Here is a 66,092-nt window from a genome sequence, read left to right on the forward strand (position 1 = left end):
AATTAATTCAAACTGTGTATTTACTTCTGATTTGTGCATGAAAAGCAATCCTACCTTAAATTGTGGTCTTTAAAGAATTTCCATTTTTGAAGAACTGTTTTAAAAAAGTCACATTATCTACATTAATTAAATTCATTCCAAAAAAATTATAACCCTCATTAAATAAGACTGCCACTTCTACAAACTATTCATTCAGTTTTTATTGTAAAACTATATATCTTGTTTTTTTATAAAATCATTTATTGTATTTATTTTAGTTAAATTGTTTGTCTTCTCCTTTTTATGCAACCATTCATCTTGTTTATATTGTAGAACAGGTTATCCTCTATTTTTGAGAAAACCATTTGTATTTTTCTTATCACACAACTATTTATCTTGTTTTAATTATAAAACCATATATCTTGTTCTTCTCTTAGGACCATTTATGAAATACATTTTTAGTGAAAACGTTTACCTTCTTTATAACCCGCAACCAATCTTCTTGTTTTCGTTGTTTTAGTTTTTAAACCATTCATCTTCTGTTTTTTTAAATGAAATCCTTTGTCCTCTTTTTGTTGTACAACCACTGATTTTGTTCTCGTTCTATAACCACTTATCTTGTTTTTTTCTCCCATAGAATCAGTCCACAAACCATACATCGTATAATATACAACTCGCAACGTCAGGCTGGAGAAGCCATCAATTCATCGCATCGACGTCCGGTCTCATGAATCGCATACCGACAGTGTTGTTTCCGTGTAGTCAACGGGAATCTCACACTGAAAACAGAATCTTCATGGACCGTGTGGCTAGAATTCAACTGTGTGTGTCGGTCATTGTAGGCCAAGTCAAAGAGAACTTCGAAGGTCTGATACTAAAGCACCGAAGACAGTCTTGACCTCTCTCTCACTCTCACGCGTCCAGATCTGAAAGTGCCACCATCTAGATGTTTCCGATCAACGCAAGTAGCAATTCGCCGGATGTTGAACTCAGTGTCGAAGCTGAACCCTTCACAGCCGCCAAAGCCAGTAGAGACCAGGCCCATAGCATTTTCTCTCTTGGGATATGATCAGAAAGTCTTCGGTTTGTGGTTCAAAATTGTTTATAGGTCCCTCAAATCAACTTAAGGAAGGTCTACTGATGCGAGGGAGCGATGACTAGCGCGTGATCAAAGGCGAAGCGGAGTCTGGCCTTTCTAACCCCAAGTCGTTCAATCCGTTTCTGAAGTAAAGTGGGTTGAATTTCAGACTGGTGGAAGTGGAGTACCGAAATCAGAGGCTGCTGGTGTCGCTGATGAGTCTGTTTTCAGAACATTGAGACTTTCGTAACCACGGCTAACTTGATTGTGGAGTCGTGGATCCAATGAACAGTGGCTGTTGTGTAACACTTGATGGACCATCATTTTTTTCGCCATCGAGTAATTCGTGGGGTCAGAAACTGCACACACCCTGACAATTTCCAGACTTGATCAATCGGTGGGCATGGCGTTGACAGATTGCCTCCTGCACTGATTGTTTTCTAGTCCCAATCATGTTTGCTACAGTACCTTGCCTTATCTTCGCTCCTAAAACTGCCTCAAATGCCCAAAAACGCTTGATTAGTCGATGAATGGTTGCGAGAGAAAGCTAGAAATTGAATTCATATCGGGTGACTTCGACTGTAACGGCTATCTGACGAAGATGCGCTAGCGACGATCGCTGCGTTTGTGGCGTTAATTTGCTGGTCGTGAAGTCGCACCTTGACAATAGAATCCATCGTTCAATACAAGTCTCAGTTTAGTTATAGCGAAGTATAATATGAGGGATATTCTTGCACTATTAAGAAAGAGAATTCATAAACTAAGGAGCTGAAGAAAAAGTCTCACTTGATTCTCGGAATGGTATTGTGAAACTAAAACTATCAAGTGACAATATTGACTTCAGTATATCCAATACACCAATTGCAACTCGAAGCCCTACTTGTATGTAATGATCTTTTCTGTTTTGTAATTCTCTGCATGGTTCACAAATAATTTTAAATAAGACTGTCCAAGTTTTGGTTTTAAAGCTACTGATTATTTTTTTCCTTTAACTTTAATTGGAAAACAGGTACGCTAGGTTCAGATCCTCATGAGTTTTTTGTAAATGAAATTTAAAACCCACACTTCATAGCTAATACACATTCACTCACTTTATCATTTATTTATTCATTCATATTTTTATATATATATATATATATACAAAGATATTCAGACGAACGAAAGCTCACGACTGTTACAGAAAGTCAACTGCAGGCCAATTACTAATACTAAAAACCTTCGTAGCATCCGCCGTCCATTCAAGAAACCGACACTATCTCTGCGAGTTGAATTCAAGCGGCCCACCCAACCGGTTGCACCATCCTGAAAGCTACCAAAGCCACGAGCTGGTCGTAAACAAATTTCTTCCACTGACAACGAAGTCGCTGGCCACCCAATTACTGCAACATTAGCCTTCTCCTCCTCCATTAGCCAACAGCATAAGCCAAAGCCGAGGAGCAGGGATGAGATGAACCCACCGGGACGTCAGCCTATGCTGCGAGTTCGCAGTCTCAAGTGTGGCCTGGTTTACGTAGGAACACTAAATTCCACAAACAAAAGAGTAACAACCATTGTGTCGATTCGCAAGGATAGGAAGCAGAATCGGCAACCGTGTGGCATGATCTCGAAGTGATGGCTCCGAGGATCCATCCATCCCCACCTCCTGCAACCTCTCTCATATGCCACAGCAGCAGCACAAGAGCCATGTAGTTGCAACTGCTGCTTGCAATAGTGCGGACACCATCCCCACTATTCCATCGCCAAAGCACGTCGAGGTGGTCACATTTTCAAAGCCACTTCTCATGTCAGCCCACGTTTCCGTTTCCGGCCCTTGAAAACCAGCATCACCACCACCACCACCAGGTGCATGGTTTCCGGCTTTACAAGATACATTTTTACTGCACAAATTGCAATGCAATGCAAGACTAAAGCAGAGCCCATGGAGACTTGTTCTTCTGCATCGCATTAGAGATTCTTTGACAATTGAGTTGAATGGGAGTGAGACTGTTGTATGAGATCTGATATTGGTGTGTTATTCAAACATGGCATATGGTGGTGTAGGATCGCATATTGTATATGGTGTAGGGCTATTACATTAGGCTTACATTTTTTAGTCAAGGCATCAATGTAGAACAATCATATTTATAGGAAAAAAGTGTCATCAAGTTAGTATAGATAAGAGTGAAGGTCATGTTCTTGACTTTGATTGAACTAGCTAAAACTTTATACATAAAAGTTACTTAGAATAAAAATAAAAAATATATTTTTGATTTCAACAAGACATGAGTATAGCATGTATAATTTATTAATAAATTATTTCTAATAGAAATTTTAAATAAAATACATACATATATATATATATATATATATATATATATTTTTATTTAGTATTTTAAAAATAAAAATAGATAAATAATTAATGCATAAAATGTTATAAGATTCTTCTACTAAAACATTAGCCAAAAAATATATAGTTACATTTAGAGAACCTAAAAAGGGTTTTAGACACATATGTCTGCATATTTTTGTTTTGTTTCATATCCTAATATAAACTCATAAGGATATCACATAGATGTTTTATAATTTTAATTTATAATATATAAATATTGATACTCATATTAACAATTTATCAAAGATGTGTATGTATGTATGTATGTATATATATATATATATATATATATATCTTTATTGTATTTTACATCTAATATAACTTTATAATTAATCATTTTTTGTATCTTGTATTGTTTTTAAAAGTAACTATTTTAGCTTCTATTTCTAAAATAATCATCATAAATAAAACATCCATGGTACTAATTTTAAAAAAATAATATGGATATTAGTCTAACATTCACAATTATAACTTCTTTATTTATGAAAAAAAAGACTAATAACATATTAAACTTTACTTGTTTTTATCAGTGCACTCATATATAAGATGTTATTTGTAATTGCCAAATGATACAGATTATAAGATTGTAAAATATAGCATATATTCTAAACGGCTCAAGATTATCATTATTTATTTAATTTCAATAAAAAAAAAATTGAATAGAAAAATTTCTAAAGATTAATGTGAAAGTTATTCTAAAATATTTAATAAAGTTAATGATAAAAAGTATTTATAGTTTTAAGTAACAATGTAGAAAAGGCAATAACAATATCATTATTATTATTAACTTGATGTGTAAAAACTGGTCATTAAACTTTTTTTTAAATATTGTTGTATATTTTTAATATATAAAACCACAAATCATAAATTGATATTTTGATTCTTCAATCCTGTGGTTTTAAAATTCAAAAAATATCAACATAGAATCTTACTCAAAACTTTAATGTTTCTTTTGTTTCTTTTGTTTCTTTTTATCAAGCAAACCAAATGTAATTGTACAAACCGTGTTTTGTTTTTCATTTTAAGTTTTGTAATAGATTATGACCTTTGAAATTAACGTATCAAAAATCAAATAAGTAGAACACACGCAACACGCAATCAAATTTTCCGACTTAAAAAAACACACATTTATTTATTGTTGATTAACGACGTGTTGAGCAAATAGGATAGAAGCTGTATTGTCAAGCATCCTGTATTAGAATGAATACTCTTTTTAACTTCTCGTTATGAAATATCAGAGAGGAAAAATCTACTCGAGATAAAATTAAAAAACTAAAAATAGAGTAAACATAAAATTAAAATAAAAATACTTCGTAAGAATTCATGCGGTCAAATTTGCTTCTAATGAATCAAACCTCCATTCACACCTCCTCTTTACACTCTATACAGTTGTAAAAATTACGGATCGACAAGTAGCCAAGTGTACAACTCCAACAAGTACAACACCAGCTACTTCTACATAATAAAAAAAATCACATATTGTGTGGTTGGTTCATACATGTCACCTATTTCACCTGATTCGTAACACTTTTTTAACACTCTTCCTGGGTCGGTTCTCCTCCTCCTCTAATGCCACCCATTCTTATACCCAAGTGGTGTATTTCTACAGTAGAAGATGTGTACCTATTATTATTATTATATATGTATAAATCATTCTTTAACGCATTGATGAATCAGAGCAGGATCAGATTGTGGGTATGTGAGAGAGCAGGACCTGATGCCAGAACAAAAAGCTGGATCCAGAAACGTGGGTTGATCTGGCACGACGTCAGAAACTCAACCCCAGATCGGTGCAAACCTGAACCATGGGATGCGACTCTCGTGTCAGATTAACTTAGTCCCCCCTTTCGGCGATTTCATTGAAGTGAAAACAGCGGCGTCGGATCCCACACTAGAAGCCCATCACCAGCTGCTTCCCATTTGTTTGTATCAGATCGTCTCCACCGATGCCACTGATTGCGAGTGGGATAGCATTCGAGTCCGCAGTTCGGAGTACAGTGAAAGTATCATGCTTCTGTTGTAATTGGCAACTGGTTCATTCGGGAGGAGGCTTTGAACAGCCATCCCAACACATTGACTCAAATAAATTATTACATGCTTCCAGTACGAGAAACTTCGAGGGTTCGATATAGTGAAACTGAAAAGGGTGGTGGGGGAGGGGGTTGGACAAAAGTAATGGATAGAGGCGACAGGTGGAGGAATTGGCACATTTTGCTTACCACCTGTGATATAAAATATTCGGTTGGTTCTTGACCTAGATGGATTTGCTTGAGCCAAGTTCCCTTGGGTGGCGGCGCCTGTGCTGATTGGACTAAAGGACTGGGTCGTGAGGATCCGTTTACTGGCTTAGCCGCTTGATTTCAATGCTATTTTTGAGTATGGTCCGCAATCCTTGGTCGGAAGCCTATTTCGCCTCTTTGACCGGTGCTGAACCTTTCGTTACTGGCAAGACTATTTGATCCCCCACGCTGACTGTCATTTGAACTGCCATTTCTACGTCATGTACCGTCTGCCCTAGGAGTACTTATTTCCTGCTCGCCTAGTTCAGATTCATATTCTCTCAACCTAGCTGAAACCATGGACCTACTTTCGGTTCAGTGCTGGTCCGTTTGAATACCGTGAGTTTCTATATCTGAGCATGCGTCAACTGAACCGGAGTATTTGGGAGTCTGTCGTTGTGTGGGATTGATGCAGTTTACATAGGTATGGAGTTGTAGCGAATCGATATTTGAGTTTGCCCGTAGGATGAGGATTACAGGATAGTGTGATTGGTGGTACAGGATCAACAGCGAAGGAAGAGGCAGATTGTTTTGCACGGTGAGCTTAAGCTTCTCTTTCATCGACCTGGATATGGCGTTGGGCGCCTCCGTTACGGCGCTCAAACCATGTGACCCAGGATTGCCACGGCAGGCGCTGCTGGAGCCCATCCAGACACATCTGCCCCTACAGGTGCCAGCGGATTTTGAGTGTCCCATTCACTTGGACATCATGACAGACCCCGTGACTCTGAGCACCGGCATAACATACGATCGCGTGAGTATCGAAAGGTGGCTGGAAATGGGTCACAACACATGCCCAACCACGAACCAGACCCTCCAGAGCAAGAAGTTCATCCCCAATCACATTCTCCGCAGCACCATTCAGAAGTGGTGCCTGGCCAACAGCACGCCCGGGATCGACAGACTACCGGCCCCGAGGCAACCAGTGGAGCTTCAGACAGTGCAGAACATACTCCAAATCATCACTGAGTGCGCCGACGCGGGGCACTGCGACAGCGAGTCTTTGGAAAAACTTTACGCCATAGCTGGAGAATGCAGCCGCAACAGGAATTGTCTGAAAGAAGCTGGAGCAGTTCCCATACTCAGTGCCGCTTTAGCAAGTTCAAGGACAGATCTAGACAGCCGGAAAGCAGCGGAGCGCGCCCTGCACGTGATTGCGTTGCTGAAACTCGATGACGATGACAAAAAATCGCTTGTGGAGTGGAAACCTTTCTCTCGTCTCTGCACGATTCTCGCATCGGGGTCCTCCAGTGGAAAGATTATGGCCGCCAACTTGATACACATACTCGTCGGTGAGGACGCATGGCTGAAAGCCATTGTGGGCAACTACCCAGGGGCGATCAAGGGGCTCGTGAGTGTCCTCAGAGAAGCTGGTTTACGCCCCAAACCAACGAAGATCGTGTTACGGTGTATGCTCTCTCTCACCTCCACGAAAAAGAACTGCATCGCGGCGGTCGATGCCGGCGCTGTCGTAGCCCTCATTGAGCTTGTACCTCGAACCGAAACGCGGAACTTGGAATATGCCTTCGCGATTCTGGAGCTTCTCGCCAAATGCGCGGAAGGGCGAGAGGGGATCACGAATCACCCATTCGCCATCCCTCGAATCGTCAGCTCGCTCCTCGGCGTCTCTAACCAGACTTCCGAGCACGCTGTCGCGGCCCTTTGCGAAGTAATCTCGCTCGCTTCTAACCGGTCCGTTGTCAATACGGCGCTCCGAGCTGGTGCTTTCACAAAACTCTTGATGCTTCTGCCCAGCAACTGTAGCCAGCGAGCGAAGGTGAAGGCGCGGATGACTCTCAAGCTGCTCAACGATGTCTCAGGGACGCATTCCACAGGTCTGGACGGTGAATCTGCCGTCATGGTTTAGCAGGATATTGTGGAGTTAATTCAAGAGGATGAATTAGGCTGCAATAAGTGATCGATTTCATTGCGAACGTTTCAAGAATTGGTTGGCCTGGCTTGGTTGTTTGCTCGAAGAGCACTTGAGCGGGGGAAAATTTGGGGTGATGGCGGCGTAGCACACATCTTCTGATCCACAGAATGGACGTCGACACACAGCCCTCGGTCCTTCTTGCCCGCGTCACCTTTGGGTGTGAAGATTGTTATGGAACCATGTCACCTGTTGCGAATCAAATTGAAAGCAATGACTTCAGAGGAAAACAATTGAGGAATGCAGTCTTGATCTAGTCAAATGTAGAGGATCCATGGAAGCAGTTGAGCAGAGGCTCCTAAAGAGTATCTTGAAATTGCTCATGTGTTGCAACCTAATCTATTTTCTAATACGGGTGATCGAAAAACTGTTCTTTCAAAGAACAATTACCCAAATTTTAGCCATTTCTTACTAGTGGTAGACCATTCTGCTTCAATTCTGAGCAGATTTAGGATCTGGCTACCCAATTCAATTCATCGCAGTCTACTAGGAAATAAAAATCACATGTTTTGAGAGGACTCTAATAAGATGCACACCAATAAATTTACGCACGAAGCTGCTTTCAGGCCATCCACCTAATAATATGTACCAAGAATTAACGAATTTGTTTCAACCACTTCACAATTCCACGATACATCCAAAGAGGTAGTGGAATGAAGCGTTACTGATCAACACGCATGGAATGGAAAAATCCAACGGGAGGCAAGGAAGAGATGATTTTGCTTCAATCTGAATGCTGAGGGTTTCCTTGAAATGAATGAATAATACATGATGTCTTGACCTTGGCGTCGTGGTGAATATTGCAATTTGATGCATTATACCACTATATTTTAAGAGCTGAACTTTTAGTTTAAAGCACTTGGGGCCACTCCCAACTTATCTGCCGCCAGAAGGAGTGATGTCAGCGCTTTATTGACCAGAAGCGGTGTCGATTAATGTGACATCCATCTGACAATCTCTGGCTGACCAGGACTTCATCAATGCGACATCCTGAGAAAAGATGCATACGTTGGAATCCTTTTTAAACAAGATACTAGCCACTGAAAAGACCCGAAAGCATATTGATTGCGCCTTGCGTGAAGAAGCCCGGTCGATGGAGTGCTTGGTGCTCCGAAATGCCACCGCTGCGGCTTCAAATCGTAGGGGCAACTGATTCAAACCTCACATTTCAGGAAGTGTTGCAGGAGGTCCTTCCAGCTTTTACAAAAGCTCCTATAACTCTTTGGGCCTTTTTGATTTCTGAATAGTGTTTAATCGTTTACTGGCAGCTGTCGAAGACTTCGGTCGGAAACTACATTTCCCTGGTAAGTGTGATACACAAGTTACGGAGGAGGTATTTCAAACCTTTAAGAGTTAAGATCTGTGTAAAAGCATGTCTTCAGATGGTATGTTTCTATAAAACAATTAGCAGAAACTAAAAAACGAAATACTTTATTAACTTATGGGTAGAATTTAACAATTCAACTACAGGTGTAAAATAAATAGATGTTTAATTCATAAATTTAACGTACACGGAAGTTCGGAGAATTCAGGAGAGCAGCGTCATGCAATATTCTATATGTATGTACACCACCAATTTTACCAGCATACTTACTAATATAAATACGAGAATATTGCAATTCGGGGGAGGGAGGGGGTTAACTATGCAAAAACAAAGATTATTCCAACATCAACAGATTTCCGCCACCAAACCTCCAAAACAATATACACATGAGATGGTCAATAAAACATGTGGTGTCCATCTGTGTGGCCTTGCCTACCCGACTATCTACAACCCAACCTTCACTATCCACATCATTGTTGCAACATGTCTCAGATTATAAAGCGGTTAAAAACTCCCGCTCCAAATCATTCCGACCGAAACCATCTACGGTCTAGATATCCGTTCAGGTGTCGTCAAGTACTGATCCCTTGCACGAACTACGAGGGTTTCAAACTCTCGGTCAGTTGCTGTTCCAGTGGTTACTTGCGAATGCGTCCGACCCAAAAACAGAATACTGTGAAGAACGTGGCAGTTGCACCATTCAGAGACCCATGTTCACTGAGGGTGTTGATGATCATCACACTCATCTGCTGCCACCTTTTCCTGGAACAAGCCATAAGCCAGTGCCACGAATCCACAATCGTCTACAGATCCTTCCAATTTCTCACTGCTAGCATGCATGAGCTACCCCCCCCCCACCAACCTAAAAAAGCGCCATCAAGCATCATCGCTCCAAATCATGTTCTCATGCCTGATGCAATCGCCGCAGTAATTCCCCATGGAAGATGGGAATAACTGCTTATAAATTGCCAGTTGAGACACGGCCTGTACCACGGCCCCTGCCATAACCACCACCTCTTCCTATCCCATAACTTCCACCACCGCCACCATAGTAGCCGCCCCTGTAGCCTCCACGACGTCCTCCGCGTCCACCACGGCCCCCGCGAGACCTCACTGGGAAGGCGCCAAATGTCTGAACACCACGAAATCTCAGTCGGTATTATCCAAAATATTCATGCAAGAACAGGACGAAAGCACATATTTCCATCGTAAGAGAATCAGTAAAACCCAGGAATGCCTCACGACCAAAACCAAGTCAATTCGCATAAGATCACATGCCATCAAGGACATGCAACCAAGGATGATGGTCACCCTAGCGGAACATACCTCAGTGTCGATCTTGCGCTGTTCAGAAAATTTGGTCCGTTCACCACGTCCTTCAGATGCATCGCAAGATAGAGAGTCGAAAAAATCATCCTTGTTATAAAGAGCCTGATAAACAAACCCCCATGCCCTCAAGATTAGACCACATGGGAGATACAGCCTTGCATTGCAAATTCCAGCTCACAAATAGTACAAGGACACATTTCTCATCCTCTCCCACTACCTCCACTACAAGAGCTTGTTTAGGACAATGTCAAGTTCGTCCACTAACTGAAAGCAATAATCACCTTCTTTGAAACATCCAAGTGTGTGGTATCGGCTGCCTCGTCTTCCGCATTCCCGTTTTCATATTCGTAGTCTTCTTCTTCATCCTTTCCTCCGAGCGTTCCCCAAACTTCGTCCTTGTTGAACTTCTCATTCATGGCTGTGAAGTCGAAATCTTCAGTGAATTGCTGCGTGGGATTCGCCAGCTGAAACAAGTTACAAGTTTCGTCATGATCAGGAATGAGACACAGAACAACTCAAGAAGATGTTGGATGCCAACTTTTGAGAGTTAACGAGTGCACAATGAGACAATTATTAGATATCAATTAGTGCCAGTATAACCTGTAAGTTGAAACAAGAACAAACGGGGCCTTAAAACCTTAGGAAAGTATAAAAAATTACCGCCATGCCCCTTCCGCTGCCGTTGCCTCGGCCTCTTCCACGACGATTATAGTTGCCATTCCCCATGTAACCATTTCCCTGCACATCCGATCATCAATATCGTCTCATTATCGTCCATACCATGTAGAAGCACGCAATCACTTTAAAAAACATTATCGTAGCATCGCATCCCAGCACTAAGAATCAGCCACAGAAATCTCCAAATTTGCGTCCCGACTGTTGGGCCATGGATTGCAGCCCAAATAACCGTAACTTCAGTTGTCCTCGAATTCCAAAGGCTCTCGGGTTCACTTACCACCTTGGCCACAATTAATATAGCGGGTTTTCAATATGTGTAGAAACAACTTTCAACTATTACAAAAATGCTATATAGTACCTGCCAGTGATTCCTTTGGCCAGTGGGTACGCCATGGCTTCCGCGCTGCTGAGTGAAGCAAATCATGTTCAGAAAGATTTAGGTTACAATACTTCGAAGTTATTTACAAATGCTGAGGACCGGAGCGAGGCTACAGTCAAGTCCACAACTAACATTACAACTTTAACACTTATGATGTTGTCCTAAACAGCATCAAACGTAACTCCTACACGCACTTGGTAAACATCAATTTAGCATACAGGGCTCTTCCTTCAAAAGGTTAGGCTATTAAGCTACCCATGCTAGCAAAAGGAACCAGATGAAACCTATCCCTCTTCCAGAGTATGAGGAAAAAAACATTAAGCATATACCCGAAAGACTACAGTGGTGGAGTGCACCTGTTGCTTCTGATCTGCGGGGGGCAATGGAAGGAGAGGCTGACTGACTTGCTCCTGCGCAGGTGCAGCCAGTGAGCTAGTTTGCACTATGGGTGCCCTTGCTGCATTTTCCTGGTCCGCTGGTTTCTGCCTCACTTTGGGAGGCGCTTGACTTTGTGCAACAACTGCTCCCGATTTTGCAGCTGTAGCAACAATTCCAGAAGACTGCATTGCCTCGCTTTGTGGTCTTACCATGGACCCAGAGGACACGACGGTCGCACTTGATGTGCTCTGTGACCCATTAGAAGAGGATCCCACAGTCTGTGATGGAGCCTGCGGAACCTGAGTCACATTGGCCACAGGACGTCGTGGGTTCTTTGCGACTGGCGTGATCACCACGCTTACTCCTTGCATAGGAGCAGAAACAGAAACTGCAGAAGGAGAGGCAGAAGCTGCTGTCCCGGCCGAAGAAGCTAATGGAGTGACTGCTGTGGTCACAGTAGGTGCGGTGGAACTCATCACAGTAGAAGCCTGCACATACATCGACCATTGACACGCTGGCCAGGAAAACATCGAACATCAAATACTTCCAAATTCACGAAACTAGTAAAACATCAAATAAGCTGTAAAAGAGATAATGGAAGTTACTGGAGGAGAAGCTTCTGCAGCTAAAGGTGCCACTGAAGTAGCAGGGCTAGACATAGGGGCAGCTGCAACATTTGATGATGAAGCTTGAGTCTGCGAAGCAGGAGTTACTCCGCCGCTAGGGCTAGCCCCCGTTACCGGTCCTGGAGTACGTGAAACTGCCGGAAGCTGCTGAGCCAGGGATGGCGCTTGTTGACCCTGCTGGATCTGCTGCTGCCCATGTTGCTGTTGTTGTTGTTGTTGTGGCTGACCCTGTGGAGGCGTTGCCAACGACGGAGGAGGTTGAGGGGGCATGGGTTGGTGCTGCATGTGCCCTGCTGGTGGCGGCCTGTAATAACCTTGCCAATACATTGGCATTGCCAGACCCGACCCATTGGCACCAGGAGGTGGTGGAGGACCCCACGACTGCATTCCCCCTGGAGGATATAGAGGAGGCACTGCCCTCGGGTACTGAGATGGCATCCCCATGTAAGGAGGAGGAGGAGGAGGGGGAGAGGCACTCGGCTCCGAGGAAGACCCTGCTGCAGAAAGTCCACTATTGTACGACCCCAGAGAGGACGGTGGAGGGTATTGTGGCTGAGACTGCTTGAGTAGACCAGTAAACATTGAAAAGACATTAATGCCATATCCATCAGAACCCTCTCACCCCGAGACCCAGCATTTCTAGAGAAAGATTGGCACGTGCAAAAAATGTGTAAACTAAGCTTCGATTCTGAAATTTGTAATCACAATGCTGCAACTAACCACGATAGATGCTTACACTCACTCTTGATGCTAAAATTCGAGCTAAAAAAAGCCTTGTCGAAAGGACTACCCACAGAAAAATCAACTGTAGGTTAAGACAGCGTACCTGAAGTGAGATGATTGCAGGATCTGTTTGTTGAGGTAGAGGAGGAGGTTGCAAGGGAGGAGGTGGGGATGACTTGACTTGCAAATCCTAATCACATAGTTTAAAGAAATATCAATCGCACAGAATCTTATTGTCGAGCAGGAATCAACCGATACTCGACACAGTCTAGATCAGGTAAAAACTAACTCAACTTGCCTATCAAGGGTCAAAGGGCTTTAGAAACCTAATTCTGACCTTGATATCTGATCCTCGGAATATGATGTAGTCGTACACCTTATCGCTAGCTGGAATTTGGGGCCCATCCTTTTTACGCCCTTCTGTCCCGAATGACCTCACTGAAAGAAAAATATCAACAAACGATTAGTCATGGCCGATATCATCGCATCTGGCTCTCTACAAAGGGGAGGGGAGAGCAGTGACAGACTCGACCCGAGGACAACTCTGATTCATCAAGGGAAAAAAGAAGGAAGAGAGAGAAAATAAATATAGACATAACAAAACAAAAGTAAAAATAAAACAAACAAACAAAAAGGACCATAACTGAGAAGTAAAATTACTGTCTCGTGTATCATTCGGCTTCTAGCTCTGTGACATTCGGCCTCTCATACTCTTAACACGCACACATACTGGAATCAAACTCTCAACTTCTATTACAAGCTTGTGGTGCAAGCCAACGTAGATTCTAATAACGTGCGTATTACGACCTGACACTTTCACCCTCCTTGAGACATGAAATCGACTTTGATGATCAGATGTGATGATCCCTCTTCTTCAGCATCCAAGATTTTTATACAGTAAATGTATCAAAAACTCTACAAGTTGCAGTGTATGTGAAATGGACCTTCAACATTCCTTTTCTAAAGGATTAACACTCCTTCCAAAAGCATTAATCACAATCTAAGTGTCAAGATGTAAGGACAAGAGCACTTCCCAAATGCCCCTGCTTTTCCGCTGGGAATTAGCTGCTGAATTCTACTCAATTGTACTGCCGTTCAAGACGTAGTCTTGACACGGACTAATGTTTCTAACTCCCAACATCTAGATATGATTTTTCGTAAGATATCATCGCCTCTGCTTGCTAATTCAGATTATCAGCGAGAACGCTACTACAAACCGTTCTATGCCCTACTCTTTAAAAGTGAACGACCACATTTGTTAATAATGCCATAACAAGAAGTGATGACCTAGGCTTCACTTGCACATGTCTCTGATCTTTCCACAAAATTTAAATAAGACTTTCTTGCAAAGCCAAAATAATAATAATAATAATAATAATAATAATACATTCTTGGAAATGTCGATTAACTGAAATTCGAGATAAAAGGATTTCATGCTCCAATGGCCAACACTAACGCGGACAACAAAACTCCGGAGCAAAAGCAACAACAAACACTCCAGCCAGCACGTTGTAAGGGTCGACTCAGACACAAAACCAATAGGTCCTCACAGAAACTCTAACTAACATGACCATATGACACATAAACAGAGATAAACACCAAAATATCATCGTCCCCATCACATCCTACATTAACCAAACTTATGGCAAACCACACACCACGTCATAAACACCCAAAACTGTGTCATTAACACCCCAAAGTTCCCTCTCCAACCCTTAAACGGTAACACGAAAACAAAACAAAAAAAAAAAAAAACACAACAAAAAACCAAAGAAGGAAAGGACGGAGAGTGGAGTTGTGAACTCGAAAGCGCACCGTTCTGCAGCGCTATGTTGGAATTCTCGGTGTCCACAGTGTACAGAATCCCTTCGTACCGAATCTCACTCTTCGAGGTGAGACTAATGAGGCTACCAATGTAGGAATCGGCCGTGTTCGGCCCTCGCCCGCGCCCCATTGCGACTGCTCCACAAGGGACTCCAACCCTTCCGCCTCCTGCACGCTCGTTCTCCTCAGCTAAAGACCGCTTTCAGTCACAGGCAAGACATATCCGACGCATCAAAAGGCGATAGCAACAACAATAGAGTGGCACGAGGAGGAGGAAGAAGCGAATGCGAGTTGGGGGGGGGGGGGGGGGGATAGCAGGCTGCTGCTGCTGCTGGCATCAACAATGGCGCTGTCAATGAATTGAGTCAAGCTGCTGGACCTCGTGAACGAAACTAACTGACTGACTGACTGACTGACTATGGGTGCTGCTGCGATAGATAAAACGATCTCCGCAAGAGAGAGAGTCACCACCGAAGACAAAGAAGAAGAATACAAAGAACAAACAAAAGTATGGGGGGTGGTTGATGTCCATAACCTAGACTACTACTACCACTGTGCTGCTGCTTTGCTGCTTGCTACATGCTGGCTACTGCTGCTCCAACCCCATCATCCATCATCATCATCGCCCTCGCTCCAAGATTTCATGGTGGGTTTCGTAGATGATGAGGTGCTGCCCCTTCCCCTCCATCCCCCAAACCCTAATTCGCTTTGCCTTCCCTTCCTTCGCCTCCCTCGTTGCGACGTGCTGCTGCCTGCCTGCCCCATCAGGAGGCGGATATCTATCTCCAAACACGTAGATTATCGGGAACCTAAGGGAACTTAAGGGAACCAAGGGGAACGAATGGGAACTGATTCGCGGGGATGGGTTCTGCAGTCCGACGTCCCTTTACCCAGTCATGGGCTACTTGGACCGAATTCCGCGGATTCACGGTCTTAGAGTCCCTTTTTTCTTTTGCTTTTTGGTTCTCTTTCTTCTTCTTCCTCCGTGAACTTTTCCAACTCGGAGTGGTGGTGAGATTGGAGTCATAGATGAATGAGAAGATAATTCGCTGAGAATGACGCAGCATAAGAGGGAGAGACACACACAATGTGTACAGAATGGGTGGTGGTTGAGCACTTATGAACAACTTCTTTTATTAAGTCTATAGTTTCTTTACTAAGTCTTTTTGGTTAAAAGTTCACAAAGGTCGTAATTTGGGTTCTTATAGTTTTTTTATGGTTGATTGTGTATTTTAGAATTGTGGCAAGGTTTTGTGTATTTTTTTTTTAGATAAAAGAGTTGTTGTTAGCAACTAATAGTGTAATCTTGCTCAACTTGCAAAAACAAAATATTTAGTTTTCTTTGAAAGCTATACATTTTTTAAGCAAGTGGTTTGAAAAATGTAGAAAACTTAATTATTTGGAAATAATTATTTTGGATTTTTTAATAGTATTATTGAATTTGGGATAAATGTAATATTTTAAACATTTTAAATCGTTTTTTAGGCCTCTTTTTATTAATGATGAATCTATAGATTATAAAATTATATTAAAAAGAAAATTGTTTTAAGATTGTTCTTGAGTGTTTCAATACAATGTTTTAATGTGCTTTGCATGGATGCATGATATGTCTTACAATTTTGGATTAGAAAAATTTATAATTTCAGGGTGTTTCAATAGAATGATATAAAATTAAAGGGGAAAAAAAATGTTGAATTTCTAAAACAATAACAGCTATAGTTATCTATAGATATTTTTTTGCTAAACCAAACTTAAAATTTATTAGATAGATGTCAAGAGATCTATAATCATTGGTATAATTCTTCTTCATGATTGCAATATTTTAATGTAAGTAATAAATATGGTTTCTTTTACAATTAATACTTATAACTAAATTATGTTGATTTATAAGTTATAACTATAAGTGTACCATTTATTCTTTCTATAATTTTAATTTTAATTATTTTAATTATAAAAAATGGTAATAAAATTTAATAATTCTTTGTTTGATTGTAAAAATTTCATTTACAACATGATTTTAAGAATATAATATTTTCAGCTCAATCTCAAATCACATAACAATATTACATTAGATCCTCTATTGTTATAGCCATATGTTTTAATATCATACGTTTAAATTTATTTTTCATTTTACAAATATCATTATTTAAGAATTTTAAAATGAATTACCTATTTTACAGTATCTACTTTATGACTACAATAATTTTGAAAATAATTGTAATATATTCTGAAATTATGAATTAAACCAAAAAATTAAATAATAATTTAAATAGCATTGAAATTTTGATATTTTGAAGTATCAGATAATGAAAAAATATTCAATTTAAAAAAATTAGAAACATCATTTTTTTATTAAAATAATATTTATGTTTCTTAGCATCAATGTTATTATGGAAGTTTGTTAGTAATATTGATGTTTATTTGATTTTTCAATTTTTTTCTATATTTTATTATTTTATTATTTTGAAATATTTTTTGTATATGAACAAGTTAATGAGAAAATAATAAATTTATTATATTAAATTTCCAATGGTTTGTTCCATAAGTATAGCATGTTAGAAAGTAAGTTTAATATTTTTTCTAATATTCCGTGTGTGTATGTATGAATATATATATATATATATATATATACTCAAAGATAGATAAATAACATTATTACTAATATATTCTTAATTATAATTTTATCTAATTTTTATATTAAATATAAAAATACATTTATTTATTATTCTCATTTTTTATTTATTTATAAATAATAGAATTGTAAAATATTACAATCATCTTATTTTACAGATTTTTTTTTATAATTTCTAATTATTTTTTAGAAAAACTTCATTTATGTATTTAATTCTTTAATAACAAATCATCATGTAAAACATTATGAGATTATTTTCATAATTATTTTATTGTGAAATTTTTTTATAGTTATAAGATTTCAGTAGTTTTTATTATTTTAACAAGATTTATTATAATAATGAAGATAATATAATCATCTTACCTATTACAAATGGCTATAAAATGAAATTTTAGAGATAGAAATTTAAATCATGTTTTTCTCTAGAGTTATAATTTTATGTTCATATAATACTATTTGTTTTTTTTTTTGTTTTTTTTGTGTTTTTTTTTTTGTTTGTTTTTTAATTCACTTATAAGATGTAAGATTCAATGTTGCTTTAAGCAAGTTTAACTATGTGGTAATATTCTGGAAGAAATTTATTGTGATCTCAACAAAGAAAATTCTTTATTGAACTGATTGAGTGATTGTGGCTTGTTATTTAAATTAATTGTTGTTGTTGTAAGTAAAAAAGATTATATTTCTCTTTTGTAACTCACTCTACGAGATTTTATTTCTTTATTTATTTATTTATTATTCTGTCTTACATTCTTGTAACAATATTTAAGTATAAGTAAAAAGTTGATATTATTTTCCAAAGTATTTAACAAATGATGGAATAGCTACTTGGTTTTGGAACAATATTAAAACATAAGAGATTATAATTGTTAGTATTTTTGTGTCAAGAACAAGAACTTAAAGAATGTGAATAAACAAGCTAGGCATACATCAAAAAGAAAAGGATAAATATATATATATATATATATATATATATATATATATTGAAGAAGAATTTTGAATAACTATTATTAAAAAAGGACTAGAGACTCTTAAAACTATACTAGAAGCAAGAAAGACATTGACAAGAGTGAGAAATGCTTTATTCTTAACACCAAATACATTATCTAACTAAAGAGGTATATAACAATGTTCTTTAAGCCAAATGACTCATATCTAAATTGTGATGCATGTGTCTAATTTATAAGATAAGTTTTTGATACATGTATCATATGACCAATTTGTAATACAAGTAGCAAACATATGTGACATATTACCAAGTTGTTGATCAAGTTTTTGACCAATTAATCATCTATCAATACATATATAGTCAAATTTGTGCCTAGAAAAACTTTTAGAAGTTTTTCAATAAAATATTGCTACTTTAATCTATTATTACTTATTTTAATTTAATTTTAGTTATCCAATTAATTATATCTATAATTATAGATATATGTAATATTATATCTTTGATTGTCATGAATTTTTTAATGACAACACAATGGATTCAATTCAAGTGTCATAATTTTTAGGTGTAATTTGTGATATATTCTTAGATTACTTAGGCACTTAGATTTTTGCAAAAAAATATCATAAAAATTAAAATTAAATTAAATAGTATATTTGAATTTTACTTTTAAATATTATATATAATTATTTAATATATCAATTTATATATCTATGCAATTATTAGTAAGTAAGTTTAATTTTACAATCTTAAAATAAATTTTGGATAATTTGATGTTTTCATTACATATTAGAACAACATTACTCTTTTAAGTGTCTATTAATTAAGTAATATTAAAACATAAAGTCATTAAATGTTTTATTCTTATATATCTAAAATAATAACGTTTTACTTTAAAAAACCTTCTTTTAAGCATAACAAATACCATAATACAACAATTGTTATTGTTTAAGCTTTACAATTGCAATATGTTTTAAAAACTACTTTTTTCATTATAACAAAATAACAATGAGATATTATATTATTAGGCACAAATAATATTGGAATATATATATATATATATATATATATATAATTTTGTTGGTTTTTATTTTATTTAACATATTTTGAAGTATTTTTTGTTACAATATTGTCCTTAAAGGACCAAGCAATTCTTATAAGTTGTACAAATTATTGAAGCAATAAGTCTGATAGATGTTCATGTTACTTTAGTACATAGAACTTAGTAGAAGTAGATAGAAACAAATTGGGAAGATACTATTTACTTCAAAAAGCTTTAAGGAAGTTTTCTATATTCAAAATATGTTTTTGACCTTTATATGTATACTACAAAACTATTTAAAATAATATTTAAATACTTTTGTACTTTTCAGAAGTTGCATTAGAAGCAATCTACAACATGGCACTTAGGCCACAAGCTTTACAATCCATAGGAAGCTTCTATAAGATATTTTTTGTATGTAACATATATAAAGGCAAGACTAAGACCATCTTTGGTCTTGTTAATGTATTTCTTATATTCCAATTGTAGTTCAAGTATGTTTAGTTTGTTTGTATTTGTAATAACCATTATAGTTCTTTTTTCTATCTTATAATGATAATAATAATAATAATAATAATAATAATTTTTATGTTATGATTTCTTTAGTAATACATAAATATATTATCTCATCAAGGTTTTGTTGTGATTCATATCAAGACAATTAGCTTGTTGGAATACCAAATACCAAATATATATAAGAATGTAGGTATGGAAAAGACATGCCTAATGAGTTTATAATAACATTATAATGTTCAATATTATTACTATTATTCATCGAATTATTTATTTTTGCTACTTAAGCTTTGTTTATATAATTTAATATGCTTACAATGATTTTGATTTAGTAGAGATTTTTCTAAGATGAGTATAAAGGCAGCTTACACAATGTATATAATAAATTAAGGTTGATGGTCTTGGTGTTATCAAATGAATGTGTCAAAAATAGAATCTCATAAATATATAATAAATAAACTTTCAATATCCTTTGTAGATAGAAAGTCCTGTAATTTCTTACGTAAAATATTAACTATTAAGGAGAGGTTATTTAAAAATGATGAAAGATTGCAGAAAATGAGTTGATTATTTAAAAATACACAATTTTAATTTTTTAAAAAATTAACTCTTTAAAAAATAATTTTCAATGACAAAATTTTAAAGTCCAACAAACAACTATGCTTTATAAATAAATAAAATAATTAATAAACATTCATAATCAGAAAAAGATAGAATGAAAAAAATAAAAAAAAAGAGAAATATAATAAATCTATGAATTTGATTTACAAAAATTTGCTCGTGTTAAATCATACTTTATGTTTGCTTAACACACAGTAAAGGTCGTAAGTTCGAAACCGGGCACCAACAGTGCGGTGCGGTGCGGGGGGCGGATTTGTGCATCTCCGACTCCATCTAAGACAGAGAGGGAGGATGGGAGGCACTTTCGGCGCTGGGTGAGGTGTGGACACACACAATCGCCGAAGGAGGAGGAGGAGGAATGGAGGCGCAACAGCAGCAGCACTTCAGATTGTTGGGTACAACCTGAAATAACAAATTTTCCCTACTGGCAGCCGCCGCCGGAATATAGAATATAGTCCAGGGCAGTACTGAATTCGACATCGTAAGTAGCAAATCCCATCCCATAGCCAGCCCTCCCTCCCTCCCCTCCTTCCTTCTAACTATGGTTGACTACAGTGTCACGTTATTGTTGATCTCTTGGATTGACAATTTGTTTTTTTTTTTTTTTTTAATTTTAATTTTTTTGCAGTTTTGAAGGTTTAGTGCAATTGGATTGCATTGCGTATGTTCTGCATTCTAGGTCCTCTTTTGTCTGCGCCGTAGGTGCAATCGAGAGTTGAGTGGGAACAGAGACCGAGAGAGAATGTGTGTATGTGTGTGTGTGTGTGTGTGTTTGTAAGAGAGAGAGAGAGAGAGAGAGAGAGAGAGAGAGAGCGAGAGAGAGAGAGAGGGAGGGAGGGTAAGTGATCGTCGCAAGTTGGGTTGGAGAATTTTTCATGATTTCGGAGAATCTTGTAATGTCGGGAGACTTTGTATTGTTAGTGAAAACGAGGCTGTCAGACAAGGGCAGGTTGCTGAGAATTGCGTTTGGTGAGGAGGTCTGATTGAAGCAAGAAGGAGCGGGATGTCCGAAGGACAAGAAGGAATAGGGTTTTAGTTCGCTTAGTGAAGGCAGTTTGGATTTAGCGATGGCACATTTGTTGGCAGATCACTCGACGGGGGGGTTACAATGCCTCTGCAAGAGAGCCACCTTCGTTCTGTGCACTGCGAATATTTTGGTGGGGCTCTTCATGTTGCAAGCTGCTCTGATTCCCATCCACCATGATTCGTCTTCGTCCTCCGTCGCTCCCCGTGCCGACGACGTTTCTCCCAAAGGTGTGCGGTTGTTGGCCTCACCCACTCTTGCTATCTATGCATGCGATTCCCCAAATTCGCACGAATTACGTTGCAATTGCATTAAAGACAATGGCTCATTGCGTGACTTGAAGAGATCTTAGCAACCCATGTTCTGCTGATCATGGACTTCGCTCTGATAACGTGAAACTGTGTAGTTTTTTTTGTCTTTTGCTTTCTGGTGAAGATACCTGTAGATACTTTTGCCTGTCTTTGGAATCTGAGGGTGGTGGGAGAATAACAAGAGGATCGACATTCCATTCTTGTTTTACAAAGAAAAAGAAAAAGGAAAAGTGCTGATTAAAAAAGAGAATGATAGGAATCGAAGTGATGCAAACGCGTCCTACGGCGGAAGAGTTGGAGCGGATTGAGACTTCCAATCGATTGCGGCGCGAATTGCTTCCGGTTCAACTGATAGAACGGGTGGGTTTGTGGACTTAAATTTTCCAAGCACAAATCCTTTGGCATGTGGCAAATTTTGCACCAATTTTATGGCAATGTAGGTTCCTGATCTAACAGTGGAGGTTTCTACAACTGTCTCACTTCAATTCACTGAATACTACCCCTATCCCTCAATTATCCGCTGCATACTTAGACTTGCATCATGCGATTAGCTTTTCAGAGGGGTGTTCTTGACCAGGAAAAAATAGATAGTGAGAATTGCTGGTATTGTGGACTCCTTCACATCTGTTATTAAATGCAGAGAAATAATCCATTTACGACTGCATGTTGAGAGCGTGATCCATAAACAAACATAGAGAGAATTTTTCAGGTAGTGACCATGAGCGAATTATTAAGAATGCTTACACGGAATGGGTGTAATGATAAATAATGTTTTTATCTCCTAACTCTAAGCATTGAGTTTTGGACTCTCCTGATTATTAGCTTGCTGTAATGCATTGTGAAGGTGAAAGAGATTCAAAAAGAGACAGTGTCGGACATTAACAGGTCCAGGTTAAAAAATTTGGCAAGGCAGAAGGTAGCACTGGAGCTTGCTCAACGGCTGCGTGATCTTAAGCGCAATAACCATCAATACATCCTACTAGGTTATAACTTTCATCGATTCACATTCTACGCTGCCATTTTAACGTCGAATCCACAGCTGTACCACATTTATCTACAGTATCACTTCCAGTCGCTGATATCTGGCTAGGAACCAGCCACTTCCTTCAGTGATATGTTTTGGCTACACGCTGATCGGTTTGCATTGCTTTGTTTTAGGAGCACTTCAGGGATGGAATACGACAAATCTGGAGAAGACAAACAGTGTGACTGAAGCTACCGGGGGTTCGAATCATAAACTGAGAATACCAACTTCTGATTACTCGAACATTGAGGATAACACTAATTTTGTGCTGTATTATGCAGCTCTTAACATGAGTTTAGTGGCTTTTGAGCTCATTAATCTGACTAATCATAAAATGCTGGGCGTGGCAGGCGGTGAGGAGAAGGCAGTGGACCCTAAGGTTGCTATTCTTAACGAATGACCATCAAACGAGCTGAAATTTAGTAGCGGGCAGCCCACTGGGGAAGTTGACGTGTATAAAATAGTTTGATTCGCTGATTTCATCTCAAAGTTTTTTACGCGTCCACCACCATCACTAACCCTGATGAATTCCAACATTCTAAGTCATAGATATGTCATAGTCTTCAAAGTAAAACCAGTTTGCTACCTTAAACGATTATTTCATTTCACTGAAGCTAGACTAGAGGTGAATCGGTCTCTGAGGACCATGGTGCAGCCTACCAATTTTGACGGCATAACCATGTTTCATTGAATGAAGTCTTTCCTTACCTATGATTATTGGAAAATCATCACCAAATTATTATTTTTGTAATAAAATCAGTGACCTTCTGTGGCACAGCTGATGAATCTAGCTATCAATCCGACAGCTTTATTCTGGATCTCGTAAATGACCTCCGAACTATGCTTGTGTTTAAAACTCAGTTGTTCTTTGGGACTCCAGTGTCTTCATTAATCACACAGTTTTTGTTTACTTTTATTTAAATACAAATTCAATGCGTTTCACTTACCGATCTGCTGTTTGCTGCTTGTATTGTGGTATTACATTTGTCATCCTCCAACCTCAGTATTCAAAATTCTGTGGATGTTAATTTGCCTCAATTTGCAATGACCTCCAGAGGGGATCCTTCAGAATCGGAACGGTATCTTTGTGAATTGATAAGACAATTTATCAAACAGTATGTCAATTTTTTTAAATACTAAAAATGAATTGTATACTGAATAAAAAAAAACTTATTACAATGACTGTGCATGGCGAGCCTACCAAAACAATACACAGTACAAGTTAGAAAAATGTTTCTTGTACTAATGTATATTTTATTTGCTCAAATACAAAATTGGGGTCCAACTTTGTAAATTTTTGTTGATTAATCTTTTAGTGGATAGTGATTCAAACCCGTACATACTTTTTATTTAATGTCTTTTAATAAAAACATGTTGATCAAGCTTTTTTGAAATGGTTCAAATCTTTGCAAAAAATTATAAATATTTCTATCAACTTCAAGAGGCTCTACATCTGTGTAAAAAATTCTAAAATAGAAGTAAGGAAGGAAGGAATTATTTATTGCAACAATTAAAAACAAAATGATGTACATTGAAGACATTAAAAGTAATTGATTCTTGATTTGTTATTTATTTATTTTTTTTTTATTTATTTGATTTAGAATCCAAATTGTGTGTATTACTTCATCTCAAATGTTAACTTGTAGAAAATCACAACTTCATGGAGAAATGAAGTTATGAGAGAAAAAAATCTATTTTGATATAAATAGAATCAAACTATAATCTAGATCAATATGAATTTGCTTATCTTTTTGTTGTGGTGCCATCAAGGCCTTTATTTGTTGTAGCAAAGATGATATGGCATTTGGTAATGATTTTCACAATCATTGTGTTCTGTACACACATATTAATTCCTAAAATTTATAACTCATGATACAACATATTGTAGATAACAAAAATAAATAAAGTAAATTTAGGAGAATATTATATAGATTCATATTTTTACTAAATTGACCTACCCATGATGAAGAATATGGTAATCATGATGAATGTGGTTGGTTTTCTTTGGTTTTGGGTCCAATAGTGGAGAAATGAGTCTAGAGTTCAATCAATTAGTTAGTTAGTTAGTTAGTTAGTTAGTTTTTTTTTTTTTTTTTTTTTTTTTTTTTTTTTTCCTTCTTATTTCTTTCTTTTTGTGATGGCTAGGATGGGTGGATCAATTTAGTAAAAGCCTGGGTCTATTTAAAATTCCTTTTGAACTATTTGATATGAATAATTCACAACTTGTTCTTTATCCACACAACAATGGAGAAAGGAGAAAAGATGTAGCATGCTCTTGTACTTGGTATAGCAAAGTTTCAAACTGTCTTGACAATTTACAATTGACATAACTGGTTTGCAAAATACATATCACAAGAAGATAAACATTATAAGAAGACTACAAACTTGTTTAATTAATCTAAACAAGGCGTTACTTCATAACTTGTATGGATGATTGATATGACAATAGGAGTTCACAAATTGTAAGACTCACATCACCAAACATACTCTTCATGCATCCAGTGATGTACCAATTTATCAAGTGGGTCAGTAACTGAGACATCCATACATAGATTGTTTTATAATTAATTAATTAATTAATTAAATTAGTTCCTCAAGTTTTATATATTTAACTATATATCAGTTAATCATGAATGTATATTAATTACACTACTATTGAACTTGTTACATAATTCTTTACTTAATACTGAGTAGATTCGGTACTTTTGTTTCTTCATGAAAGTTTGAAACAGTCAAAGGGAACGCATCATCCATCCAATCATAGTTCATCCATCCATAAGTTCATTCATCTACCCGAGGCCACCATAAATTCATTCATCCACCCAAGCCACCATAAACCCTAAACCCGGAGGGGCTATGGGGTTTGCCCCTCGCACTGTGAGCATTGAGAGGAGCACCAGGCGCTTGGTTTCGCCACTGCTCGCAGGGGGTTGTGGACATTGCTGTGTGTCTATCTGTAGACTGTCTCTCACGCTGATTACACTTCACTTGTTCCACAGATGGTGGAGAAGAAGAAAATGATCCCGGGGTCGAAGAGAAAAAGCGTCGAGTCCTTTGGCTCGGAGCAGAAGAAGCCGAAGCGGATCACTCCCGTGCCCGTGGACAAGCCAGCTGCCTACGTTCCTGCTCCTGTGCCGACGGCTGCTGACCCCGTGGTGCCTAAATCCAAGAAGGAACCGAAGACAATGAAGGATCATATAGTTCGGGCTGATTTTATGGTGAGAAGCGTTTTTTTTTTTTTTTTTTTTTTTTTCCCTCTCTCTTCAAGGTTTCTTTTAGCGTTTGTTTTTTTTTTTTGTTTGTTTGTTGGACTCCTGTGTCTATTTGAGTCTGGATGGACGGAGGAATTTTTAAATTCTGCAACTGGTTCCTGTGGACTTCACAGCCTTTGGATACTACAGCGGACCAGAAGGCTTTGGCGAAACAGCGAAAGAAGAGCAAAGTTATTCCTGTCTCGAATTTCTCGGGCTCAGGAAAGTCGGCTGTGATATACGTTGGCCGTATACCTCACGGATTTTACGAAGAGCAGATGAGAGGTATTGTGTGGGGGTTAATTCATTCAACTCGCAATTAGCTAAATTTCTGAATACATTTTTCAGTTTCAACTTTGATCTTAATTTTAATTCCGGAGGGTTGGAGTATACTTTGCCATACGATCAGTGATAAGTGGTATGATTTTGTTTTATGCAGGTTTCTTCGGCCAATTTGGAGATATTAAACGACTTCGACTATCTCGAAATAAGAAGGTTAGTGTTTTCTAATGTTGGTTGTCGTCAACAGCACTTTGACGCTAGTATCTGAATTAACGTTCGAGCCCGGCTAGTTTCGGTGGTGGTTAATCGTGTACATGGTAATACAAGTAATTTTTGTTTTTTATTTTTATTTGTTGAAGTTACCACCTCAAATTCCCTAACCTTGATGTTGACAGTAAATCACTCTGTTCTCGGTTTATGAAAGCGTGCGCGTACAATATTTGTTTCATTGATACATTAGATTTCGTTTTTGTATTGTTAGTCGGTTTAGAATTTCTGGTGCATTGGTGGCAAGAGAAGAAAAGCTTCAGTCTCTTTGAGTTAGTTCGACAGGCTTGCCATGCACACTTTCTCGCATACCTACGTTCTCAGTTCTATATCTGGCTTCTGAATGACAATGCATGCCTCACGTTCAGATTCCTTTTCAAACCAAATTAGTATGCCGCACGATTTTAACAATTTGGTTTCTACTCGGTTTACAGACGGGGAAATCGAAGCATTACGCATTTATCGAATTTGAATCTGCAGAGGTAGGTTTAAGACAACGCTCTTTCAATTTTACAAATTCCTGAATGAATTGTGAAAGTTTTCGGATTGCATGGCCGAGCTTAAGCTTAAAATGGCATTATGATTACACAGGTAGCGCCTATTGTGGCTGAAGCTATGCACAACTACTTGTTATTTGAGTCGATGTTACAAGTCAAGGTCGTCCCCGTTGAGAAGCTTAAACCATCAATGTGGGTTGGAGCAAATAAGACATTCAAGAAGATTGAATGGCAAAGGCTGGAACGAGAGAGACATAACAGAGTAAGTTAACATAGATTTGAGAAGTTATTGGCGATGAGAGTCGCAGCTACGTTGAAATGTTGTTACATCCGCTACGTCTATTTCGGCTCTCCATTGTTGATGTCAAATTCACATGGGATGGGCTAGGAAAGGACACGGCTCTTACAGCGTGTTGAAAGTTGTGACTTCTCCTGTCCGTGCATTGTTGTTCTTAATGGAGTCTTTGTGCAATAGATGAGAACCCCGAAGGAGCAGTCGCGTCATCTTGCATTGTTGGTGAAGAAGGATCAGGCCCGAAGGAAGAAGCTGCAAGCCGCTGGCATCGACTATGATTACCCCGAGCTGGTAGGCTTTTTATGTGCAACGTTGCCTCATTGCTTCATTTGAACTATTGAATGGCGTAGTGTTGAATCTGCTTCTTCCCGTTATTGTCTGAGGGTGTACTCACATACTGGCGTCGTTGTCGATCTGCGAACTTGAAGTCCACAACACGTCACCTCTAAATACTCATTATCTCTTTTGCTTTGTGCAGAAAACCATGATACCACCTTCATCCAAGAAAATTACGTTTAACGACAACGATGATTAGGCAGATATATATGATTAGGATATCACTTTGTAGTTAGCGATGATTGTTCAACATGTTTGGGATCGCAGAGGACAAGTAACTCAGATAAGTAGCAAGCCAAGTCTGAAGTCTTTCCTTCACCAGACTGAGGACCGAACACTGTAATTCTAGCTTTTAATTGCTTGTTATCTTTCGATGTTGGTTTTGAAAGTAGTGTTTGCAGAATCGCGGGCTCTAGTTGCGAGAATTCTAGGTTTATAGTATTCGACTATTTGATTAGGACAGGATATCGTAGCATTTTTGATACTTTTAAGCACAATTCTTTTGGTGCAAGACTTGCAGGTTTGCTGTTGCACAGTACATATAAAGAAGGCGATGGGATCCTACTGCGCGAGAGATTAGATTGGTTTTATCCTGCTTTAGAAGGGGATGAGTACAATCTGCGTTAAATGGGATCGATGATCACTCTGGAAGGAATCACTTCCTAAAATATTGTGTATCGAGAGATAACATTGACTTGCGTGTTAGTGCGTAGTTATGGTTCCTTTTATTTTTGTCCTTTCCCGTGTTGATAACAGAGATAAGCCATGAAGGTATGCATTATTGGTTCAGCGAATTTTTGTTGGTTTTGCATCGATGTCTTAGACGAGTTCTCTGAAACACTAACCAAGGCTACTAGCCAAAGCGATCGATTTATATATATTTCTGTTCGGATTTCGTACGTCTTGTCTACTTTTGTTCTAACTCCAACACACAATGTCAAGTTCCGAATTACATTAATAACCGGGTTTCTTGAGAAGAAGATACAGGGCATATTTATAGCAGCTGGTTACGAGTGCCTAAAGAAGGTTATTTCTGCAGTTGGTGAGTGGCATTCACACTAATTGATAGTTTCTTGTGTGTAAAATCAATTGACAATGTCCAATTGTAAACAGTACCTCACTAATTGATGCACACCATTGAATTCAGATGTTATTTTCCATATTTAATTTGATTAGTTCTTAAAATACACAATTACATACGTATGTTAGTTTGTTTGCAAATGCTCTGATAATGAACAGGAGGCGCTATTATGAAGACAAAACTCTACATATCTAATTCATTATATCCATTCATACATTTCAGAATTTGGGCTTCTACATATGTTTTTGCCGAAAGTAAATCTCTAAAATCCTCTACGGTATCCATACGGAGAGAGAGTTGCAAATTTTCCAACTGCTAACAAACGAAATAGACTATGTTGAAAAAAGTATATATTGTTCATGCTAACCTACTCATCAAAATTTTATGATCTACTGAGTGGTTAAGGACACGAATCATCTCTTTGAACTCTTACGCTCTTTGCCTCCAGCCTTGCCACCAGACTTGCCACCAAATGAACTCTTTTTACCCGATTTTCCACTAGGAGCCATCCCCTTCCGTGACCCTCCTTTCTTGAAGGCGCCCTCTGCTCGCTTCTTACCACCGACCTTCTTAGAAGGCTTTCCGCTCTCTTCTACGTTGTGAGCCCTTACAGCCTGCCAAACAGACCAGTTTCAGTAAACGATCACCCAGTACTCATAACCTCATATTGAAATTTCTTACTTGTGCTTATAGTTTTTAAAAATATGAAACTGTTCTTCCCATTACAAGTTCCTTGTTTGAATAGTAGCAAGAATAGCATCAATCCAGACCAGGTATGAAAATAAAATGCTTCAAACTCAGAGATACAAACATCCTCAGCTCAAACGTATGAATAGAGTAAATCACCTTATTGACATCAAGGCCACTAAAATCATTTTCAGCCAACACTTTCTTCATCACGTTTGTTATCAGCTCCTTTTCTTTGCCTTGTCCATCAACCACCGGCAAGAACTGCGTGCATAAAACCAGTCGAAAAATTAGTAAATGGTAATGCCAGTTTACCATCGCTAGATGCTAGATAGTAACGTATACGTAATTAAAACAAAGACCGCTTTTTATGATTAATACCTTGCGGTGTTTTCCTAACTTTTTTGCAGGTTTTTCCCCAGGCAGTTTTTTGTCAAACTTGCCGATGCTAGCAGTAGCTGTGCTCGCAAGCCCAGCAGCGTCCCCGAGATCGTTCTTGCTAAGTTTTTGACCGGGTTGCTTACCGCCAGTTACAGCTAAAGATGTGGCAGCCAACTGCAAGGTACTGAGTTCAAAAGGCAATACACGCATTGTAAGTTAAACAAGACACAGAACATGGTTTTTAACTTCAAAAATTGATAAACTTCATATATGAAGAAACTCAATAATAATTTTGTTGGCCTTATTGAAGGACGCCACCCACATCGATTAAAAAATGCTGAAGGAAACGAGAGGTAGTTTAATGATAATGGAGAAAAAAATAGCATACCTAGGAAGTGCGCCCTTGCCTCCTTGTTTCGCAGCCCTCTTCAAATTCTCCAATTGATTTTTGTCCTGTTTGGCAACTCTTTCTTTCTTACTTTCACGCAATTTCAAGAATGGATCTTCTCCAGGTTCTGCCAAAGGAGTAGCGTAGAGTTCAGTACATCTCAAAAATCAACATAACCATGTAGGAAACAGCGTCGACTCGACGAACTTCGTTAAGAGTGAGTAACGCAGTTTATCAATCACAAAGGCAATACTTTTCTGTTGGTTGTAATAAAATTGGCGTTCCGAAACCACCTGATACCCGTATTCAAGATCTGATGTTGCATGCATTCATACAAAAAGTTCAAGTATCCTCACATAAACTATCCGAAAGGTATGGTTAGCTTTCAGGTAGTGCTATTCCACAAGATTTTAGCATAAAGGGACAGAGAGGTGCGGATTCAAGTACCGTCTCCAGCTTTAGCTTCAATAATAGGAATATCATTCTCGTCGTTGACACGTTTGTATCCATGCCTCCGCCTCCATTCTTCTTTGCCCTCGTCAAATTCCAACTTACTCCTCTTCCGCTTCTTAATACCTATTCAAGATAGTCCCCATGTACTAAGTTAGATTACTTCCACCGCGTCCAATACCAACCTAAACTGCATTCCAGTCTCCGAATTTCCCAGAAACGCTGCTTCTTTCAAAGCAGTCCACAAGCCAAAGGGAGAGTCCTGACAAAGATTATACCAAAAAGAAAATCAGAGTCAGCAATTCATCAATGGAAGCTCACCTTTAGTTTGTGCAAAAGCTTCCCACTTAGTCATCGGTCTAGGCTTAGGGAGCTGCAAAAAATGCCAAATTCATTGTCCTTGTCCAATACAAGTCGATTTCAAGCGCTCTCTTAAACAATGTCTAAAAAAAGTATAGCTATCCTCGTAAAACCCTGAATAATACACTCCCAGACAATAGAACAGTTACCAGCCCCTGGCGCGAAACACAGACGAAACCCTCCAGTACAATCCCACATCTGGTCAAATTTCGAAACGTACCGGCTTCTCTCTTGGAAGCTGAAAGCTAGGTTTAGGCAAAGTGACTAAACGCCCGGTCTTGTCAACCGTCGATGGCATGTTGAAAAGCCTGTCGACAAGAACCTGCACCAGATTCCGCCCTTGCTCCACGTACTCCACATCCCTCTCCGCCCTGAACCCAACAAAATTTCTATCAATCTCTTCCAGCCCAACTCGTAAAAGACAACAACCCTAACCCAATCGCCACAAATGAAGCACTAGAGGCTGCTGGACACAGCCCAGAAACACGAATACTCACTCGGACATGGCAGTGCCGTTGGAGAGGGTGACGGGATCGCGGTAGTGCGCGACCAGCAGATTGCCGAGGTCAAGCTCGTGCTCGCCTCCGGCACCAGGAAGCGTTTCGATCTCCATTTCCGAGGCCATGGAATCAGTGATGGCGGGGCAGGAAGGGAGCTCCGTCGCGGTAGGGGCAGAAGAAGCTTTGAGGGCTCCAAGTCTTCCTCAGCTCAGGGTTTAGGGTTTTAAGGCTTCACGGGGCACACGAGGGTGGCGATGTTCCCATCCGCTGTTCAACTACACGTTCTCTTGTTCTATTGGACCTTGAAGTTTGAGGGGTGCGTTCCCTCTGGGCACCACCATCCACAGCCTGTATCTTGCCCTGCATATTTCACGTCATTCATCTTTGGGCCCTTGTGGTGCTTCTGAAACTCTCTCTCTCTCTCTGTATATATGTATATATAAAGAGATACTTGGATAAACCATGTATGTTTAAAAAAACGCGATTCAATTTCACTCTTGGATTTTTAAAAGTTGAACAGAGGTTGATGAAAAAATAAAAGAGGCATCTGAGGGTACAGCACTGTTTAGAAGTAATTGTGGCGTGAATTGACTCATGTTGAAGGTTTTACCATTTTTCTTATATGTGTGTATCTATATATATATATATATATGTATATTGGTGTGGTATACATAGGATATGACAATAGGTTTCTATCACCTAATTGTCTATGTATTATTTAAAATAAAATTATATGTACAATAAACTCTTTCTAAACTAATATCCTTAGGATTGGATGGATGATATTAGTTTATGGAGGTTATTAAATTTCAAAATATTATATGAATATTATGAATTTTCCAAGAGTTTGTTTTAACAGCTAGAAGGTCATGGAATATTAAAAAGGTAGAGTTTGCTAATATAAAAAAGACAATTCTTAGCTTTCACAAGAAGACTTGATCAAATGGCTCAAAGATAATCACAACATCAAGGTTAGCTAAGGTACCATTTCTACCACATTGAAAGGGTGAATTGAACTTTTTGCTAAATTTGTTGATGAGAGCAATCTCAATGCCAAGCAGTAGTAGACTATTAAATATCCAAAGATGGAGATTGTACTAATCAAGTGGTTGTAGACAAATCGAGAGCATGCAAATATGAGTGGTGAGCTTATTAGAGAGAGAGACAAAATCTTGGTCTTGCTATATCTTGATTACAAGCCTTTTAAGTTTTTCATTAGCTTACTAGATGCATTAAAGTCTTGCTATGGGATCCTATCTCAACTCCACTTTGATAAAAATGACAATGTAGATATGGTTTTACTTACTAATGCCCTTCTAGCTATCTGCAACATCTTTAATGAGTATGTATAAAATGACATTTATAATATGGACAAAATTGACATGTTCTACTAGATGTAAGTAAATTAAGATTTTGTTTAGAAGTTCCTTACTGTAAATTTATAAATATGTTCTTAGTCATTTACTTTCTAAGCAAATCATATTCTTACAAGAAAATAATACAAGGAACACAAGGAAAAAAAGAACAGATCACTCTTTCCATTTGTTGTTATGGTGATAGTAGCGACAAGTTCTCGCTATAGATGATTGAAAAATACAAGAATCCACACTGCTTTGAGAACATTAATACAAACACACTCAGATGCCAATACCAAAACAATTCCAATGCATGGATTATACAAAATATTTTCCTAGAGTGGCTGAAGGAGTTTGACTTACATATTTTAGGGTGCAATGTCCTCCGCATCATAGAATACTTCAATAGCCACATTCACCTTGACTAGCTTTCTAATCACATCTAATCAAAGAACACCACATTTTTTTTTTTTTTTTTTTTTTTTTTTTATCTTCTTTCAAACACCAAATTTAAGATCTAGCTTTGCAATGCTAGAATCATCTGCAATTTCAAGGCGTACTTCCATTGTTGCTTTAACCATCTTCTTTTGCAACATGTGGCCAAGCTAAAGAAGATCAACATCTTATATGCCATTTACATGGCCATTCTAATAAAGAGGTCTAAAGTGAAATCAAGAGCAATTGCAAATTGCTTCTAGCATTGCAAATCTACTCAATTGAAGAATAGATGGTTGATGTTGGCAAGGACTATTCACTAGATTAAGAAGTTTAAGATTGAAAGTTGCAAATATGCCAATTCTATTTTTGCAATCCAATGGACATCAAAAACCTTTTGAATTATTTGTAGGAGTATGTTGAGGAATGCTAGATGTGAATGATAATATAAAGGATCAACTTGAGGAATGCTTTGGTTAGATTGATGTCAATGAAGATGATGGAAATATCAACCAAGAGCTCCTAAAAGTGAGTGTTGGTGAAGCATACAAGATGGTCAAGATGGTTAAAAAGTTCTAAATGCAATATGAAAATTTTGGCATTCTTTTTGTTGTCATCATGTAAAAGATGAAGAACATTGTGAGTATGATTAAGACAAAGCAACTGATGCAAAGGAGCATCGACAACTTTTTCTAATATATCTAATTTTTTAGTTTTATTTTAGTTTTTTTTTTGCTTTTTTTTTTGCCATTATTGCAATCGAGCTATGAAATTTGTAGGATAAAAAAATAATATTGAATATCATTTTATACAGATTTATTAGATTGAGTATGAAGTGCTTGTTAGGAATGATGTCTATGTTTTAGCTTAAAGATAATATTAATTAAGAAAATATTAGTTTAAAAAAAATTTACTATATAGAAAGTATTTTTTGTGTGATCAAGTGAATCATTTTGAGTTTAAAAATCAAAGATTGAAATCAAATCATATTTTGTTAAACTCATTTGATAGTATCAACAAATTCTTGTTGATATTATTATAGTATTTGTTTAGTACAAATTCCAAGTATATAATAAATGCTTTGCTTTAAATTTTAAAAATACATGAATTATGTAAGTAATCTTAGTAGTCAAATAAAAGTATGACTATTCAAACAAAATAACACTCTACGGTGTATTTCTTTTTTTAATATTATTTTTGCATTATACACCTTGTTCCAACCATATATGCACAAAAATTTGAAGTAAAAAAAATAAAATAAAAAAAATAAAAAACTTAAAATCTTGATATTTGATTCTTTTAGAAACTTGTATTTAGATGGATAAATAATTATTCATTAATTCGTCATACAAGAAGTGACTATTCAAATTTAAAATTAAAAAGTGACCCACAAGCCAAATCATCCACAATAAATTTGATTTATTCTAATTGTTTTTATTTTATTAAATTAGATGTTTTCTTTTTCAATTATTTGACTAAAATATTAATTTCTTGAACCCAATTTATTGATTTTTCTGTCATGCAATTGAACAAGGTTAAAGATAACTCCCAATTAAAACGTTTCCTGTTACAAATCAAACCATTTAAACCCTTCTAAAAGCCATACTTCAAAGGAGAAACAAACACTAACTACATGCTAAATTTAGATACATTCTGCTGAAAGAAAGAGTTTAAGGCTGTTCCATACTTAACACTTGGTTCAACTCCCTTAAAACAACGCAATTCAATAAAACCACCACAAATTCCACCTAAGGTTCAACCGTTTTTATATTAATTCATACGTACGGACATACATATGAATGAAAGCATTCAAGCCTTGTTGGCAAGTGACAACTGGGTAGAACAAAACGAACGAGTTCTTCAAACTCGCCGATATATATCTGAAGTTGCGCTACAGATTTGTGGTCAGAATCGTCCCCACTACACAGAACTATCAGTAATAATTCCTGGTTGTGTCTAATTCAACAGAAGGGTGTGATTCTAATGTCAAGAGTGAAGTTAACTCCTTGAAAACTTTCAACCTTCGAGCCCCATAGACTATGCTCTTTGATTCAGAGGCTAGACACAAGAATTGTCAAAACAATCTTAAAACAGCGTGCAGAGAATGTGTACAATCAAAGATGCTCTCTGGGACCTGGAAGAACAAAAAGGAATCGTGTAACAGATATCATACAATGAGATGAGAGCCTACTCGATTTTGTACCATGTGCCAGAAGGCAGTCGTGTAGTAGTACCATCTGTAGTTCCTGATTTGCCATCGTCTTTCTTTGGCTCTTCACTCTCTACAGGAACCGCATCCTGCTTCTGGCTACCAGATCCATCAGAGGACTCCTTTGGGGTGAAAGCTTTGTGCAGATCCTCAAACGAGACAGTTGCTGAGCCTCTACGCTTTGGACGCTGCTGTGAGACATCTGGGCTCCACCCGGCCATGTAGATTACCTACAGCATTCACCAGATTTGTGGGTTAACTCAGGCTTTTATTTCGAGCAGGAACGATGCCAGAGAGTACGAGAAGCCTGAAGGAATCAATTACCTGAAATGTGGCTGGAATGGTGCCATCGGATTCTCCAAACAACTCTTGATAAACTGCAGCAGTTGCCAGAGCTGTGTCCCGATTCACGGTCTGCATCATTAAATGAAATGCACGGCTGGATTACAAAACTAGTTGCTGAGATGACTGGCAGAGTGTAAGTCAATTGTGAGAAGAAAACGTAGAGGCTAGAGCTATTTACCAAGAGCCTCTGGCGAACAGCATTGGTCTCACCCATAGACCGTAAGTGATCAATCAATTCAAGTGCTGCACATGATAACATACAGAGGTGTCAATCTTACTGTTTTCTCTTGCATCATGTGATCACAGCCACAGATTGGAAGTCCAAGAAACTAATAAAAATATAAGGCCTTCCAAAACTCGGGTACAAAACTTCAAAACTTGCGCACAAAATCTGAGCACACAATCTCTCCAATGCTTTAGATCATGATAGAGACCAAACATACCACTGGGATAACGGACAGTTATCTCGTCTACGTCGACTGTTGGGAGTGCAAAGCCTGCCCTTGTTAAGAGATTCCCTGCATCTCGAACCTATTAACACGAGGAGCAGCTTTATCAATTATGGTTAAACTATTGCTTCACCAATTCTCTATGATGTAACTTGGTAGTATTTTTTGTTAGGTGACAACAAGATGCAGCCCGCACCAATTTCAACAATAATGTTTGTGCATTACCTGAGCAAGGGGAGAAACTCTAGGACTCACACCACTTTCGCGCTCCATTTGTGCTACAGTACAAGAAATTCGGAGCTCCCTGAAGAACGGCGTTGAGATTGGATTAAGCTCACAAGTTGTAAAAAATATTTCTGGAGGGATCTAGCACTAGCATACTAACTGCTGTTACACATCCAATCAACACTTGGTTGGACCACCAACAAGATAAATTATCATTCTTACAAAAAGATGTTTCTGAGTGTTTTAGGTGAAGAAGTCAACCTCAACGTTTCACCTCCGAACATGGTGGCTAAGAACAATCCATCAGGCTTCAGCGCAGTCCTGCACTGCGCACTTTTGACACTTTAGTCACACAAGTTATATGCATCGAAGACCCATTAAACCTTGAAACCCCACAAACTGAATTCCTAATGTGTTTAATGACCAGTTCAGTTACTGCAGACTTGCAAACAAGACGGTCTCAAACAGATGTGTTAGCAGTCTAATTGTTATAAAATAACTTGAAGCAATAAGCGCAATAAAATTCAAGTTGGGGATACCACACATATGAGATAAAGCTCACACATTATCAAGTGGAGAGTACCTGCGACATGGCGCCTGGAAGATCATTGACCCAGTGAAGGCCAAGAGAGCTTATTACAAGATCCAGGGAGCTGCATGTAGAACAATTACCGAGCATTTAGTCTAGATATTGGAAAAAAAAATGAGAAATCTGCAGATATAGAGTAAAAACAAGTATCTCCTTTGTGTAGTTGCAAACAAAACAATGAAATCCGGAATAAGTTGCATCGTCTGCAGAAGAGTAAGCATTTTTCAACCCTAGGTGTGTTGGGAAGTAAAAAAACATACTTTGGTTGCAATGGTATGTACTCTTCATCACCGACCAGATGCAGGTTCCGCAACGCTGGCCCTCTGCCTGTAGCTTCATCCTCAGCTGCTTTGATCATGGACCTTCTTATCATATCCTCGGAGATGTCCATGGATATCAACTCCTGAACACCACCTGCAGGATTCACACAATTCCATTCCTCAAATGACCTCTTTCAGGATAAGCGATAATACATATTAAAAAGATGTAAACGTTTTCTCAAGAGTGTCTCGAGATTCATATATTCAGTTGAGAACTCCATTTGCTTACCACGTCCTTGAAGCAATCGACGTACATGGTCAAATGCTCCACCAAGATTCAATGCTTTAGGGAACGTTCGCTTACAATCCTAAGTTACGAAAAATTCACCACCACATGTTAATAATTAGTAACAAAGTAGGAGGAAAGGAAAGAAGGACTGCTCTCCTATGAATTGTGAAGCGCCACCTGATTTCTCCATACCACATCCTTGACAAACACATAAAACATTAGCCCTACACAAAGAGAGAGTTTCCCAAATGGCATAGGTCTCATCCACGTACTTGCAGCCGATCGAGAAGACTCTCCGTGACAGTGTCCAGAATAGGGTCGCTATCGCTCATCAGCCATGCGGCCCTATCTCTCTGCCCAATCAACCACAAACATAAGCAATGCTGCCACCACAACCCCACCTCGTCCGACCCTCCACCAAAAACACATCAGCTCAAAATCCTCTTCAAAAACTCACTCCAGCTTCCAATTAAGAAACCCTAGTGTTTATCTCTACCAAGAGTAAAAAATAATGATAATATTAAAAAAAACAAACAATCAAACAAACAAACAAAAGCAAATCCTCCACCCTAAGCAAAACCAGGCGATTGTGTAGAATTCAATCAAAATCCGTAACGAACCCATCTGAGCACAACGAAGGGATTCACCTGCTTGCTCTTCAGCACCCGATCGAAAATGTCCACGTTACGATCACCCGGCACATCCAGCCCCGCAACGTGAGAATCCGAAACCGAAGAAGACAGGAAACGAATGGCGAGGTTGAATTCTGGTCTGCCTCCGGATCGTGCTCGGGAAACCAGCAACCCCTTTCGAAGAACACCTGAGGAGCTCATTGTGGGGGCGTCCCGATGCCGCACTGCGCGAGCTCGGCAGTGCTGCTGCGACTCAGAGTGAGGATTCGAGTGTTGGGTGCTGCGTTGCGAGGCGTGTCTGGATTGCATTCAATCCCGTCGACGCCGCTGCCACCGCCAGCAACGCTGCGGCGAACAGCAACACGAGGCGTTCCGAGCATGGGGTGAACGAATGATCGATGATACATTTATGATGGGTGCGACGCTCTCGTGGATGACGTTTATCTCATGCCAACCCACAAGAATTCTTAATACGAAATTGAACATGTTAATTTTTATGTTTTTGCGTTCATGAAATCATGGTAAACAGCTTTCAGTAGTTTTTAACAATACAATGTATGAAATTATAAGGAAGCGTTAATTAAGTAGTAAGTGAGAAAGAATTGTGACAAAATATTAGTTTTTTCAACTTCTACAAATTCATCAAAGTCTGTTGCATATTGTTTTCCCTACACATACAGAATTTCTTGACATCTTTGCACAACAAACGTTGCGCACATTGTCTCAAAAATTACCTAAAATACCATGTATGAATTATGCTTAAAAAGACTCTTGTAACCAAGATAATGTATATATTGTCTAGAAATGGAAGAAACTTGCTACAATTGGTACTTGCAGTCTTTCAATATATCCTACAAATTATGGTTTTTCCAAAGTCTCTTTTATGAGTGGAATTATGTCTTAATAACAATAGAGAACTATATACAGCGACTGACACATGTAACACTTCTTTTTTTGCGACCAACACAGTTTCTAATTGATGAGGCAACATCTATCTTTTCATAGGATACACACTCAATCCTCAACAATGAGAGACAATGACACAAGTCAATGCAGGCCTGACTCCAAAAATGTGTCTATCGACAACCATCGTAAGATAGCATTATGACAAGCATTGTACTAGCAGTCCTATGCCATGGAGGCTTAGAAGATATGTATAAAAGAGAAAGATTCAGCTGGCACCATGGCAAGATTTTTATCACTTAGATGATCAACTTCGATGAAAAAAAAAGATTACATATTCCCTAGAAGCCGATCAATTGCACCTTGTACATTCCCACCTACAGCACGAAGTAATGTAAGGGATTAAATTAGGCAGCTCTTACAGTAGTGAAAGCAACAAGAGTTGAGAGTTGCTCAATGCCCAAGAGCGATTCATAGTGGGGTGACATGAAGAGAGGTTGGGTGGGTCGCCTTCCTCGACCCAAAGGAGCTTTTGCATGGGGATGTGAAAAGAGTCGAGAGGACTTAAGTACTCCAGGTTCCGGGTACCTCGAGGAGCACATATGACCTTATTTGTAGGTAGAATGAATGTCGAGTAGACAATCTAGTCCTGAGGGGACCTAAAGGAGGAAGTGACCCCTTAGTCCCCTTGGACGTTGTCCACATGATGGTTGCTAATGGAAGAGGATGACATTGCAAGGTGGACGAGAGGTAGTCTTATCCAACATGGTGTGCCTCGATGACGGCGATGGACACTGACTCGATGAGAGTTTAGTATATCATGTTCCAAAGCAACCTCATAGGGAAACACTTATTCTTTCTTGTCGTAGCCGGATGGGCAGCGTGAGTCTTAGAGAGCAAAAGTAAGAATGTATCATGAACGTTTCAGCATTGTATTTGCTCGATTCTAACGTGACTTATATATGATGTTTTTTCAAGGGATTGGAGGGATCTCATAGGAGTGACGTTATATGTGGTATCAAATCATTTAAGACCAGGATTGGCGAAAAGCGTACGAGTGATGATTTTCTAAACCATTTGTCAGTAAAAAACTGTGAAGAATGGAGAAGATGACCACAAAAGCTTTGATCCAATAGTTGGATGATGAAGAAGTTTTAGAAGGAGATTTGTCAGAGATCTAGGTAAGTCAGGACCCAAAGCCAAGATAAGAACTGGTTAAGAAGAAATCCACACTCAAGAAAGAGAATTTGAGCCACTTAGACAGAGACAACAAAGAAATTCAATGAGAGGTAGAGGATATTACAAAAAGACTTGCGATTGATGTTGAATCTCCGATTCAGTTAAGTAAAGAAGAGATGAGTGACCAAGAGGGAAGGAACTTGAGGTCACCAAGACAAACAACATCCAAAACTTTGAATCACTCAACAGATTTACAAACGGAGCGACATGGAGTCGTGTCCTTACTCAAAGTTGAGAAAATCGTTTCAAAAATGATGAAGAGAAAAATCGAGAATTTGAGAAGAAGATTGAAGTGATTCACCTCTTGATTGATTTTTTGGTAAGAAAAAACATGAAGAAAGAATTGTTGTTCGAGAGTCAGAAGAGTAGATCGAGCTCCTATTGAGCAAAGACGGATCAACCAAGAAACTGGTGGGACAAAGAACAAAGAAGAACTACTAAAAGGTTCCTAAAGGAAGTGGAACACTAGCACATGGCTAATGATGTTGAAGATGATGTCGATAAAATCAAGACTTTATCATCATTACTCAAAGGAAGTTCATTAGATTGGTTTGATGGAGAAATCAAAGCCAATTCTAACTATACCACAGAAACTATTTGGTGTGAAGTTTGTGAGAAATTAATAGGAAGATTCGAGAGCAAGTGGCAGAGCTTTGTAGAAGGACTACAATTGCTTAAGCTCATACAAGAAGCAGGCAAAACCTCACTTTTAAAATATGTCGATGATTTCTAGTACCAACCGGCGAACACTCAGTTAGACTATGAAAAGTATTTGTTGCTTTTCTTTTATAATGGGCTAAGTGTTTCGACCAAAAGAAGATATTGGAAGAGAGAAACTATCCCTACTAACCTCAATGATGCTTTTACGTTAGCGTCGCAATTGAAAATGGAAGAACAAGGGCTAAGTCATAGCGAGACGAGCGCAATGACTAGAATGTGGGAATGAAAAACCAACCCGTATGGTGGAGCTAGGCCTTCCACAAGAAACCTCCATTTGCTAAGAAGAAATTTGAGGAGCCCACCCCAAATTTTTCTAAACTTAGGATGAAAGAAAGCCAAGGAAGCAGTTCAAAAAAGGTGAAAATGAACGTGTCAGTGACGTGCTTTCGATGTCAACAAAAGGGACACTATGCCAATGACTGTAAAAATGAAGAAGTGGCAAAAAAAGTAACCACCATCCTTAATACTTTTCAACGTGTGGTTGAGATGGATCAAAATTTTGACATCTCAAAACTTAGCACATGAGTCTTGGAGAAAAAAGGGAAGTTTGATGAGAAATTTGTCCTCACCAATCCACACAAGAAACTCATTTATTTAGACTCTAAGGTGGAGAGTACAGAAGTGGCCATGTTGATTGACACAAGGGCAAACAAGTCGTTTATGAGCCCAAGATGCGACGAGAAATTAGCGCTAGCTGAAGCATTGACTAAGGAAGTATAGGTATTCTTTGCTAAGAAAGGAGAGATATCTCGCTCGGTCGTAAGATGCGTGAAGATTCAAGCTAAAAACAAGAGGTTTTAAGAAGACTTCATAATTTGCTACCTCAGTGGAATAGATGTAGTGTTAGGAAACACATTTCTAGAACGATATGGAGTGGAGCTCCGTTGGAAATTAAAAATTGCACGTAGTGATTGGGAGTGCAAGGGAACACCATAGGACTACCCTTCACCAACCTCCCAACATTGTATGAATCAAGGATTGCGCTTGTTACTCAGTATGAACTAAAAAGAGAACAATTTCTCTTACATTTGAGAAGTGGCGACCTCAATTGCAATGATGTAAGTGAGAAAGTTGTTAATAAAGACAGATGGAAAAGAACCATTCTTTTTTCTTTGAAATTGGTACAACAACTAATGTCAAATTTTGGTAATGTCTTGATTGTAGATTTACCAAAAGCGCTGTCACCGAGTAGAGTGGTGGACCATCGTATTGAATTACTTCCAGCAGCACAACCTCCAAGCAAGGCGCGTTATTGATTGAACCAACTTGAGTTGAAGGAATTCAAGCAACAATTGAATGAGATGTTGGAAAAAAGGGTACATCAAACCAATTAAGTCTCCATTTGGAGCCCTAGTCCTATTTGTGAGCAAAAAGGATGGAAAAATGAGGATGTGTATTGATTATCGAGCTCTAAATAAAATCATTGTGAAAAACAACTATCTATTACCACAAGTTGATGACTTGTTGGATAGGTTGAGTAGAAGTAGATGTTTCACTAGGATCGATCTTAATAGCGGATATTATTAGATAAGAATGATGCAAGAGGACATGGAAAAGACAACATATAGGACAAGGTATGGTTCCTATGAGTTTATCGTAATGTCTTTTAGATTATGCAATGCACCAACAACTTTTATCATACTGATTAATTCGATTTTTCATGAGGAAAGTGATGAGTTTGTAGTCGTGTACATTGACGACATTTTGGTGCTTTCTAAAAGTGAAGAGGAGCATCAAAGGCATCTACAGACAGTGCTCATGAAGCTAAGGAAAAACCGGTTGTATGTAAATTAAGAGAAGAGTGTCTTCTACTTGGAAGAATTGGAATTCTTTGGACATATCATCAGTAAAGAGGGAATTAAGCCAGATCTAAGAAAGATCTAGGTGATCTAGATTTGGGAGAAACCCAAAACGCAGAAGGATGTGCGATCCTTCTTCAGGCTAGCAAATTACTATCAAAATTTTATCAAGGACTTTTCAAAGATTGCTGGACCTTTGACAAATCTTTTCAAGAAGGAAAGCAAGTCTATAAAGTGGGACAATCATTGCAATGAATCCTTCAAAGGGATTAAAGAAGCATTGATTTCTAGTTCGATATTGGGCTATCTGTAATTTGATAAAGATTTTGAAGTTCATATGAATGCGAGTGACTTTGCCATTAGAAGAGTAATGATGGAAGAATAGTGGCCCGTTGCATTTGAGAGTAAGAAATAGAGTGGCAGTTAGTTGAGGTGGCCAATTTATGAGAAAGAGTTGTTCGTGGTGTGTGAGCCTAAAATCCACCACTCTATGGATTTAGTACTACACAACGAGCTCAAGAGGTAGAATGGAAGAACTCCCAATTGTGAAATTGTTAGGTTAATTAAAATGTGGGTGTTTGTAATTCAATTAAAATTAACACCTTCCAAGCAATGGTTACCGATATTAAATTAAAATATCAGATGAAATTCACCACACAAAAAAATGATAAAATTAATTAATTAAGTTTTTCTTATTAATTCATAATAAGAATAAAAACTTAAGTTTAAATTAAAAGTTAAAAGTTAAATTAAAAGTTAAGTTAAAATTTAAAGTTAAAAATTAAAGTTAAAAGTTTAAAAAATTAAGTGAGAATATTAAAGGTTAAAAATTGAAAAGTTAAAATTTATTAGTCAAAAGTTGAAATGTAGAGATTACGAGTTACTGTGAAGATAAAAGTAAAAATAAAATAAGAGGGGTAAAAGCGAAGGTACCTTGACAATGCCAAAGATTGAAGGAAACGACCCCCTTCTACTCCAAAATTCGCCAAAACTTTTAATTAGCTCCAAATTGAATGATTCAGAAGTTGTTGCAAGGTTAACTTAAAGAAGCTCCTGTCCCAACAAATTTCATTGCAATCTAGTGATCCAGTTGTGAGAATTGCTCCTTTGAAGTTGAGTGATCCAAACTGCCGCGGCGACCAACCCCCTTCACTTAGAAATTTGCTAAAAATTCAAATTGACTTAAAATCCAGCAAAACTTGTGCCCTTCAAAGTTTAGCTTACAAATCTTGATGCTCCCAAAATTTCAAACGAATTAAGTTATCAGGCACTGAGAAATGCCTTCCCAAACTCGATTAATCCAAACTGCGAAGGCAGTCGACCCCCTCACACTCAAACTTTCACCAAAAATTCAGTTCAACTCCAAATGGAGCGAGTCTTATCGTGTTGGAAAGCTAACAACAAAAGCTAAAATAAAAAAAAAAATCACATTGGAACTAAAATATTTGAATGACTGATGGAGGGAAATCTGAGGCTCTTGAAACCCTTGGAGTAATTGGGAGGCCAAGGGAGCTATTCACCACAATGAAACGTGTTTTAAGACCCAATGACTATCATTCACAACTCAAAATCCATGCACACCCACCTAAAAAATTCACAATGAGATTTAAAATCTAAATGAAATTAAAATTAGGATTTTTGGCCAAATTTTAGCATGGCTTCACCCTTCACCAAAAGAGGAGAGAGAGAGGGCTTGGAAAACCAAGCCTTGCTTATACAATTGAGTGGAGGCTCGTAAAAAGGTGGCTACATCTCCACCCTTGATTTTTCAGATCCCTAATCTAGATCTACGGCCTTCGTTCATTCAAGAGCCAATCTCATTATCAAGGCTGATGGCCCTTGTAAGTGGTCAAGAAGGCATTTTTTTTTGTAAATCTAACTTCACTATTGTGTTCAAAACAACTTTTTAAGCTAAGATCGACTACTCACATGCCCCAATCCATGCTCAATTATAATTTCCATGGAAGTTTTTACTTACAAGGATCTTGGCAATTTTTTTGTGAAATTCTTCAAAATGAGAATTTCATTGCTTCTCTTGTATTTTGAAGGAGAGGTTGCTGATCTTGTTTTCTTCACCCCAGGAGGTAAATCCGGTGCCACCATTGCATTAAAGAGACTCCCATTAAGTAAAAGAACCACCATATTGCTTAAATTTGCCGAATTTGGAGGAAAAATCCAAAATTACCATTGCTAACTTCCCTAAATCTTTCAGAGAATTATAATTCCAACCCCTAAATCATGTGAATGATTATAGATGTACCCATTGGCTTTTAGTCAATCCTTATAGTAATGACTAACAACCTCTAAATTATTAAACTAACTAAGTTGCTATTCTAATTTTCTAACTCTTGTCACTTTAGTCCTAATTAACCTAATTCAAGGAATTAGGCTTTGATTTATACCATGAGGGGTTGTAATCCTAAAAATTCTATAAAACTGAATTCTACTTATATAAATCCTAATCTAACATGTTTAATTATTGTAAAATAGGAAAATAATAAAAATTTAAATTTTAGAGTATAATTGAGAGGTGACATGTGGCACACCATCTGTGGGCTATTTGCCATGTGAATAGAATGGATCCTTGAGTCTCTTGTATACAAAGGTAGTGTTTTGTGCAAGGACATATGGTCAATAGAAATTCAAAGAATAAGGTTCTTAAAAACAATAAAATCATAATATAGAATCCAATATCAAATCCTCTCTATTCTAATATCCATTTATTAATATTATAAATTAAAATATTGGAACTCATCCTTCTTCCTCAAGTAATGTCAATTTGGAGTACTATAGAAAAATAATTAGAAGTTAAAATGTTGAAAATAAAAATAACCATGTCCTCCCTTCTTAGAGTAAATTCTTGCTTTATTCATTAGTTATTGAGGTTTAAATATATTGTAGGAATTACTAGGGTTTGATTTAGGATTTAGAATTTGGTTAGAGTTTGGTTTAGGGTTTAGGGTTTGGTTAGGATTTTATTTAGGGTTTTGTTAGGATTTAGTTTAGGATTTAGGATTTATATTAAGATTTGGTTAGGGTTTGGTTTAGGATTTAGGATTTGTATTAGGATTTGATTAGGGTTTTATTTAGGGTTTGGATTAGAGTTTGATTTAGGGTTTAGGATTTGGATTAGAATTTGGTTAGGGTTTGATTTAGGGTTTAGGATTTGGTTTAGGGTTTGGTTAGTGTTTGATTTAGGATTTGATTTAGAATTTGGTTGGGGTTTAGTTTAAGATTTATTTAGGGTATGATTCAGGGTTTAGGATTTTATTAGGATTTAAGATTCAATTAGTTTTGGCCTAAAGTTTGAATGAAGTTCAATAGGATTTTAACTAGAATTAAATCAAGATTGAATTGAGATGTATTTGAGTGATATTTGTGATCCTTCTAATATTTCTTCAAGAATTCTTATTATTTGTTTGAAATTTCTTTGAGGTTTTTTTGAATTTGATTAAGCTTGCTTACCATTATTATGGTCTAATTAGAATATTTTTAATATTTTATTAGAATTAGGATTTTGTTATTGTAATTTTCATTCTTCCTTCCACAACCAGGTGCCTAGAGCATTCTCAAGCAAGACTTCACATATTACGACAGCGTGTTCCACTGCAAGAAGAGGTATGGGACCAAACCATAGATCAAATATCAGCAATACTTAATAAAAAACGGACTAATGTTAGGGGAGTGCAATATCTATGTACTTTCAAAGGTTACCCACTACATGAGTTTCAATGGATTAATAAGCAAAACTTGAGACATGTGCAAGGATTGGTTATAGCCTTCAATAAGAAAGTTAGGAAGTATAGATAAGGAAGGTCTATATGGAAACAGTTGAAGAACTGAAATTTGTGAACCAATGCGCACAACCTCACGATGTACTAAGAAGATGAAGACATCTTTCCTTAAGAAGGGAAGGGGAAGGTTGCAGAGGAAACCTATACAAATGAAATAGGAAAAGTGATGTGGGTTTCTCAATAGATGAAGCAACTTTGAAAAGTTTCCAACCCGAGGAGACTTCGTGAAAGGCAACTTTCGTGAAGCTTGTATGAGGCGGATATAAGACCCTGAGCAACTAGACCTAAACAATTAGCTTTTCCTAAGTGGACTACTCGCTCGGTGATTGCAAACCACTCTCTTTAGGTAAAGAAGAGTAGTGAAGCGAGGCGGGCTTCAGTTAAGGGATTTGACGGTTGAGGTAAGTCTTAAGGAGGAGCGATCTTCCTTGACGCGCATTCAAAAGTGCAAGATTTCAATAGTTACTTAATGGAAGAAAAACTAAAGGAAAAGCTAGGGACAAGGTGTACAAAGAATGCGAGAAAGGGTAGCAATCCGTCTCAATAGAAAGGTGAAAGATTTCTCCAAAGAGTTCAAGGGTGATCGAAGCGGGAAGCTAGGCAAAAAAGAGAGCCTTCACACCTTTTGGATGGTGAGAGTACCAATTATGCTAAGAGTACTCAAGGGATCAAATGGAATGAGTTCTGTCCCTCAAAAAGATTGATTATCTTAAAAAGAATATTATCACTATCTATGAGGACATTCACCTCTTCAAAGTGGAGGAGGATGTAAGGGACTAAATTAGGCAATCTTTATACTAGTGAAAGCAACAAGAGCTAAGAGTTGTTCAATGTCCAAAAGCGACTCGCAGCGGGGTGACATAAGGAAAGGTTGGGTGGATCACCTTCCTCGATCCAAAGGAGCTTTCGTATGGTGACGTGAAAGGAGTCGAGGGGACTTAAGTACTCTAAGTCTCGAGTGCCTCGAGGAACACACATGACCCTACTCGTAGGTAAAATGAGTGCCGAGTAGACAGTCTAGTGCTGAGGGGACGTAAAGGAGGAAGTGACCCCTTAGTCCCCTTAGACGTTGTCCACATGATGGTTGCTAGTGGGGGAGGATGACGATGCGAGGTGGATGAGAGGTAGTCTTATGCAACACGATGCACCTCGATGATGGTGACAAACACTGACTCGATGAGAGTTTAGTGTGTCATGTCCCAAAGCAACCTCAGAGGGAAACACTCATTCTTTCTTGCCGTAGCCAAATGAGCAACATGAGTCTTAGAGAGCAAGAGTGAGAATGTGTCATAAACATTTCAGCATTGCGTTTGCTCTATTCTAACGTGACTTGTGTGGGATGCTCTTTTAGGGGATTGGAGGGATCTCATAGGAGTGGTGACGGTACAAGTGCTTGGATGTTGTCTCCAGTATCAATAAATCCCATCTCTTGGAATTGCGACACCTGCTCCGCATTAAAATTCCTCAGGGATGCTACACCCACAACAATAAAAAGACATGCTATGATAACATTTCCCATGTTCTCATATTCTAGAACGAGTATAGGGTCCAACATCCAGCTACCTGGAATTTCTCAAACAAATGTCATTAGATTTTTCCATGTAACTGGTTACTCACAGCGAGCTGAAAAATCTCTGGTCTGGTCAGTTATTGAATAAAGACTTGGTTCTGCATCATCTCTCTGAAACCGGGATTTTGGCTGACCAATGCTTGTAGATGGGGATGCATATTTATAATCTGTAAATGGGACCACAAATACTCATTAATGGGGAATCTTCGATCCCCGGAACAAATCAAACTACTCCAGCTTAGTGACTAAATTTTCAACAACCAGATTCATATTCCAAATACATTGTAATGTTTCAAGATCGTGTATTCAGGACACCATTAACCGGTTTAAGAGGTGCAAAAGGGATCACTAAACTAACCAGAAAAACTGCTCAAAATCCAGTGAGGATTATATCACGGGAGTTTAAGATTATATTATAGCTACAAAGAGAGCTAGAAGCTGAAGTCCTCAGACAGAGAAAACAGAAGGGAAATACTGACAAGGAAAAGTCATCTGATTCATGTAAGTAGGATTAGATAAGTACTGATGCATCTCCTGTATACGAGCATTATGCACCAACTGCTGCAATATGGTAGGATCCAAAGGCTCCACAAGATCTCTCATCATCTCAAGTTCTGAGAGGCCAAGTCCTGCAAGACAATCCAAGTCTGGAAGAACTTCCCCTGCACCTGGAACAGCCGAGGCTGCCTGATCGGCTCGAATTCCTGCTCCAGCTGATGCAACCACGGCCGAGTAAGGTTGGTGTTAAATCATGCGTCTATCATGCGTAAGAGACATGAAAAGAAACACGAAACGTGCATTGATAGAGAAAACGATCAACCCCTCATGAAATGCAAATTCCTGTCTGACGCAATACTACTAGTTAACATCGGCATGGTTTACAATCATTATGTGCGAATTCACAACCATTGGTGATTACTCACGCGTAGCATTCCGAGGATGAAGGGCCAGGTTCGATAGTCGTTCTCTAAGTTCTGTAATATTAGTTGCACCTCGGCCTTCAGGTTGATCCTGTGCAGCCCAATTCATTCCAGTCAGAGCCATATACGGGTTCGACGCCATGTCATGTCCGCCTTCCCCACACATCGTTGTGGCATTCAATACTGGCTCTTGGACAGTTTCTTACAAACGCCAGACCATATTTGACGCTTCGGGCGAGGCTTCAATATTACTCGTAGCTCAATCTTCGTTTCTCATCACATCACCCATGAGCTCAGGGTCAATAATTCCTCTCATCGCAGGATTATACACAATCATAGATCGAATTAGAGCAGGGTTATTCATAAGGTTTTATACTGCAGGCATATCTAAAATTTCTCTCATTAAGTTCGGGTTTTGAGATAAACTGCTGCACCTGCTGCAATTCTGGAGTTCTGAATACCATTTCAGGTGTAAATCTCAAAAAACCCACCCCTCGATGCCTTTGACCAGCAGAATTTTCTTGAGATGAGGATGTCGAAGTTGTCACCTAAGTTGAAGTTGGCATTCCTTTGACCAAATGATTGAACTGTATGATCACTTTTCAGACCTAATACAAATCACGAGATACACATACATCGGAATAACGTTTTAATGGTCACACTCGGGGCTCTACCATAGCTTCCGCCAACAATGAGAGGAGGCTTTCAGCCTTCGAGCTTTTGAAATACAGTCAAAAGACTTCATCATTTTCAAATTCGAGCATTAATACTTCGTAGCAAATAATTCACCATGAGATGGGCATATTTTTGCATGATTAATGTAGCATCAAACTAAATGAAAATTGCTCATAAAAATCAGTTGAAACATCCACCATTACTAGTGCATATAACCAGTACCTATCACGTAGACATGCAGAGACAAGTGACACAGCACATAAATCGATTATGGTCTTGACTTGATCCCATCACAGTGTCTGCGCCTGATCTTCTAACATTTCTAATTAAATTTAACATTATGATTCTTGAATTTTGTTTGAAAAATACACGGGATAAAGAAAAAAGAAATACATACACACACAAAAAAAAAGCAGTTTCGTTAGTAATAAACATTTCACCTGGAATCCTTTCCAGAAGAATGACACTGGCCCCTTGCGTGGGACGCTGATCTAGTAAGCGATTGCTTGCTTGCTCTAATAGACTAAACAGAGTTCGTCCAATATGTTCTCAGATACGGAATGCATTAAAACAATATGTATTCAAAACCCACGTATATAAGGCAGCTCGTGCGTGTGAGCAACCTCGCATGAAATGTCTCAAAATAAACTCACACGATGCCACTCCCACCCACCAAATCCACATTACCATGATCAGAAATCACAAGTCAACGTCGCAACTCAAATTTACACAACAGTCAAACCCACAACACTGACCACAATGCTGAATAAAAATGTGACGCATCCAACACAGCCATCAATCAACCAAACGAACAATCAAGCAATCGCTTACGGTAACTATCGAGTGTCCTCTCATGAACAAGCTTCCGGCCCTTGTAAATCAAACGTTGCTCGTTCTTGGGGATATTCGTCAGGTCCACCAACGAATCCTTCAATGAAATCACGGTGGAACTCAAAGCTACATTCAACGTAATCGTGCTACTATTCATCCCCTCACATGCACCAAAGCGTTGTCAGAAGCAACATTCTTCCTGCTATCTTCCGCGCCCGCTTCTGCATCGCCGTCGGGCCCTTCCTCCATCTCTCTCCACCAAACCTATTCTAACGCGATTGAATCGTTCCTCTACCACGCTCACCTCAAAAATGTAAAAGCTCTAGCTTAGCAATTCTCTCTACCGCTGACTTCCGAACGGTAAACGTCTAATTCTTCACACTACGCCAAATCTCGCTCGTTTCCGATCAAATCAAAGCCCAAACATCCATAACAAGTTCTAGGTACTGTAAAAATGCGTACAATCTGCAGCCGAGCGGGCCAAAGGACCTAAATTGAGCGGAGGCATTCGAGGAATCCATGGCGCGGATTCCACGAGCCCAAGCACAAAGCCCCACGAAGGCTTTGCCCAGCACCAGCGCAAAACAAGTAAGCAGGGCCCAGCCATCCATCCATCCATCATCATCATCCATTCGTCTATTCATTCATCCATTCCGTCTTCTCCTCTTTTAAAATAGCGAACGAACGTTGTTCGTCTATGTGGATGAATTTCGTTCCGTTCCATTTTAGGATAGACGAACGAGATGGACATGTTGTCCGAGGTGTGCTGTGGGTTGACTCATGGATGACTTTTATGGATGATTTTTATGGATGATGACGCATCACTGGAGCAAATTTGAATATAAATTGGATGCCCCTAAAATTGAGGTAATTTGATGTAGTATAAGTTTATTAAAATTCATTTGGTACATTAAAAAAAATAAATGTGCTTGTTATGGCAAATATGTATATAAGACTCTGAATATCTATCAGATTATTCAGCATCTTTGTAAAAATATATTAATATATATATATATATATATATATATATGGTTCGTTTTCTCTCCATTAAGCAATCTCTCCAAAAGCAATGACCTCTAATTATCCATTCTTGGAAATTGATTATGTTCTATAGTGTATAATCAATAAAAAGATTTTATTATTTTTTAATTTGATTTTATTAATTAGAAAAGTTAATTAATAGAGATGTGGTTGAATTGGCTACACATGATTAGGTGAGTCAAGCCTACATGGCTACTACAGTAGAAGCGATTATCCTAGATTGTACAACCCTAGCAAAGATGCTGTAATTTGATTTTTGGATGTTAAATGGAGGTAGAATATTAAAATTGATATATTTTTAATATTTGAATTTGAATTTATTTTAAATTTCTTGAAATTACATCAGTTTTGATTTAAAACTGCTAAAATTACAACACATATTGAACAAAATATCTTATTTAATAATAAATAAAAGCAAAGAACTAAAATATGTTGTATAATTGTTGTTTTGTTTGAGAATGCATTAGGCACTTAGTTGTAGAAGGCATTTTGTACCTCCCAAAGAACCTAAAAACCCTAATAAAATCTTAAATAAATCCTAATCAAACTTTAACAAATCTAATGAAGCATTAATCAATTTTTTATAAATCTTAACAAAAAACCTAAAAGAATCACAAAAAAATCATAAAAAATAATTTAAAAACCATAAAAGCATTAAAAAAATCCTAAAAAAATTCTAAAAAAATCTTAATAAAACTTCAAATTAATTTTAATAAATTTCAATAAAATCTTAAAGATAACTTAATCAAAGACTAAGTAAGTTCTAATAAAATATTAAATAAATTCTAATCAAATACTAAATATATTCTAATTAAGTATTAAAAAAATCTAATCAAATGTTATAGTAGTTTTAAAATTTTAATAATTATTAATCAAATAAGTCATCTTACTTCAAAATTTATACACATTTTAATCTACTAGTTAAAAATAAGTAAAAAAAATTTTAAAATAATTAAACTTATAGATTAGGATAAAATACTCATAATTTGCTTGAGTGTTAGCAACTTTTATTTTTTAACCTTGATGTCAATCTATCAACACCAATAACTCCTTATTATATTATTAACTTGCTAAAAAAACTTACAAAAATTTTGCAAACTAAGTTCACTTTCAACTTTCAAAAAATTATTTTAATTCAACTATATTATGTGATGTGGCATTGAATGCCAAATCCCATCAAATGTATATGATTTGATTTGGTTTAGTGGTTTTTCTATCTATTTAGTTTTTTCCATTAGTTGTCTTTGTTAATATCAAGTAGAGTTTATATACTTAGAAAAAAAATTCCTTGCCTTGATATTGTGTTAAGTTAAGTCTTATGAATGGTTTTATCATGGACATACGCATGTAAGCCAGTAATTACATGTATAAATAGGTAGAAGTAAGTAAAAGTAGATAAAAGTAAGTTAATTCTATAGTATTTGGTATGCAAGCTTCCTAGAAACTTCACAGATGCTGCTTTGACATTATAAATGTCTTTAATTGACTTTTTGGGATTAAAAACGTGGTCAACAAGTTGGCCATGTGCCACACATGTTGTTAGCTTGAAGACCAAGCTAACTATGTGGCCCACACGTAGAAAAACTTGCTTTGTAAGTCAAGGCATGTGTCCTACAAAGTCAACACATATTGGAGGTCTTATAGAACATTTCTATGTAGCCCTTAATAAGATAGTATATATAGAGACAAGAGTGAAGGCTTCTTCACTCTTGTCAACTCCTTTCTTGCTTCTAGTCTAGCTTCAAGGGTCTCTAGTTTTCTTGGCTTTTGACAATAGCCATTCCAGTTTCTTTCTTAATATACATATCAAGTTGTTTCTATTTTGTCATCTTTCTTTGAAAGAAGTCTCACTTGTTTATTTGTCTTTATCATGTTCTTGTCCTTAACAGGTTTTTGAAAGAAAAAAAGCTTATTGAAAGAATTTAATTTAGCTATGGTGATTGACTATTTATTAAAGCTTAAGGATTTTTTCTCTACTCACATTTTTAGCATTTTTAGATTCCATCTTTGTAGTGTAAGAGACAACTTGATTTACTTTTGTAGATATATATATTTTGAAACTATGTTGATTGTGCATGTATATTTGATTTAGATTACATATTTTGTGATTGCTTTGTGTCAAGGACAAGAACTCAATGAAAAAACAATTCAGACAAGTGAGCCTTCACAAAAAGAGAGGTAACAAAATATATATAAACAAGTATATATATTGAAAGAGAAATTAGAATGGCTATTGCCAAAAGACAAGAAAACTAGAGACCCTTGAAACTAGACTAGAAGCAAGAAAGGAGTTGACAAGAATGAAGAAGCCTTCACTCTTGTCTCTATATATACTATCTAACTAGGGGCTATGTGGCGACGTTCTATAGGACCTCCAATATGTGTTGACTTTGTAGGATACATGCCTTGACTTACAAGGCAAGTTTTTCTACGTGTGGGCCACATAGTTAGCTTGATCTTCAAGCTAACAGCATGTGTGGCACATGGCCAACTTGTTGACCACGTTTCTAATCCAAAAATTCAATTAAAGACACCTATGAAGTCGAAGCAGCGTCTATGAAGCTTCCATATTGAATACTATAGAATTAACTTACTTTTACCTACTTTTACTTACTTCTACCTATTTGTATATGTAATTACTAGCTTACATGAGTATGTCCGTGACATTACCCGCCCTTCTAGAGATGAGTTCCACGAGGAGCGGTCATCATATGTTGAGGAAATCTATGATGCGACGAATTGTATTCGCCACATACTCTGATCTTTGTTCTCTTCGAAGATGATTGATAGGGCCTCTCAACCATCGGTAGTGTCCTATATCAGGGCGGGAAGACCACCCAGTTATTTGATCATTGTTGAGGTCTTTGTAACTTCCTTCGAATAGAATATTTGGAACACCATCAGGAGTTGTTCCTACCTCTAGCACAATCACCAAACATCGGGAGTCCCTTCCCAAATCGTGATACCAAACACGTTGTATCTCGCCATCTATTCGAGAAAGAACATGTCGTTCTTGAAGATCTTCATCTTGATTGCGTTGTCTTGAAGGTTGTGACAATCGTAATGTCTCGTCTGACAAGTCAGCAAATGAAGGCTCTTGAGTCAAATCTATTGATTGTTGGTTCTCCATCTCCTGAGCATCACTACTACAAAGAAGCTACGAACAAGAATTGAAAGTAGAATGTTATCTTGCCTAGATGTTGATTCTTTTATAAAGAAGATTTTCATCTTGATTTTGATGGATGTTGTCGAATAGAAGCCTCCACCGCCTTTGCTGCATTTGCAAGATTCTTTATTAGCTTCCATGTGCGTTCACTAATACCATATCCACGTCAATGGACAAGATATTCTAATTTATTTCGGTGCCGCCTTGAATCTAAGACTTCTTCTAGTTCAAACTCTTCATTATTGTCCACTTCTATAGGAAGAGGTGGAGTTTGTCATCTTCTTGGTATGTCCACTATCTTGTATGGTTCAAGAAGAGACACATGGAATACTAGATGGATTTTCATTGACTCCGATAGATATAAACGATATGCAACTGGATTGATTTGTGCAGAAATAGAAAATGGTCCCAACCTTCGATAGTCCAACTTGTCACAAAGATAAGTGGTCTTGATATTACGATAAAGTAGTCATACCTTATCACCCAAGACGAATGATGGTTGTTCCTTTCGATAGACATCCGCATTGACCATTTGTTGTTCTTGAGCCTCTTTTAAGTGCGCCTTCATCGTTGCATGTAACTCTAATAAATGTATTGTCAAATCTTTTGCAGCAAGATTATCAACTTTTGAAAAGTCAAAAGTATTAAGTCGTGGATGATAACCATAATTAGCAAAGAAAGGTGTTTGTTTTGTAAAAGAATGTACCGTATTATTGTAAGCAAACTCTGCCAATGGCAAAAGAGTTGTCCAATCATCTTATTGGTAGTTAATGGTACATCTTAAATATTGTTCCAAAACTTGATTAACATGCTCCGTTTGTCCATCAATTTGAGGATGGAATGCTGAAGATAGTTTTATATCCACTTTACGAATCTTGAAAAGAGTCCGCCAAAATCTTGATACAAATTGAATTCCCCTATCTGATATAATATCCTTGGGTAATCCATGATAGCGATAGATATTGTCAAGAAAGAGCTTAGTTGTTTCTTCACTTGTGATAGATTTTGTACATGGTATAAAATGTACCATCTTGGTAAAACGATCTACTATCACGAATATAGAGTCATAAGAACCTGAGATTGGAAGATCCGTGATGAAATCCATAGAAACAGAAGACCATGGTTGTTCAGGAATGGATAATGGCTGAAGAAGTCCAAAAGGTCGATGACAAGGAGTTTTCGATCTTGAGCAAACATCACATGATTGTACAAAATCTTTAATTACCTTCCACATTTGAGGCCACCAAAAATCCCTAGATATCAGCTCCAAAGTCTTATTATATCCAAAATATCCTATTGTTGGGAAGTCATGACGAGCTTGAAGAACACGTTGTCGTGTTGTAACATGAGTTTACCATGAAAATATAAAGAAAGGGGACTTTTATTAATATTTAGTTACCTCGAATATTGGAGGTAACGACCAATTCCAGTCTAAATACTGGGAGGCTAGGGTCAGTCACCTCGTTACAATCAGCCGGGGCATACTGAAATGCTCCGTTCGATTCCAATAATGGGAGTCAGCAAAAAAAGGGAAAGGACCAATTCAACGACGGGTGAGCCTGGTTCGAAGAGCCAATTGGATCCAATTTCAAGACATCCAATCTAGGTCCTCTTACCCAATATGACAACTGAATTGGTCGGGCAATCCAATGGAGTCTAATTACGGGAGCATCCGGGTCTTACTACTGGACTCTTACATAATATGAGACCTGAATTGGTCGGGCGACTCAATGTGGTCCCGATTACGGGGCTCCGATTCCGTTTCAAGCTGTTCCGTCCTTTGTGCCGTTCCGGGAACGTCCTTTCGGTAAAAGGATCTCTTAAATGTAAAAATAGAGGAGAAGGCTTTGACGGCAAGAGCCAATTTTGGATCCAAGCTCTGACGGCGGGAGCCAATTTCGGATCCAAGATGGAAGATTGAAGAAATTCAAAATTAAGGTTAAGAAATGAGAAGGAGGGGAGAAGAAGTTTTGGGGGGTTTTTGAGGGATCGGAGAGCTAGCTTTATGCTTCGGGAAGGGAAAAAAAGACAGAGATTGGGGTTTTTTTTTTTCTTCATAGGGTTTTGGGAAGACTGAGGCAATCGTTGCTGAAGTCAGTGTTGTAATGGTGAATCGGGATTTTTAATGAAGTGGGTGTGATTACTCTTGACTGTTTTTTGAAATCGAGTTACGTCTGTGATGAAGAATTAAAAGGGTGTCTATAGGATTGAGTATGCGGAGTGAATGAAATTTATTGGGTTAATCTAACGAGACAGTCAGTGGATACAAGATCATGAGTATAAAGCGGTAGCGAAGATTAGCAGTTTGGGTTGTTCAGGGTTCTCTGTAACGTCTGGAGACCTACTGGATGGGACAAAAAGGACTTCGACGAGCAGTCGAAGGGCATCCGTATAGATTTACGATGTATTCTTGCAGTTGTTTACATTCCAACAGTCAAAAACCTATAAACTGCTTGAATATTAGCGAATCTCCATACTACCTTCTACAGCCAGACGTCCGGCACGTTCTCGAGCAAGAAAGCATGTAATACGACATAAAGTGGTGAACCCGACGTGAAAGCTTGAGGTGGAAGGTATTGGATTTTTTTTGTTTTTATTTTTATTTTTATGGAAAACGAAAATAAAATTTTTGAAGGATTTTTGGGAGGAGTTTCTAGTGGGGGTTCTTCTAAAATACAAAGTATGCACATGGATCCGTCTATTGCTAGTATGTTTCAAGCCTTCTCATTATCAATGCAACAACAGCAAAGCAATGATCGAAAGGAAGCTTTGGCAACTAAAGCATTGCAAGTAGTGGTCAATAAAATTGATCAATTTGATGGAAGGAATATTTCAAGGCATTTAAGATGTTATGTTGATGAAATGGAATTAAATCGGATTTCTGAGAAGAAAATGGTTGAATTATTTGGACTTGCCACGATACTGGAGATAAGAGACCATATTACATCGATTACGGATCGTTATGGGAATTCATGGGAGATTTTTACACATGCATTGAAAGACGAATATTTCTTGGAAGATGCTGATCGCGTTACTAAGAAGCTGTTTCTGGAATGGATTGAACGGCCCAATAAGAATTTGTAAGCAACAGAGCTACTAAGGGAATTTGAGAGGCAGTACTGTCAATTGTCGAAGGTAGAAAAATTGACATTAAAGCCGAACAAAGTTGATCTATTTCTTCAAGCTGCTGATGGAGAATTGTAAGGGAAATTAGAACTCCTTCTTGAAGACAAAGAAGAAGATGAAGGATTGACAACAAAGTCGAAGAACGTTAAAGATGCGGTGGGGTTGCTTACAAAAAGAGAAAGGAGGAAAGATAGGAGCAATATTCCGAAAACAGTACAAGCACCCAAAGCTCCAGTACGTACAACACCACCAACAATGCCTACAGTTCAACCTTCGACATCCTTATCAAAGAAAGCAAATATGGAGATGGAAGAAATTATACGAGGAATGCGAGATCTTCAAATCAAATTGGCAAGTCTTGAAGAGAATACTTCTACAAATAATTCGAAGAATGTTTCAAAACAGGGATATGTACAAAGATGCATTTGGTGTGATGATGCTTCACACACTAGAAAAGATTGCAATGAATTTAATAATATGATACGGCAAGGAATTATTTGTTGAAAAGATGGGAAGATAGCATTAAAAGATAGGGAGGATCTTCTTCAAACCAATTTTGGCAAGGGAGAAATGAGAGCATTGGTTCAAGATTACTTAAAAGAGCATGAAACAGCAGCATGAGAAAGTGCAAGTTATGGTGCTAGAGTAGATGATGACCTTGGTAGAAGTACGAAAACTAGTGAGTTTTGGGCTTCTGCCGTTTCTACAATGCAAAAAAGGATATTACCTCGAGAAGTATTATTAAAGACTGCAGCTACAATACGAGGTAGAACAGATTGGGAGGATCCTGTTGAGTCTCTTTTAGTTCATGCATATATTGCTAAGAGCCAACATGAAGCTTTGATGGAAGAAAAGAGACGAGGAAATTTTGATGATACTAGAGAAGGAAATTCTTCTAAGAGGCAAACTCGAGGAGACAAGGCTCGAGAGGCAGCTTTACAAGAATTACCTATAAAAGATATCTCAGCATCATTGGAAGAAAAAACAAGGGAGACAAAAGATAAGGGCAAATCAATTGCTTATAAGCTACTTTCTGATATTGAAGCGGCAACAAATTTGAAAGGGGTGTTGGAAGAACGTATATTAAATGCTAAGGTGGAATTCACATTGAAAGAAGTCTTGGGAATTACAAAGAAGGAGTTTCATGATGTTATCATTGACAACATTAAGCGAAAGAGGCAATTAATGGGCAAAACTGGAATGAGTCATGCTATTGATGCAAGAATATATAAAGATGAAGAAGAGGTTGATATTCGTTACAAGCAATCAACAAATGAAAAGAATGGGTATAATCAACGAGTACGTTTCGAAGATTATAGTGATAAGGAAATGAAAACTTTGAGCCATTATACTCGAAAGCATTGGACAACGGCAACTACTGAGGTATTGGTGAAAGTAGGAGATATAGAAGAACCAATTGTTGCTTTAGTCGACTATGGTTTTGAAATAAATCTCATGTCTAAAGATCTTTATAAGAAGCAAAAATGGCCAATTGATATGGAACATGGATGGGCAATACGAGCAGCTAATAACACACGGGGCGAATTATATAGAGCTTGTCCAGATATCAAAATTCGGATTGGAGATGTTGCGACGGAGCAACATTTCTTTGTTCAAGATACAATGTCTTATCCGTTGATTTTAGGACAACCTTATATTACGGCAACACGGATGAAAATAAAAGTACTTGACGATGGTTCTGCTTATGCAAGGGTACGTAGCGAAGATGGGAGGAAAGCTGTACAATTTCTAACAGTACCTCCTAACCATGAACGGAATCGAGATAGGTTGAGGGAGAAACCATTGCCAAAGATTGTTGAAGGATTTAAGGATTTTGGGGAGGTACCACTGTAAAGCGAGATTATGGAGGTACAAAAGAGGAGGTACTCTCACGAGATGAAGGTGCCTTTGATGCGAGTTTTATTGGTATATTAGAGAATGGAAATATTATGTATAAGAAAATTGATGATTTTAAAAGAAAAGAAAGAAAAAGATTATATAATATTGAAAGAGAATTACGCAAGTTAGGTACATTGCAAGATGATGAGAGGATTTTAGGTGTTTATGAAGAAAATGGACTGGAAGATTCATTGGAATTGATTACATCTATTGGATTAGGGGATAATGATAAGATTGTTGAGATTCATTTAAGAGAGGTTTATACCATACTTGAATCTTTTCAAGCACCAGAAGTCATTGTAGAGACGAGATATAAAACGACAGATAAGAAGGTAAAGCCTGTTGCCGGACCATTGCCAGAAGATTCTAAAGAACAAATGGGAGAAGCATCAAAAGAAGCAAGTTTAAGAGATCCAATGAGTATTGGACATCAGTTTACTAAAGAGACTTTTGAAGAATTGAAGATTGGTTCTGATGGTTCTTTATTGCCGGAGGAAATTACTTGCTTCAAAAAGATCTTGACTAAACAAGGTAGATCGTTTGCCTTTAAATCTCATGAAATTGGGTGTGTGGATCCAAATATTATAACACCTATGGTTATCTTCACTATATCGCATGTACCTTGGAATCTAAAACCGATTCCAGTACCGAGGGCATATTTACCTAAATTGGTGGAACTATTAAAAGAAAAGTTAAAGATGAAAATATTGGAACCTTCATTTGCGCTGTATTCTAGTCAATGGTTTACGGTACCTAAGAAGAATGGGTCACTACGGTTTATTCAAGATATGTAACCGGTGAATACAGTAACTGTCAGGAATGTAGGAATTGGACCTATTGTGGATGAATTTATTGAGGCGTTTGCTGGAAGGGCGATCTATTCAATGGGTGACTTGTATTCAGGTTATGATCAATTTCAACTTGCCAAAGGAAGTAGAGATATGACAATAATGAGGACACTGCTTGGATTGGTTAGAATGTGCACTCTTCCTCAAGTCGTGACCAACTCAGTTGCGCATATGATGAATGGGATGAATAAGGTATTGAGAGATTTTATTTCAAAAAAGACTATGCCTTTTCTGGATGATGTTCCTATAAAAGGGTGCAAAGAAGGAGACAAGGATGAAACTTGAGATACGAGAGGGTGTCACAAATATGTTGTTGATCATATACAAGATTGTGAAAAGATTTTAACTTGGCTTAGAGAAGTTCATCTTACATTATCGGGTATGAAGTCCGTATTTGGAGTACGAGAGGTTGTGATTGTTGGACATTTATGTGGATCTTACGGAAGAAAACCAGATCCGACTAAAGTTGATGTAATTGGAAGGATGAAAGAAGATTGTGATTCTTTAACAGAGGTTCGCAGGTTTTTGGGTGCATGTGTATTTTATCGAATCTGGATCCCTCATTATGCTCACATAGCGGATCCATTATATGAACTGTTACGCAAGGGTTACCGATTTAAATGGGAAGAAAGGCATATTCAAGCAATACAAAGATTGAAGAAATTATTGATGTCACCTCCAATATTGAGGAAGGTTGATTATAAGTGCAATAGACCAGTGATTCTTACTGTGGACGCTAGTCCAATTGCCATTGGATGGGCTGTGGGTCAAGATGATTCTAGTGGGAATAGATTTGTAGTTTGATTTGGAGCTAAAGTTTTAAGTATTCGTCAGCGTGCATATTTGCAAGTCAAAAGAAAACTTTGGGGAGTTGTTTCGGCTATGAAAGCTGAAAAAGATTATTTGATTGGGACAGTAGTAGTAATTAAAACAGATTGCTTGCCATTGCTTGGAATGATTATTAACTGTTCAACGCCAGATATTGCAATGTTGAGATGGATTGCTTACATTAAGTCACTAAATCCGGAATTTAAGCATGTTACTGGGAAGGACAATTTAGTAATAGACATGCTATCTCAAGCAAGATACGAGAGGGAGGACGAAATGGTTGAAGACATTGATGACGTCGGATTGAAATTCTATTCAATATCAAATCTCAACAGGGAAGACAAGCTATTTCTCGAAGAATCTTATGAAGGAGAATTATTGGATATTGGTCATTACTTGAATACCTTGACTAAGCAGGAGAATTGGTCTACAGAAAAATTCAAACAAATAAAAAAAGAAGCATATGGATTTTTACTTCGAGATGGATTCTTATGGAAGACACTGAAGAAAGGAATTGGGATGCCACAACGAGTGATAGGCAAAAAGGAAGAAAAACTAAAATTATTAAAGGAGTTTCATGATAGTTTATGGACAAGGCATAGAGGAATCTGGGCTACTTTTGCTAAACTCAAGGAACGATATTGGTGGAAAAATATGTATCGAGATGTGCTCTCATTTGTAGAGTCATGTGAAATCTGTCAATCGTATTCTAATATCCGACATCGAGATGGTCTTCATCCTACGTATCCTCTGGCTATTCATTTTAAATGGGTTGTTGATTTGGTTATTATGCCAATTGGGTTATGGCAGATGAGATATTTGGTTTTAGTTCGTGAAGATTTATCAAATCAAGTAGAAGGAAGAGTATTGAGGACAAAATCTACAGAGGGGATTTGTAGGTTTTTGCTTAAAGATGTCATTTGCCGCTACGGATGCATAGGAAAAATCATTGCAGATCGTGGAGAATTAAATGCACAAGAAGCTCGTAAGTTCTTTGAAAGATGTGGAGTTAAACTATCATTGACTACTGCTTATAATCCAGAAGGGAATGCAAAAAGCGAACGTGGTCACCCACCGATTGTGAAAGCATTAGTTAAAGCTTGTAATGGGAAGGTTAAAGAGTGGCCACGGCTTTTGTCATTTGCATTATGGGCTGATCGAACAACACATAGTTCGGTGACGAGATATATGCCAATAGAACTTATGACAGGTCAAAAACCAATTATGTCGATTGAAGAAAAGGTACTTACTTGGAGTATGTTACCATGGGAAGATGGATTGACAAGAGAAGAACTTCTGGCTGTTAGGATTCGACAATTGGAGCAAAGATCGGAAGATGTGCAGATAGCATTGGAAAGGTTAAAAAGCGCAAGGTTACAAAGCAAGGCGCAATTCGATAAGCAACTTCGATTGAGACCTAAAGCAATCGAGGAAGGTGACTGGGTAATTGTTTATAACAATAGTTTGGATAATCAACATAGTACCTTGCAGAAATTTTCAAAATGTTGGTTTGGACCATATGTAGTAACAACTGTTCATGATAATGCGACTTACTCATTACCGGAGTTAGATGGTACAAAATTGAAAATACCAATTGCAGGGAAGCGAGTAAAAATATTTAAACGAAGACACGCGGAGATGAATATGGAAGACCTTAATGAAGGTTTAGAGATTCCGCAGTAAGAAGATGAAAGTGATTTGGATAATGAAGGTGACGAAGACGAATTGGACAAAGACGTAGAGGATATATTCTGAATCAAACAGCAATTGGGTAAATTGGTGCATACCGGAGGATGCACAGGTTCAGAGGGGGTGGATGTCGTGTTGTAAAACGAGTATACCATGAAAATATAAAGAAAGGGGACTTTTATTAATATTTAGTTACCTCGAATATTGGGGGCAACGACCAATTCCAGTGCAAATACTGGGAGGCCAAGGTCAGTCACCCCGTTATAGTATGCCGGGGTATACTGAAATGCTCCGTTTGATTCCAATAATGGGAGTCAGCAAAAAAAGAGAAAGGACCAATTCAACGACGGGTGAGCCTGATTCGAAGAGCCAATTGGATCCAATTTCAAGACATCCAATCTAGGTCCTCTTATCCAATATGACACCTGAATTGGTCGGGCAATCCAATGCAGTCTAATTACGGGAACATCCGGGTCTTACTACTAGACTCTTACATAATATGAGACCTGAATTGGTCGGGCGACTCAATGTGGTCCCGATTACGGGGCTCTGATTCCGTTTCAGGTTGTTCCGTCCTTTGTGCCGTTCCGGGAACGTCCTTTCGATAAAAGGATCTCTTAAAGGTAAAAACAGAGGAGAAAGCTCTGACGGCAGGAGCCAATTTTGGATCCAAGATGGAAGATTGAAGAAATTCAGAATTAAGGTTAAGAAATGAGAAGGGGGGGAGAAGAAGTTTTGGGGGATTTTTGAGGAATCGGAGAGCTAGCTTCATGCTTCGGGAAGGGAAAAAAAGATAGAGATTGGGGTTTATTTTTTTCTTCATAGGGTCTTGGGAAGACTGAGGCAATCGTTGTTGAAGTCAGTGTTGTAATGGTGAATCGGGATTTTTAATGAAGTGGGTGTGATTACTCTTGATTATTTTTTGAAATCGAGTTACGTCTGTGATGAAGAATTAAAAGGGTATCTATAAGATTGAGTATGCGAAGTGAATGAAATTTATTGGGTTAATCTAACGAGACAGTCAGTGGATACAAGATCGTGAGTATAAAGCGGTGGCGAAGATTAGCAGTTTGGGTTGTTCGAGGTTCTCTGTAACGACTGGAGACCTACTGGCTGGGGCAAAAAGGACTTCGGCGAGCAGTCGAAGGGCATCTGTATAGATTTACGATGTATTCTTGCAGTTGTTTACATTCCAACAGTCAAAAACCGATAAACTGCTTGAATATTAGCGAATCTCCATACTACCTTCTATAGTCAAACGCTGTTAGGGACATAGTCCTTAGACCTTTCTAGAGACAAGTTTCTAGAACCTTTTAGAAAGAAGTCTCTTGAAACTTCCAAAAGATTCCTTGAATATTCTCTTAGAATATTCTTCAAAGATTCCCTAAAGATTCTTTGAAGATTCCCTAAAGATTTCCTTAGAAGGCTCTAAAAGATTCTTAAAATATTCTAGTAGATTCTAGGAAGTTACTTGAGAAGCTTCCTAGCTCTTGGGTAGTTGCTCGAGAAGCTTCACAGTTCTTGGGAAGCTTCTTGATGCACTTCCTTAGAACCATAGTCCAGTAGTATATATAGGAGTCGAGGCTGAAGAGTTCTTCAGTCTCGACAACACATCTCTTGGAGTTCTAGCTCACCTTTCTGGTGTTGTTCTTGTACTCATCTGTTTAATCTAGTTCTGCCACTTCTTCTTGAACTTCTTATTAGATTTCAAGTCTGTATTTTGTGTCCGTGACAGTTTGTCGAGACTACACTAACTTGAGATATCAGAGCTAGTTCTTTCTTAGTAGAGTGTGGATTACCCCTCTACTTGAAGGTATACTAGCATTTTTTAGAGGTTGCGGATTACCCTCCTCTAAACTGATATTTTCTCAATCACAATATCAGAGCTTAGTTCTTTGAGGCAGAGAGTGGACTACCCCTTTCCTTGGAGATACTTGAGCGTTCTAAGGGTTGCGGATTATCCTCTCTTGGAGTGATATTAATTCCTTCTTTTTGTTTAGCATAGCTAGTAGAAAAGACTGTTAACATCGATTTCAGAGGTTTGCCTTCTTGATAGAGTGCGGATTACCCCTCTTCTCGAAAGCATTGAGGTATTTTTAGAGGTTGTGGATTACCCTCTTCAAAAATGAAATCGTTTAGTGTTTTTTTTTCTTTTCTTCGAGTAGGTTTTAGTGACAGGTAGTGCTACAATTTTCTCCAAGAGACTTAGCAATTTCTTCTTCTCTCAAAATTTTTCCATCTATTCTCTAAATATGGAAGTAGACCAGGTCATAGACAGTGCATCTCCACAAGTAGACAATAGAGTGGCAACTCTTGCAGATCTTCAAGCTCTTATGAATAGTGTACGAAAGGAGATTGCATTTCTTCGCAATCCAAGTAAAGAACCTCAAATTGATCTAGTGACCGAAGAAGCTAGACGTGAAATTCATAGCCTACAACAAGAGATTATTCGACTAAGAGAAGTAAGACATGTATC

The 66,092-nt window shown here is 37.9% G+C and overlaps 7 protein-coding genes across 21 annotated transcripts; 3 read left to right on the forward strand and 4 right to left on the reverse strand.

The window, feature by feature from the left end:
- Window positions 1-5,599: 5,599 nt before the first annotated feature.
- On the forward strand, window positions 5,600-8,204 carry LOC112279328 (U-box domain-containing protein 26). Its single transcript, XM_024513674.3, has one exon. The coding sequence runs from the start codon at window positions 6,276-6,278 to the stop codon at window positions 7,569-7,571; it is 1,296 nt and encodes a 431-aa protein (XP_024369442.1). The 5' UTR covers window positions 5,600-6,275; the 3' UTR covers window positions 7,572-8,204.
- Window positions 8,205-9,311: 1,107 nt separating this feature from the next.
- On the reverse strand, window positions 9,312-15,626 carry LOC112279327 (protein decapping 5). Of its 6 annotated transcripts, none has more exons than XM_090249241.1 (10): window positions 14,887-15,626; window positions 13,409-13,509; window positions 13,175-13,261; window positions 12,328-12,906; window positions 11,701-12,210; window positions 11,324-11,368; window positions 10,948-11,025; window positions 10,569-10,751; window positions 10,285-10,389; window positions 9,312-10,090 (listed from the first exon to the last, which is right to left on the reverse strand). In XM_090249241.1, the coding sequence occupies exons 1-10, from the start codon at window positions 15,023-15,025 to the stop codon at window positions 9,917-9,919; spliced, it is 2,001 nt and encodes a 666-aa protein (XP_090105367.1). In that variant the 5' UTR covers window positions 15,026-15,626; the 3' UTR covers window positions 9,312-9,916. The 6 variants fall into 6 exon arrangements, with proteins under 6 accessions (XP_090105367.1, XP_024369439.1, XP_090105366.1 ...); XM_024513671.3 differs by having other exon boundaries at window positions 11,324-11,371; window positions 12,328-12,909; window positions 14,887-15,555; XM_090249240.1 differs by having other exon boundaries at window positions 11,324-11,371; window positions 14,887-15,539.
- A 5,333-nt stretch (window positions 15,627-20,959) lies between these two features.
- On the forward strand, window positions 20,960-23,780 carry LOC112279516 (uncharacterized). 5 transcript variants are annotated; one of them, XM_090249242.1, is made up of 6 exons: window positions 20,960-21,127; window positions 21,733-21,900; window positions 22,238-22,341; window positions 22,826-22,964; window positions 23,140-23,205; window positions 23,356-23,780. In XM_090249242.1, the coding sequence occupies exons 2-6, from the start codon at window positions 21,816-21,818 to the stop codon at window positions 23,403-23,405; spliced, it is 444 nt and encodes a 147-aa protein (XP_090105368.1). In that variant the 5' UTR covers window positions 20,960-21,127; window positions 21,733-21,815; the 3' UTR covers window positions 23,406-23,780. The 5 variants fall into 5 exon arrangements, with proteins under 5 accessions (XP_090105368.1, XP_024369803.1, XP_024369802.1 ...); XM_024514035.3 differs by having other exon boundaries at window positions 20,987-21,127; window positions 23,140-23,780; XM_024514036.3 differs by lacking the exon at window positions 20,960-21,127 and having other exon boundaries at window positions 21,568-21,900.
- Window positions 23,781-25,900: 2,120 nt separating this feature from the next.
- Window positions 25,901-28,661, forward strand: LOC112280371 (putative RNA-binding protein C1827.05c). Its single transcript, XM_024515803.3, has 7 exons — window positions 25,901-26,223; window positions 26,391-26,541; window positions 26,696-26,751; window positions 27,240-27,287; window positions 27,397-27,564; window positions 27,778-27,888; window positions 28,076-28,661. The coding sequence occupies exons 1-7, from the start codon at window positions 26,005-26,007 to the stop codon at window positions 28,130-28,132; spliced, it is 810 nt and encodes a 269-aa protein (XP_024371571.1). The 5' UTR covers window positions 25,901-26,004; the 3' UTR covers window positions 28,133-28,661.
- Window positions 28,662-29,181: 520 nt separating this feature from the next.
- LOC112280370 (ribosome biogenesis regulatory protein homolog) lies at window positions 29,182-31,963 on the reverse strand. Its single transcript, XM_024515802.3, has 8 exons — window positions 31,778-31,963; window positions 31,501-31,651; window positions 31,242-31,293; window positions 30,918-31,046; window positions 30,471-30,597; window positions 30,083-30,266; window positions 29,861-29,965; window positions 29,182-29,628 (listed from the first exon to the last, which is right to left on the reverse strand). The coding sequence occupies exons 1-8, from the start codon at window positions 31,903-31,905 to the stop codon at window positions 29,428-29,430; spliced, it is 1,077 nt and encodes a 358-aa protein (XP_024371570.1). The 5' UTR covers window positions 31,906-31,963; the 3' UTR covers window positions 29,182-29,427.
- Window positions 31,964-35,319: 3,356 nt separating this feature from the next.
- LOC112279464 (putative methyltransferase At1g22800, mitochondrial) lies at window positions 35,320-38,947 on the reverse strand. Its single transcript, XM_024513922.3, has 11 exons — window positions 38,584-38,947; window positions 38,209-38,289; window positions 37,937-38,015; window positions 37,648-37,801; window positions 37,382-37,451; window positions 37,060-37,124; window positions 36,799-36,877; window positions 36,568-36,655; window positions 36,303-36,367; window positions 36,104-36,193; window positions 35,320-36,009 (listed from the first exon to the last, which is right to left on the reverse strand). Exons 1-11 carry the CDS (start codon window positions 38,875-38,877, stop codon window positions 35,758-35,760), a joined length of 1,317 nt encoding a protein of 438 aa, XP_024369690.1. The 5' UTR covers window positions 38,878-38,947; the 3' UTR covers window positions 35,320-35,757.
- Window positions 38,948-48,280: 9,333 nt separating this feature from the next.
- LOC112279506 (uncharacterized) lies at window positions 48,281-51,574 on the reverse strand. 6 transcript variants are annotated; one of them, XM_090249243.1, is made up of 4 exons: window positions 51,020-51,574; window positions 49,517-50,121; window positions 49,117-49,306; window positions 48,281-48,760 (listed from the first exon to the last, which is right to left on the reverse strand). In XM_090249243.1, exons 2-4 carry the CDS (start codon window positions 49,677-49,679, stop codon window positions 48,754-48,756), a joined length of 360 nt encoding a protein of 119 aa, XP_090105369.1. In that variant the 5' UTR covers window positions 49,680-50,121; window positions 51,020-51,574; the 3' UTR covers window positions 48,281-48,753. The 6 variants fall into 6 exon arrangements, with proteins under 6 accessions (XP_090105369.1, XP_024369781.1, XP_024369778.1 ...); XM_024514013.3 differs by having other exon boundaries at window positions 49,517-49,777; window positions 49,948-51,574; XM_024514010.3 differs by lacking the exon at window positions 48,281-48,760 and having other exon boundaries at window positions 48,840-49,306; window positions 49,517-49,777; window positions 49,948-50,121; window positions 51,482-51,574.
- Window positions 51,575-66,092: the final 14,518 nt, after the last annotated feature.

This window comes from Physcomitrium patens, chromosome 3, assembly GCF_059467195.1.
Source record: "Physcomitrium patens ecotype Gransden chromosome 3, ASM5946719v1, whole genome shotgun sequence".
NCBI classification, from domain to species: domain Eukaryota; kingdom Viridiplantae; phylum Streptophyta; class Bryopsida; order Funariales; family Funariaceae; genus Physcomitrium; species Physcomitrium patens.

Coding starts and splice junctions, on each gene's coding strand:
- LOC112279328 (XM_024513674.3), top strand. CDS start 6,276: ATGGCGTTGGGCGCCTCCGTTACGGCGCTCAAACCATGTGACCCAGGA.
- LOC112279327 (XM_024513669.3), bottom strand. CDS start 15,025: ATGGGGCGCGGGCGAGGGCCGAACACGGCCGATTCCTACATTGGTAGC. Junction 10,390..10,568: donor ACTTGGATGTTTCAAAGAAG/GTGATTATTGCT, acceptor TTTGTTTATCAG/GCTCTTTATAACAAGGATGA. Junction 10,091..10,284: donor AGCGCAAGATCGACACTGAG/GTATGTTCCGCT, acceptor CGTGGTGTTCAG/ACATTTGGCGCCTTCCCAGT.
- LOC112279516 (XM_024514034.3), top strand. CDS start 21,714: ATGGCACATTTGTTGGCAGATCACTCGACGGGGGGGTTACAATGCCTC. Junction 21,901..22,237: donor CGACGACGTTTCTCCCAAAG/GTGTGCGGTTGT, acceptor AGAGAATGATAG/GAATCGAAGTGATGCAAACG. Junction 22,342..22,825: donor CGGTTCAACTGATAGAACGG/GTGGGTTTGTGG, acceptor TGCATTGTGAAG/GTGAAAGAGATTCAAAAAGA.
- LOC112280371 (XM_024515803.3), top strand. CDS start 26,005: ATGGTGGAGAAGAAGAAAATGATCCCGGGGTCGAAGAGAAAAAGCGTC. Junction 26,752..27,239: donor GACTATCTCGAAATAAGAAG/GTTAGTGTTTTC, acceptor CTCGGTTTACAG/ACGGGGAAATCGAAGCATTA. Junction 27,565..27,777: donor AACGAGAGAGACATAACAGA/GTAAGTTAACAT, acceptor TTTGTGCAATAG/ATGAGAACCCCGAAGGAGCA.
- LOC112280370 (XM_024515802.3), bottom strand. CDS start 31,905: ATGGCCTCGGAAATGGAGATCGAAACGCTTCCTGGTGCCGGAGGCGAG. Junction 31,047..31,241: donor AGCTTTTGCACAAACTAAAG/GTGAGCTTCCAT, acceptor TATCTTGAATAG/GTATTAAGAAGCGGAAGAGG. Junction 29,629..29,860: donor GTGGCCTTGATGTCAATAAG/GTGATTTACTCT, acceptor TCTGTTTGGCAG/GCTGTAAGGGCTCACAACGT.
- LOC112279464 (XM_024513922.3), bottom strand. CDS start 38,877: ATGCAATCCAGACACGCCTCGCAACGCAGCACCCAACACTCGAATCCT. Junction 36,656..36,798: donor GAGTTTCTCCCCTTGCTCAG/GTAATGCACAAA, acceptor TCGTGTTAATAG/GTTCGAGATGCAGGGAATCT. Junction 36,010..36,103: donor CCATTCCAGCCACATTTCAG/GTAATTGATTCC, acceptor TGAATGCTGTAG/GTAATCTACATGGCCGGGTG.
- LOC112279506 (XM_024514010.3), bottom strand. CDS start 49,679: ATGTGTGGGGAAGGCGGACATGACATGGCGTCGAACCCGTATATGGCT. Junction 49,307..49,516: donor TCATCCTCGGAATGCTACGC/GTGAGTAATCAC, acceptor TGGTTGCATCAG/CTGGAGCAGGAATTCGAGCC.